Source organism: Lissotriton helveticus, chromosome 12, assembly GCF_964261635.1.
Source record: "Lissotriton helveticus chromosome 12, aLisHel1.1, whole genome shotgun sequence".
Taxonomy (NCBI): domain Eukaryota; kingdom Metazoa; phylum Chordata; class Amphibia; order Caudata; family Salamandridae; genus Lissotriton; species Lissotriton helveticus.
In genome coordinates this window covers 115,687,425-115,759,513 of record NC_136073.1, presented here as the reverse complement: position 1 = coordinate 115,759,513, position 72,089 = coordinate 115,687,425, and positions in this window count along the sequence as shown.

Genomic DNA, 72,089 nt, shown 5'->3' with positions numbered 1-72,089 from the left:
TCATTTAAGCACTGCTTGCTCCTCCGGATGATGCACCTAGAGGAGCGGATAAAGGCCATGAAGAATAACACGATCTGACGAGCCAGCCGCTAGAACTCCTTTGCCTTGCCCCTTTCTTAATCTTTTTTTGGTGGGTAGGAATTGGGTCTTGGGGAAAAGTTGGGGTTTATGGACGTTGGACATTGGAGCACCCTTATGATGGACATTGGTTGCTGCAGCAGGGCCGCAGACAGTTTTTGATTGAAATAATCTGCCGATAGTGTGACACACCAACAGATAGATGCTTTACCCTGACTTCTGACTTGTCCTACTAGTACTGTCAGTCTCTCCTCCTAGTCCATGCAGTCTGCAACTAAAACCCACAAGGACTCGGAAGGGAGTGGGTGTGTGAATTAATGAATTAATTTACATATTATTGATTATTCCTCCCCCAAACTTCTTCTCTCACTATTGATTGATGTTTATTTATACTTAGGCGAAGTGATGGCTGCATGGTGATGGTTTGGTTTCCCAAGGTGCCATGGTGGTGGTGATAGTATTCGTAGTAGTAGTAGACACTGACAGTAGCATTTGCAAAAAAGAAAATTAGACAGTCAGACACCTGGGGGAGACTCAGGAACGAGTAGTAGAAGGCATACAGTACACAAGAAGACTGCCAAACAAGAAACCATGATGATAATAAGCGCAATGCTAAAGTAAAATAAACCAGAATACCTAGTACAAGTTACAAAATGAAGTTGAGGTAGCTATGATGATGAGGTGGACAAGTGCCTTTGTAACCTTTAGTGCTGGTACTAGGATGATGATTGATGACTCAATGCTGGCAACCAATTATATTATTGTGCTGTATTATTTATGTTCCTCTGGAAAAAAAATGAATATTGAATACTGTGCATGGGTGGGCAATCTAACATTGCCAATGTGAGCTAAAGTATAAATACTTAGAGGAGAAGATGATCTACGCCCTGCCTTTAATTAGTGTTGCTTTCACCACGTCGGCCCCAGAAAGTTTTTGATCAATAATTGGTGTAAATTTAATTTAGTCAGACCTCAATATAAATCACACAACCCGAAGGTAGAGTGTTAAGGTTTGATGAATTGTTAAGAGAGATTTGAGGGAAAGGTTTGACAATGACAAACAGTACACATAGACAACACACAATCTTGGCAGCCAACCATTATAAATCTGTTTGTGGAGAAAATCAAATGCATGCATGATGGTAATGACTTGATGAGTAATACTAAACTAGTGGTACAGGGTAGCAGTATATTATTAATTATTATTATGCAATTGCCTTGCCTGTCTGCCCCAGAGGGACCCAAGTTACATACATTTCTTGGGTCTTTTACAGTTCTGTTGTACCAGTCTACCTTTTAAAGCTAGCAAAGATAATGAAGAAATATCAGTAAGAGTCAAATATAAGCAAACGTTAACAAGAACACACAGTCGTAACTATTGAAGAGAAAAAATAAATCAAATAAAATAATGTTATAAATATTGTCAATTTGGGAGTTGCATCTTGGCATTCCTCTGAGACCTTCCTTTGACTGTCTGTCTGTCAATCTTGGGTGCCGGCCTGGTGGATACGGTTTGGTCAGGTAAGTGTGAGTTGTTTTTCCCCAGTATAGCGCAGGGTAAAGGCTGACCTGTAAGTGTAGATGAAGAAAGAAAAAAGGGTATTGAAAAAATCAAGGAGAAAAGTAAAGTTAAACTGCATAAATTACGGAGGAGTGCAACAACATTGTTTCAGAGGCGGCATGGCTAAATCATGTTAACTCTGTTTCCAGCAGTTAGCTCCAACAACAGGAGCAGGCCCGCCCACCCAATCTCCACTTAGCTTAGATTTGATCCAGACAGCACTGAGCACACATACACACACACACAGCAAAATAGCATTTGCCAAATTAAGTAAGAAAATCAATGAACCGCCGTCAGTCACACCACCACATTTGCCTCCACCACTACACAGACATGTCGGTCTGGTGTTGTTGTTGTTGTTTAACTTTTAGGTCACTTCATGAAACGCCCAGAGTTATTCCATCAATCATCACTGATCCTTAAGACTGACTGCAAGTATGGCATGGTCATAGTGTCCAACTCTGTAGTGTCTTGAGTGAGTCCAGAATAAAAAATGCAATGGATCGGCCTGCAGTAGTACAATTTTTTTATTGGACAACAAGAAGGGAAAGATTGACTTGAGTCACTTTGTAGAATAGACGTTCACAACAAGAAACAACAATCACTCAATTCAAGTCAATAAGCTTTATTCGGTTGAGATAAAATCGACCATAAAAGCACATGTTAAAACATCATTAAATCTGTACAAATCATTAAATCAGTGGACTACATTCCTGACATTAGTACACATTTAAAACATCATACTTTTCCTTAAAATAATGGATTTTAAGATATAAGTCGCAGTATAAAAACAAATATCAGGCTCTTGCATTGTAAACAGCAGACTCATAGAAGTATTTGTAGTTAAAGTGCAGTATTTTTTAAACAAGGGTTTAAGAAAGGCAAAACGGAGGTTCAAATATAAGTCACAAATAAGGAGAAAGTGCAAAGTACTCTGTTTAGAATGTCCGTCACACGGGCACGGGCTAGCGGAATACTTTTTAACACAAGGGAATACTACCAAGTGGTGAACAAGGCCTAATCTCATTCTTGTAAGGACGAATCGATGTGATGTCCTGGTGTAGTGTGTTTATCTAGGTACCTATATTGATACTCCTATTTCTGACCCTTGTCCGGTTATTAATTCACTAATGTCCATACACCGGCACAGAAACCCGTTTTCAGATTAGGTCATAGCGCATGCTGTCACATTAAGCAAGCACTATCCCTCCAGCCCCCTAGAAAGCACACCGAGTTCTCAAAACAAATCAAACCTCCAGCAGACCTGGGAAATCCCCCGCAGCTATTGTTTTGATTTCGCTCGAGAACTCCTGCAAAGAATGTAAGAACGACCGGTCCTTATGACATTCTTGCTGACGTCTTATGTCCATCCTTACGTCAAACACGGCACCTTTCAGGTATAAATATACCGACGCTGCCCTAAGCTAGGACACGGTGGTGACGAGCTTGGAGCAGCGCTACTTGCCGGAGAGCCCAGCTGATGCAGAAAAGCCCACGGACGCTGCTCCTCCCTTTTGATGCGCTGAGAGAGACGCTGCCTTTTCTCCTGCCGAGAAATTCAGCCTCCGGCGTTCCCAGCCGCCCTCGCGGGTAACTGGGATATCGAGTCCTGAGACAGAGATACCAACGCTCCAGCCTTCTAAATCCCAGGTACTGAACTGACTAACCCCTTACAGAGAATTCTTGAGTCAGATGCTTGGCAAAACGAACTTAACTTAAACTGCTACTTATTTACTCCCGCCCAAGTATTAGGCTTAGGTCAGGTACACCGGGGTAGGCGTAGTTAGAAGCACCAGTTAAGAATGATTAGTCAATGTATATATGTATGTATATATTTTATCCATTTTAAGTATCATATGGCTAAGAAACCATATAAATGCTTTTACGGTATTATTTTATAATTCTGTTTTTACTGTATGCACTTTACTTAACCATAAATATTGCAATAATAGCGATTCATTTCTCTTGTATGAGAAAAGAGACTGATCAATAAATAACATCTTTTTATTGAACCAGGCCCATCTCTTATTTCTCTACAAACTGGTGAAACTAAGAATGCACGTACTGACTGAGTAAAATAGTTGTCTTTTGTTTTCACACGACTCTAGAGATGTACTCTTGATTAGGGGAGAGCAAAGTTGTCATGTTCTATGGTTGTCAGAAACTAAATCCCTTCTTGTCTATCCAGGGAGGTTAAACTCCTCCTTGCCTATTCGAGAATGTTTCTAGTGAACTCTGAGCTAGCTGGCACACATAACTTTACGTCTAATATCGTCAGTAGAAGACCTAGTTAACCACAGTCCTACGTCTATACTATTGAAGATATTATTCCAATGCGCAGAGCCTATTGGGATAATAGGAACTACACTACATGGCGCCCAACGGTTTGGATAGGCGATAAATCTAACGCAAGACATTAGAGTAACTCAGTCGTGCTTTTTCAAACAGACCCTTTTTTCCATAAAACTCCAAAGACGTCTGGAGTCGGTGAAAGGTTAAAATCCGCCAAACTTAGTAGGAGGAGACTCCTATGTATGGTTTTTGGTTTATTCAACGTTGAAGGATACAGTGTTCCAAAATATTGTGCATCTAATCTTTGTTTCCGTGGAAACCTGATCTGCAACAAAAACCCTTCTTGACAGTAAAATGTCAGAAACTGAAGAAGAAAGGGAGACAGCTAGAGTAGCATCACAACTCCTAGCGGAAGACACAAGTCTCGTACAGCAAGACCCGGATGCAATACTCATCCCGGTCAGCATAAGAAAAACTATAACCTTAAAACTTATAGAAAATGGACTGACACCAAGAGGTGATACAGTCATATTCGTAATTGAGGCACACGAATATCGGCAGACAGAGGTATTCTATTAATGGATAAATTTTCCGGCAGCAAACGCTGTAACAAAGGAGTTCCATTATTACAAGATAGAGGAACCTCCGGATGAGTACACCCCTTTCGAGGAGGTGGAAATACCACTCAAATACCAAGAGCACCTGCTCTGGTTTAAAGGCGCCCTAAAACATAATGATCACATCACCAGGCTCGGTCCACTAGGTAGACCAGGAGCAACGTGGCCGGTTCTAGCCAGCTACACACCACATCCAGACATTGAAAAAATGTCAATAACAGAACTTTTAACACAGTTAAAACAACTGTTTAAAATACACAGACAACTAGTCCAATATGTAATGCGGACTTCAACAGTCCAACCAGCTATTAAAATTCCACAGCTGACCCCTCATCAGGGGAACACAAATAAAATCACACCACGGAACATACAGTCCTGTCTAGGTAAAGTACCCATTAAAAGGGAACAAATTCCATTCTGGTTAGCACAGAAAATAACTCAAATAGAGGCGGTATTTCCAGATACCACCCAGGTGGAGAAACACAGAATTCTGACTATCTGTCTCCCAATGGAAATCGCACCACATGTGGAGGACTGTGACACTTGGGGTACAGTCTTTGCTTCCATTTACACAAAAACACATGGTGTTCCGTCCATGGCGGTAATACCAGAGGTGCTAAAACAGATTCAAAATGAATACGGTCCAGAACCTGCTTTAACTCTGGGTATGAAATTACTGAAAGACTTCAAGCAGGTCTCGGCAATATTACTAGCAAACATAAAAGGGGAAGCAGCAAATGTGAAAGATTGGAGGAAACAGATATAGCAGACAAACCATCTGAACTTGCCAGAATCATAGAAAAATCCTATGAAGAACTAGGAAGAGATAGTTTGGGTGGGAAACCAGTAAACCCCAACTAATAGAAAATCTTGAAAAGGTATTTATTAAAAATAATCTAAACACTTCAAAAAAGAACTGGGATGGAAATAAACAATCCACTCCCAAAGAAAAAAGATTCCAGTCCAGAGGAAGGTCTCCTCGGCGGAGAGAAAGATCTCCGGACCAAGGACACAAGTCTCCCCAGAGGGAGCCCTCTGAGAAAAAATACAACCTTAGAAATAGGGATAATTTGAAGAAACCTGATAGATATCAAGATATTGATACCCGTCCCTCTCGATCTTTTCAGACTTCCTCGCAGAAATCGGAAAGAAGAGGACGGTCAGAACACAGGGAAGAGCACGTCAAGTCCAAAGACAAAGAACCTGCTCATCAAAGTAAAAAGTTGCAATTTCCAAAGAAGAAGGTAGCCAGCATTAAAATAATCAAACATGCCGAGGATCCTGAGGACTCAGCTGAAAAATGGAGAGTGGGCTCAGACAATGCTAGACAGCGCAGCAGAAGTGAGCATAGCTCGCAAGATCCTGATGAATCATCTGGAGACAGTGGACACGAATGAGTACATTCAGGTGGAAACTGCAGATACCAGAGTTAGCAAACCTCATAAAACATATGAAATAACCTTACGTATAGAGGGAGATAAGACTAGGAAAATAAGGGGTCTATTTTGGGATAATCTCTCCAAGGGCTATGACATCCTTCTAGCTGAAAAAGACTGGCCACCAGAGTTTGTCAGGGAGTGCCCTCATGGCGAAGAAATGATTATGCCTGCCTTCTCAAATCATATTCCAATTCATAAAAAATATACACTTGCAAGAAAGTGGGCAGTAGCCCAGGCTCCTGCACTATATAAAAATCATGTGGGATGGGATGAGGACTCTCCTCCTCACAAGATCCAGTTAAAATCTCAACCAACTGCACAGAGGCAGTACCCAATTAAGCAAGAAGCTAAAAAACAGGTCAGGGAGATCTTAGATCAACTTGAATACCAGGGGGTGATTGAAACATGCACCTCACAAATGAACAATCCTTTGTTTCCTGTCTCCAAACCAGATGATTCATATCGTCTAGTTTTGGACTACAGGCACCTTAACTCATGCTGCAAAACGTTTGCAGTACAAAACTCACACAGTGCCACACTAATGAATAGCATAGTGTGCAAAAAATACAAAACAACATTAGACATCTCTAATGGACTCTTTTGTCAAAATATAGCACCAGAAAGCAGATATTTGACCGCTTTCTCAATAAATGGCTCGCAGAAAATTTCTGTCGTTTGCCCCAAGGGTTCAAGAACAGCCCAGGATTATTCTCAGCGAGAGTAACAGAGTTACTACAAATATATGATGATGAGGCATTATCTTATGTCGATGACATCTATCTAACAGACGATGACTTGGATACTCACTTGAAAAGAGTGAACACCATAATACTTGGGTTCGCAGCAGAGGGTTACAAATTCAACTTCAAGAAGTCAAGAAATTGCCCATCTGACTGTCCTATTTTTAGGATATGAATTATCAAGTGAAGGCAAAAGCCTGGCTGACAATTTCCTAGAGAAATGTGCTGTAATCCAAGCACCTAGAACACTGAAAAACTTGCAATCAATTCTAGGTTTCCTGAATTTCGGAAGAACTTACATTATAAATTATGCAGAGAGGGTTAAACCTCTCTATGATCTAATAAAACCAGATTTTAAAAGAATCAATTGGACTCAAAAACACACAGAAATTTTGAGATCTTTACAAACGGACATGTTAGTTAAAACAAAACTGCAAACACGCGATAACACACGCAACCTTGTGATTCGAGTCATCCCAGGAAGATGCGGATTCACATACCTAACCTCTAATGAGGGAGAAACGGTACCAATAGCTTACAAATCACATTTATACACAGAAGCTGAAAAAACATTCAGCATTAAGGAAAACATTGTTCACGCGGTTCAAACAGCTGTAGCAAGAGAAAGATACCAAGCTGACGGCAGACAGATTACAGTCAGAACAGCAGAATCGGCCTTTGAGGCATTAACAAGCCCATGTAATTTACCTACTATGGCACTAAATCCAAAATGGATACAATGGGAAGATTCTCTTGCTACAGACAGAGTGAAATACTATTTTGATCCAGAAATGACAAAATTAAAAAATCTAGAATATGAAAGAGAATATCCTCTGCCAATCGACATTCTGCCCATACGACAGCACGCCTGTGTGATACATACAGACGGACATGCTCAGCCCTCAGTTTGGGGAGAACAAGCTTATAACGCCACATGCGAGATTACAAAAGACGTGTGGCGCGGAGGTAAATTAAAACCTCTGTTTTCAAAAACACACTCAGTGGAAAATAATTCAGAACAACAAACTGAAATAATAGCGTTAAAAATGGCGCTAGATAATGCGGATCGCGAATTCCCGACACTTATAGTGTGCGATTCATATTACTGCGTCAAATCATACAATAACGACTTGCAGAAATGGGTTGAAAACGGGTACAAAGATGACACAGGTGCCACAATAAAGCAAAAATCGCTTTGGGAACAAATAGTTCTTTTAAAGAAAGAACTACCAAAGACTCACGTGATACACTCACTGAGTCATCAGCGTGATGGCGTTCACGTTGCAGGGAATTCATTGGCTGAGACAGCCACAGCGGAAACAACTAAATCGGCTTCCGTAGCTACAAAAAAGCGTTCAGTAAAATACATTGACGGGGAAACAATGCTGGCGGTAAAAACGTCATCAAAAGGCGACTGCTCAGCGCTACCCCTCATGTATCCACTCAATTATACATACATAATCGATGCAAACTCCGTTCCTTTTGCTCGAATCCCTGGAGTGGGGGATAGAGTGATTCCAAACATGGACAGGAGAGGCTTGTTAATAGCAGACGCACATATGGGTGAGGGTCTTAGTCACCTTACACTTAAGGATTCTCTAGAAGAATTACAATCAACATACTGGTGGCCAGGACTGAGCCTGCAACATCACATATTTGCAAAAAACTGTCCAAACTGCAACAGAGACCGCAGTGGTGACCAAGACGGTGTATTGCCATGGCGTTTCACCCAATAAGGATTAGGCTATCGACATAAAATACCCAGTATGAATAATGCGTCATATTAACATGTAGAGACTATTTTCACTTATAATGTAGACCCCAGCTCTCGGCTGACGTCTGAACTGTTATAAAAAGATTTGCGAGTCTATAATGGCATATACGCAATTGGCATGCTACATTCTGACCAGGGTCCTGCTTTTAGCTCTCGAGCTTATAAGGCGGACATGGCCGGCATGGGCATAGCATTGCGGTACTCTTGTCACCTCCTTCCTGAGGGAAACGGGATGGTGTAAAGAAAAAACCAGGGCACAGAGCAATCTATAACGGCAAAGGTATTAGGTTCAGGAGCTGGGTGGGTCAAACATTTAATAAGTGTCCAACGTAGTCTTAATAATCTGCCAAGAAATTCTCTCCGAGGTCTCAGTCCGTACGAACTATTGTGTGGGACTAGAATGTTAATCCAGGACCTTGATAGTCAAACTTCAGTGGTTAAAGAAAAATGCTTTGATATCAAAGATCGTTTGGCTATTTTCAGGACTTAAACGAAACAAGAAAAGACCTGAGCAACATAAAATTGAAACAGCAGCCAATAACCACTGAAGAGAAACCACCTGTCCCAGCAAGGCCTGTCTGGATTCCAAAAATCGGGGATCTGGTCAGAGAGAAGATTGCGGTGAAGAAGGAATTTGGGCCTTCTTACAGAAAAGCAGTTCCTGTCTTGTCTGTCAACCGGACAAGATCAGTAGTACTACCGCCCCTTGCTGGTAAAAAGGAGAACCGAGTTGTATCCATCGACCTGGTTAAACCACAATCATGTGGCTGATAACAAGTAGTAGGCCAAGTGGACTCCCAAGAAGTAGCAGAACACCAAAGTTTGCTACAAACACAGAGGTTCAAACTGAAAGACTAATCACAATTGATAAACCTATAGTGAAACAACAAGGACTATGCAACATAGCCATGGAACTTAAACCTCTTGAAACCCAAATTAAAATCTTAAATCAAGAAACACCAGTCTACAAAGATGTAACCACAGACTATGCTAATGAAACAAAGAAAATTCCAAAAACGAAAAGGAATCCAGAAGCAATTGAAACAATTGACAGAACAGCATCAGGCTACTTCATCAACTTCGATGATTTTTCTGAAGATCTGAGTGAACCTGAGGAACAGCGGACAACAAAAACATATAAAGATAAAGCAAAGGAACTCTTTCATCAACTAAAAGAAACCTATCTGATTTCTCCATGGATTGAACTTTGGTTGGCACTAGGAGTATTCATCCTCATACTTTGGCTCATCATGGTACTATGCTTGGGACATTTCATTGAGGGAAAATATTCTACAATGGACACAGCAAGTCAGAACATCAACTTGGTCCTGAAACCACACAAGTCTTCACACATCGAGAAAAGAGAACTTTCTTCCGTAAACTTCACAGCCAATCCTATACCCGGTGGGGTAGCATGGGATAAAACTGATTACGAAATCTATGGTCCGGTTGAGCTCCTGAAGTATCCTCATCAATTCAAGATTTCATTAAGTGACTTTGTAAAACCAAGCACGTTTGCTGATGATTGGGACTTTGAAAGTATTAATGATATGATGTCTGATCTAGTAATGTCAGCTAAATTTACAGAACATGATTATTTGCAAGGTTCATCTAATTACGATCAAATGTTTTGTTACAACCATTATGGTAACCATTATCTGCATAAATCTACTCAACCTAGAAATGTTTTACATTTTAACCAATGGGAACATTGTGCAACTCCGCCAAAAGGCAGTTCAAAGAAATTTTTTGATAAATATTCATACTTTTCAGGGTTCAACACCAGTAAAGCAGAAACATTTTATTTCAAATTGTCAAATAAGACAGGAGTGAAAACCATGCTTACAAACACAAAATTGATATATTCAGACTCATTATTTGAAAAAATGAATACATTCGGTTTTGATTTCTGGAACAATAACATTGAAAAGAAAACGATCTGGGGCACAAAAGATTGGCAAGTGCAAGGTATAGAATCATTATTTAGAGCCTGCATGATCCCAGAACAAGTTATATTTTTGAATGATACAATTCAACAGACATCCTGTCTTGGCCTAGCCAAAATTAAAGACTTAAATAAACCGTCTATTCCAAAACCAACACCTAACAGTAATAGCACTACGGATGTTGAGATAGACGTATCCCATATTTTAAACCAAAACAGAACACATGCTGATTGGAAACAATGGTTGATCTGGCCCACGGACACAAATAACTGTCAAGACAGATTCCTTAACAAAATACAGGGGTTCACATTGACCCGGCCAGACCCAAGATACTCCCAGAGACAACATCCAGGGATTGTAACCACTTACAGTGTGGGGAAACTCTGCCTTCAATGGCTACATACATCCACACTGTCAGACATTAAGCAACACTTAACTTTACTTAAAGAAGGTGCTGACTTGCGTGATTTCATCATGGGACCACGCAAACAGCGTCTAAAACGTTTCATAGCGGCCTCAATATATGCAGCTTACAACGAAGCTTGGAAAGTAACTCAAATTGAGACAGCAGAAAAAATACGGGAAATTGACCGTGTTAATTTGGAAAAATCACTTTCTGTTGTGGACAATGGGTTAATGACTCTGTCTTCCAGAATATATTCACTGGACAGTATTGTATCTTATGCAATCGATATAATAGAACAAGACTTACTGATGTTGCAACACGGTCAGTCTCCATTACGTTCTATTGTACAGCTTGGCTGGACGTTACAAAATCTGCGTTCAGGCTATGTGCCTTGGCGTCTAATCAACACAACGTCACTATTTAATATCTTTAACCTTACTGATAAACAAATCAGTTTGGCACAAAAGGGTGCGGACTATACAATTATGAGCATTGAAAAACTTGAGCGATTACCATTGACAATGTCAGAACGACCTGTCATTGAATGGATAATACATGGGATAATAAATATAACGATAACAACTTTCCAGTTTCAATACTGCCAAAAATATATACAGGCAGGCCAGTATGAAAGGTTGGGTAAAGGATACATTAAATCCACATGGAACTTGCCCTATACACACACATGTGTCAGTAATAACGGACAGAGTGTATTTCTTAGTGGTAATAATTGTGAAAAATCACTAAGTGGCATACTTCTGTGTCAGGGTATTAGTTTGCATGGGGCCTGTGAAGGGACTTCAAATAACCTTTCATGTCACCAGTTAGGCACACCTGCAACACAAATAGAACCATTCTTTAGAAGACTTTCGAACGGGAGTTACATTCTAATTGTAGATCACAGATGTTGTGGCTTGCTGTCAGGAAAACCTTATCTTGTAAGCGTGACTTCCAGGGTCATGTGCTGTGAAAGAGTATTGTTCCCGAATGATGCTCCAGACAGGGAGGGAAGGTTATGGCCCAGTTTAAAAATCTCTTCTATTCGAATTGATACTTTAAGCAGAATGAAGAGGTGCTCCTACAGACGCCAACTCAGTTGACGTCATCAAAAGAAACGTATGATCTCCAAGTTGCAAGGACAACGGCAGAGATTCATTCAATGTTATCAACAAATTGCCCCCTACACTTCGCAGAAATTCTGAACGAAATCTTAAATATTTCTGATACAAGTGGAATCGCAAGTGTATTTAAGACAGTTTTTTCAGGAGCTTTAACCCCATTCAAAGCGATCATGGGTATTTTTCAAACTTTCGTCCATTCCATCTTTGGCGGACTTCCACTCCTGTTGGGACTCGTAGCAGGCATTTTATTCTTGCTACTCTTGCTTCGTTATGGCAAACCATGTCACAGACAAGACTCCAGCAACAATGGAAGAAACGATCTTAGCTATCCGCTACCGGGACCGCATAACTAAAGTCCTTGGCTTAGCCCGGCTACGAGATCTAAATATGACCTGGTTTCTTTCATTCAGACCCATCTGGCAGAATTGTGTTATGCCTGTATTAAGGTGCATGCTATGCGGCGAAGAATGCGTGTTGGACACCTGTCTTACACTACAATCAGAAGTACCATTGGATGCAGATACTTTGTTGGGTCCAGTAAAGGCTCATGCATTGTGCTGTCCCCAGCGGCTACCTATCCTGATGACGGCATTCGTGGAGACTTCACCACTACGATTGAAGAGTAGTGAAGTACAAGATGAAGGCAGCAACGACCAGGTACAACCTTCTGTAAGCAGTTCTGATCGAACCATCATTGAAAGCAATCATGCGCATGACTGCATGGTAGCGACATTTTCCAACCTAGTCGAACTTTCACCAGAAGCTGTAGACTGTTTTTTCGAGAATCTGTCTGAAATGATGTTTTCACCGGAACAGAGAGAATGATTTTAAACAGACTTGCACACGGCGTTCCCTGAACTCTGAATTTGGCCTTCAGTCTTTTGAAAACAAAGTGACTGTGAACTATTTTTTCTCTTCTCCTCTGAATAGCGAAAACTTTTTTTCCAATTCCAAAATATTTACCTTTTTGGCACTTATCTTCTGCTTAAAGTAAAACTATTCTTAGAGAACAGAGCTTCTATTCTTAGGAATTCTAGATACGTTACATTACCTCAACCTCTAGTTTATATGCAATTAATTGTGTTTATATGTGATGAGATGGTCTCGCAACTTTTTTCTGTATCAAGAGCCATTTCATGTGTAATTTCGCAACTCATTCATGCTGATATACAATGTGCAACTCATTTTTGAATGATTATACTGCTTGAATGCATACAGAACCTATACTCATTTCGTGCATTTTGCATACGCCATTTTTCAAAACAAACAAAGTTATTTTTTGGGGTGGTTCGGTATACACATGCACTGTTAGTTATGTTTACTATTGCTTAGTTTAGTAAATATGTACATAAAATCGTGGAGTGGTGTAGTGTGTTTATCTAGGTACCTATATTGATACTCCTATTTCTGACCCTTGTCCGGTTATTAATTCACTATTGTCCATACACCGGCACAGAAACCCGTTTTCAGATTAGGTCATAGCGCATGCTGTCACATTAAGCAAGCACTATCCCTCCAGCCCCCTAGAAAGCACACCGAGTTCTCAAAACAAATCAAACCTCCAGCAGACCTGGGAAATCCCCCGCAGCTATTGTTTTGATTTCGCTCGAGAACTCCTGCAAAGAATGTAAGAACGACCAGTCCGTATGACATTCTTGCTGACGTCTTATGGTACACGGTGGTGACGAGCTTGGAGCAGCACTACTTGCCGGAGAGCCCAGCTGATGCAGAAAAGCCCACGGACGCTGCCCCTCCCTCTTGACGCGCTGAGAGAGACGCTGCCTTTTCTCCTGCCGAGAAATCCAGCCCCCGGCGTTCCCAGCCGCCCTCGCGGGTAACTGGGATATCGGGTCCTGAGACAGAGATACCAACCCTCCAGCCTTCTAAATCCCAGGTACTGAACTGACTAACCCCTTACAGAGAATTCTTGAGTCAGATTCTTGGCAAAACGAACTTAACTTAAACTGCTACTTATTTACTCCCGCCCAAGTATTAGGCTTAGGTCAGGTACACCGGGGTAGGCGTAGTTAGAAGCACCAGTTGAGAACGATTAGTCAATGTATATATGTATGTATATCTTTTATCCATTTTAAGTATCATATGGCTAAGAAACCATATAAATGCTTTTACAGTATTATTTTATAATTCTGTTTTTACTGTATGCACTTTACTTAACCATAAATATTGCAATAATAGCGATTCATTTCTCTTGTATGAGAAAAGAGACTGATCAATAAATAACAACTTTTTATTGAACCACGCCCATCTTTTATTTCTCTACAAACTGGTGAAACTAAGAATGCACGTACTGACTGAGTAAAATAGTTGTCTTTTGTTTTCACACGACTCTAGAGATATACTCTTGATTAGGGGAGAGCAAAGTTGTCATGTTCTATGGTTGTCAGAAACTAAATCCCTTCTTGTCTATCCAGGGAGGTTAAACTCCTCCTTGCCTATTCAAGAAAGTTTCTAGTGAACTCTGAGCTAGCTGGCACACATAACTTTAAATCTAATATCGTCAGTAGAAGACCTAGTTAACCACAGTCCTACGTCTATACTATTGAAGATATTATTCCAATGCGCAGAGCCTATTGGGATAATAGGAACTACACTACACTGGTTACTTGGTACAGATAGGCCTGGAACCACTCAGTTTCTAAATTAGAGTAATAGAACTGGCAAGTTGTCAAATGCTCCCTCCTTTTTATGCGGTCACAATTTTTCTCCTGCAAAAACATATTTTTCAGTTCTTTCTTGGGAATTTTTATTACTCCATTGGGGGTTTCCAAGATATTTATGTTATATAGGTCTTTGAAGGTTTGTACTATATAGTTGAGCCAAGGGATCTTTAAACAATTGTCTAATTGAAAACAATCTTTAATAATGTTTCTGTTAAATGTAGTCTCTTCTTTCAACCATATAGATCTCCATAATAATAATGGTCTTAACCCAATTAAATCTGTCAGGTAATTAATCCCCACTTTGCTATGTATAAGATCAGAAGATAAATAAGTGGGCAAACAGAGCAATTTTTTGAGAAACTTGTTTTTCTCTGTTTTCAAGTCATCATGATCGTAATGGCCCCATACCCCCGCACCATAAAGTGCAATCGAGGTACATCTGGACTGGTAAATATGGACCATATCTTTAATTCTACGGTCCCCGATTTTGGCTGCAAACCTAAAATCCTCGTGCACACTTTTTACCAGTTTGGACCTAACATTTATCATTTCCAGCAACCATTTGCCGTTACCGGAAAAAGTTATCCCTAAGTAGCAGAACTTATCTACTGTTTGTATTTTCTGTCCTTCTACAAAAAAGGATTTGGTTTTCCCGGACCTCAAGCCACAAATCATAGAATAAGTTTTGGTCCTATTAATCTGCAGTTTTCTACCCTTAATAAAATCAACAAACTTATCTATTAACCTTTGCAATCCTATAGGAGTTCGCGATAAGAGCACGGCATGATCCGCATAAAGCAGAACCGGCACATCTTGGCCATCCACCTGGGGTGCATCCGACTTAACAAGTTTAAGATCTGCGTCCACTGCATTAATAAAAAGTGTAAAAAGCAATGGAGCAAGGACGCAGCCTTGCCGGATGCCCAATTTAACTTCAAATTTGGGGGTAGGCTCACCCCTTTGGCCTTACCGCATTGATGTAAATAATGTTTCATAAAGCCTAGCCAAAAAAAGATTATAGGCTCCGGTGCACCAAGACCTAGTAGGATCGGCCATAACAGGGCATGGTCTACTAGACAAATGCGCTGCTTAGGTCAGCGAAACATAGGAAGAGCGACCCTTGCTTTGCACATGTATATTTTCCTATTATTAAATCCAAATTAATGCACTGCTCAAGGGTTCCTCGTCCCTTCCTAAAACCGTATTGGGACTGTGTTAAAATCCCATTTCCCTCTACCCACTCCTCTAACCTAACTAGTAGGACCCTGCTCATAATTTTGATTGATGAGTCTAAGAGAGAAATCGGCTGGTAATTGTTTGCTTCGTATCTATCCCCTTTCTTGAAAATGGGAATAATAATTGATTCACCCCATGGGGCGGGCGGTCCTTCCGTTACAGCGGGGCGGTCCTTCCGTTACAGCGGCATTAAAAACTCTATTTAATATGGGACCCCAAAGAGCAGGAATGGCTTTATAAACATCTAACGGAACGCCATCCGTTCCAGGGGCTTTCCCTCCCTTGCTGCTATTAATACCTTGTTCCACCTCATTAAGTGTAATATTTAGTGGTAGAATTGGCCAAGTGCCTGAATCCCTGGAATCCGTTGTAATTGCATTTCCAGGGTTAAAAATATTAGCAGAATGTACAACCCATGCCTCACTACTGACATGTGAAGTCTTTTTGGGGACCTCTTAATTTTTTAAGTAAGGTGAATTGACTGTTTCCCAGAACAACTGGCTGTTAGATGTTTCAACGGCCAGTGTTAATTTATCCCAGGCCTCCTCTTGGAGCTCTCTCTTTCTCTGGTTGAGTTGCAGTTTATAGGTCAATCTTAAGTTCTTGACAAGCACCATGTCCCTGCTCCTACTAGACAATGCATGTTTTAACTGATTCAGGGAATGGGTACATGCATGGTTAAACCAACCTCTATTCTGGGTCAATTTCTTATTAGAAGTCATAGTCATAATATTATCAATAAATCCATTGATTTTATGAAAATGCATTAAGATCTGGGCTGATTCGGTGTTAACTTCCAGACTCTCCATAATCTCAGTGTAACCAACTGTAATAATATTTGTTAATACCTTTTCTGGATTAACCCCTTTCCATTTTATCCTGGTGCCATTGGGTCTATATGGGGTTATATTGCAATTGTTGGTTGTATTACTGGGCATCTATTGCCCCATATGGCTAAAATCATTGAAATACAGTTATGATCACTTAGTAATACATTTTCTACCCGGGGTGTAAAACATAGGGGGACAATGTTTGTTGAGACCAATACATGATCTATAATGGTGTTAGCATTTCTGCCCGTAAAAGTAGAAATCAACTTTCCATTGCCGTCTTTTGCACACTGCATTATGTCCAGGTCAAATTTAGCCGTAAATGTATTTAAAATTTCACCATAATGGTTGTGTGGGAAGTGCACACAGTCGTCTCCTGAATCATTCCTGAACCCACATATCTTAGTTGCAGACAGGGGACATAATTGCATATTAAAATCACCCACCCAAATGATATCAAAAATAACACCTTCATCACAACACAAAATATCAATTGCATTCTCCAATTCTGTAACTATCTTGTGACGTGTATGATCAAACAAATTATTATAGAAGTTAATTAACAGAATTTCCCTACCATTTTTCTGGTGTAGCCAAAGGACCTGTTAGTGGCAGCCAACATTAATAGATGTTTTAACTTCTATCGGCAGGTCAATTGACAAAAGTATTAACAAACCCCACTTTGCTCTACCTGCTATAGAACGCAAAGCAGGTAAGTTATAAGAGACAAACCCATCCATATTATCATGTTCCATACACCAGGTTTCCTGGAGACAAATAATGTCATGTTTGTTAGCAAAATCCATCCATCCTAACATGTCTTTTTTCTTAGTCAGTCCGGCTATGTTTCATGAGGCTATACTAAACCCGCTAGTTTCGGGTCTCTCTATGGTTTCTGCTATCTGGGTCATTGATCTCTGATCATCCCCAGTCACGTTAACCATATTAGAACAAACATGATTCAGAGGATCTGCCTCTATACGTTCATTTCCATTACCATCTGAAATCTCTCCCTGTTCTTCACTCAGATTCCTGCCTTCCAGAATGCTTATATCCCCCTGTAGACTTAGGACCCGGCTAGGAGACAATTGCCCCACTGGGTTCTCGGCCCCTTGTTGCCTAGAACCTGATGGTCTAACTCTCCTTTCCCTTGCTGGGGATCTGGAAGACAATGGATCTTCTGAAAGAGTGGCTTGCTCTTCTTCTTTCTCTGCAGGAAGCTTGATCTTCTGACCTGCCCCAACTTTGGGAGGAACAACTACTATTGAGGGTGGTTGCGGCTGCTGTTGCCAGGCCACAACAACAAGAAAGGGAAGACAGACAATGCAGGCCTATGGCAAAAACACACTGGCTGCCTTCGCAAAATGGCCACCGGACACATAGTCACTCACAACAAGCAGGAGGCCTGGAAAACAATGAACTCAAGCAGGCCTATATGGACAGAGACTTTACAAAATGCCCCCTGGCCACATAGGGAGGCTCAGCCAAGGCAAATGCTGGCTCACTATTACAAACACACTTACGCACTGGCCAGACAAAGGAGGCATGCTAAACAACACAGATTTAATGCAACAATGCCGGAAAAAAAAATCCACATGGCTAAAAAAGGTTTGCAATTACACAACAACCACAACCATCCAACAAAGGCATTTATTTAACACACATCACATGAAAAAAATGAAGTCCCCCCCCCAAAATTTTTTGCATTTTAATCTAATGCCATCCATGCCTTAAATGATGTTTAAATTCAACATACACCACAGAAATAGTTGTTTCATGAACCCATGAGTAGCTCTGGGCCTACTGACTGAAAGGCCGATTGACAGACTACTGGGCTCGTGAATTAAATAAATATTGCAAATTGATTTCAAAAGTTGGAGAAAATGTAGTGAACTGTGCAACATGTTTCCTTTATAAAAGAAGAACAATTACTTACAAATGACTAGACCCCTACTGAAACTACAGGCCACTCACCATAATAAATGTTAAAAAAATGATGAAAAGTACAAACAAATGTAGGTGCAATGCCCCAATCAGACAAAAAAATTAAAAAGTCCTCAATCCAATGATATGTGATGCAGCAGACACAAAGAGTGATTCTTCCAGGTCCAAATCCAAATGAAAAATGAACAGCAGATGGACAAAGTACTAGGAGAAGCCTGTCGGACAGGAACAGGAAGTTGGAGAATCTGGGGTACTTCCTTCCTCTTCAAACGAAAAGTAAAAAGAGAAAAAGGACTACTTGCACAAAAAAGTACAGCCAAATGTCAATCTGAAGAGTTTTTTTTAATCCAAATCGGCATTTCAAAAAGGTTTGATGCTTGGGAGAGAACCTTCGCCAGATTGCAGATTCTGCGTGTTCAGGATCGTGTTCTTATGGCGCGCCCAAATGACGTGTTCGTACACTCTCACAGGACTGTGCGGCCGGCTACCAAATCTCGTGGCGGTCACGAACGGTTGGGAAATCTCATTGGCAATTGCAAGGCACCCAGTTAGTCACTCCCGCAAACACAAAAAAACTCCGCTTTGTTGCGGAGTTTTCTGGCAACTCCACGTTCTACGCAGAAAGCAAAGTTGTCAAACCTCTGCAAATGCAGGGCGGAGGTTTACGCCCAGGGTTACTTTTTTGACCTAGTTTATGTCCCCTTCTTTCCTTATTTCTTTCTTCTTTCTTCTCACTTCTTTTCCCTTCTTAGTTTATTATTTCTCCACCCAGCACCACGGCAGAGGTATGGGTTCCATGCGGGCAGTGCCACGGCCCAGGTATGCAGTCCCTGGCAATCTTTGAAGAAGAGAAGATGGCAGCACTATTTTTTTGGGTGCAGCTCCAACTCCCCTCTTTGCTGGCAGCAGAAGGCATGCTCAGTAGCAGCTACCCCCTGCAGGAGCGTTGGTGGAGCTTGGGGCAATGCGCCGGTGTATCCGGTGCAGCAGCCAGGTTCAGCGCACCGCCCAGTATTTTACACACTGCTGGGCGGACATTCTGAACCAGAAACAGTTCCCGTTCGGCCTGCTAGGCGTCAAGATTCTGGCGCTCGGTGAGTATTAATTATTTGTTGTGGTGGTATTCTACATTGCTAAAAAAAAACAGAATAGCATGCTGCTCACACTTGGAGGCAAGTTATGTTTAGTAAAGTTTATGCTGGTATATTGTGTGATCCTGTTTTTGGTTTCTGCTTGGCAGGTGCCAGTACCTAATTCCATTCATTAGGCGGTCGCTTTGGCTGATTAATTAACCCCTTCCATGCTCATGACGAGCTCAGCTCGTCATGTAGTACACTGCTTGTGTGCTGATGACGAGCTGAGCTCGTCATGAAGAATGGGATTCAAAGATCTGCAGCACAGCAGATAAATATGTGCAGCATCCATGTGGTTAAGAAGCCATTGCAGACTGTTTCTTCTGTCACTATAGTGAATTACTGAGTAGCGCCTTCTCTCTGTGACCTTGTTTTTGTAGCTCATACAGTTCCAGGTTATTTAATTGAATTCAAAGTGATGATGTGAATCATGCATCTATGTATTGCAAAAAATGGAGACTGAGTTTTCTCATCAAGGGTGTTGAGAGATGGGAATAGAAAAGAATCAAAGATCATTAACTGCAATACGTTAGTTCCATATGTAGTTTTTGTGAAGGAAACTTAGAATATGGATTTCGTGACAGACGATAAACTTGAGTCGAAAGAAACTAGTAGTGCTATAGGTGATCAGTTTTAGCGGCTGTGTTTGCTTTTCATAAAACATTTTGTGGAGATTATTGACAGAATCACTAATCTATTTTTATTTATCTTCTTAATTTCTTTCATCAGCACCCAAGGGGAATAAGAGGGACACATTCAACGATCTGGGGTAATCTGGTCAGCCAGCACCGACCACAAGAGTCCTTTTATGATTGTTGTGGACTTCTTAGGGTAGAACCATAGAATATTGGGGTATTTTGTCTATTGGAATGTTGCTGCTATTTATTGCGATTCGTGAAGATTCAGATAGCGGGCCCAAGTAAGCTAGCATTTAAAATTTATAAAAAACACCATGTATATTTGTTCAGAAGGCTTCTTTTTCCTGCTTATGCCTAGCTCTAATATAGTTCAGTTCAAGAGACAGTGGCCATGGTCATCATGGACCACCGTCTCCCCCCAGTGTAGTGTGCTGTAGACCCATTTATTTATAGTTACAGTACACCACCATTTATCAATGACAGTGCAGCAAGGCTGGAAAAAAAAGAAGAGGTCCCACTCGCATTGCATTTGCCACCCAACACCATAGGTTTCATTGAGCGTTATTCCACGCCTGGCTTGTCTAACTTTGTAAACCTACCAACCAAATGCCCAGAGTGATATTTGGAAGATACCTTCTAACTGAGCTGTAGTGCTGCATTGTTGTTGTAATTGGGGTTACGTATCTGGGATCTAAATTATGTGTAATATTTTATATTCTAGCCGCAGGTGATGCCGACTCCAATGCCGCTGCAGGAGGAAAAGGCGATGGCTCAGTTGCAGGAGAAGCAGCATCAGGGACGGACACTAGTAAGTCACATATTTCTTGCAAATACTGTGCTCACTGGCTATTGCCATGGCGTCGTGCCTCGTCATCATCAAAAATGACTGAGGTGAAACCCCTACCCCCCAGCTTTACCAGCCACAGCGGTGGTTGAATTATTGTGGACTCTATCTGCAATGGAACAAAATCTCACATAATGAACTTTGATGGCTTGAGGGAGACATGAAAGAACGGAAGCTAACTTAAAAGAAAGAAAATGGTATATGAATGAAAGGGTTGGTGGGCCATTCTTTGCATGTGCCACATTTAATCATTTGATACCCATGTGAAGTGATTCCAGAACATATATCATGGTTTCCCATAACAGATTAATTTACACTTGTACAGATTTAATCCTTGTGAATTGAACCGTGAATGAACAAGCCAAAGATAATGAATTGATGATCAGTGTAGTTGCCCCTCTGTTATATATATATAAAAAAGCTCTACCCTAAGAGTCTAATCCCAACACCCTACCCCCTGCAGTAGAGAAAATCAAGTTTTCTTTCCTTCGTTCTTGCCCAGCAAATTAAATTTTGGGAAAACGTGGTGGCAGGCCAGGCCACAGAGTAAAGTGGGAACAAATGCATGATTGATATCAAGTTTGGCATATGGGATACACAGTGACGAATGTACCAAATAAAATTTATATAATCCGTTCCTTTGCCTGTATTGCCAGTAGTACAGTTCATTAGATTAATTTTCCTCAACGTCTACTTACAGCAGAGAGGATAATATATTAATATCTGCATTTCATACATGATGTGTGTGACGATGTAGTATCTAATATATTATTCATGAGCCTCTTTGGAGATGGGGTAGAGCGAGAAATGCATTTGGCGAAGAGCAGGGTAATTGGAATTAGAAAATTGTCTACTACAGGTGTTACCAGTAGCAAACTAGCAGAGGCGCTGTCTAGCAATAAGCATGGCTTTAATATTCCAGCACCACACACAACATGTATTCAACTCTGGGCGGAGACCGCAGCTCCACCCACTGAGTGTGCAGAGTTTTACCTCCTCCGCGTTGTGCAGAGAATGCACAAAAAGGCAAATCTCTGCACACTGCGCAGCTGAACAGAGTTGGCCAGAGCCTGCCTCCCTTCCACCTATATTAACAATTATTTCTGCATTACTTAAAATTAAATTAAAACTACTTACCTGGCATGCGGCATCCCAGGGCTTCTCTTAGTTAATATGACTGTTAAAAAAAAATTATACTGAATTGTAAAATTTGGTGGTGCACCTACATTCCCCTCGGGAATATCCACTCTTTGTGACCTCTCTGCACTGGTCCAGTAGGTAAGTAGGAGTGTTCTTGAGCTCAGCTAGCTTTTGTCTTTCGTTCATGAAGGGGACTAGAAGAAGGTCTGCACATTGTCAAACAAAAACTGTATATTAGAGTCAAGGAGAAGGACAGAAGGAAGGTAAGCTTCGTGCGGAGTGTATCAAGATACGTAGACTCGGAGGCAGTGTAAAAAAAACAAGAGGGGGGCACAGAGTTACACTTTTGCCACAAGTCCAACACACACACAGAGCAGCATTTCACAAACACACCTTTCTCTATTCTAATTAGCCGAGTAGTACTAGGCCTCAAACTCTTGGTTTGCCTTTGAACTATAATTTATACTTGATACCTTCTTGCTGTTGATGAGGTAGTCCTGTAGCTTTCAATCCTGCCCGGAGCTCTTCCATGACACTCCTCCAATCCCGTGTGACTCCGAGTACCAGACAAGTCTGTACCAGACCAGTCATCATCATCATCATCATTATCATCATCCTGAATCGCGATTACCCAAACAAGATAGAAGTTGACTGCAGTGTACTGCTGTTGAAGAATAGGTAGAGAATGAAACAGAATTGCAGTATTTTGCCTAGGTTTTTGTTTAATAACTAAAGTGACTCTTCTGGTGTCTGAAAAACCAGGAAAGAGGGAGAACACCCCAGCAATTAATTAAATCTGGCTAAGTGTGAAAGGGCTGATCATCACACACAGGGAAAAAAAAATATGCGCTGATCACTCAAGCCTCAAACAATGCAAATCAATTATCATCAAAAGAAATTTCCCATATTAAAGTTCAACACACACCCTCCCTGAGTGTTTGCTGCCACATGAATTATCAAACAACTTAAATCAGTCACTCTCATTCCAATAGTTAAAGTTACCTCATCCAATACAAGGCAAGCATGGTTAGTTCAGGTATTGGGTATTCAATCATCTTTGATGCAGACAACACATTGGAATTTGGTATTGGCAGGCAGTCCTGTACATAATAAATGATTTCATGTACAGGACTGGCAGCCGTTTATGCTGCAGCCGTGTCAATGAAGTAATTGTGGAGGCTTCTTCAATGCACACTGGTCCAACTGCAATCCGGCAATATATATGTGACTAATACAAAAAAGTGGGGCAGCATAAATCTGACACAAAAATTATAATGTTTCTCTAGCTAATTTAAAAAAACATTTTGCAAAGAAAGAATTAAGTTCAACGAGAAAATTGTAATTGTTCTATGAGGGCACTGGCATACTTAGTTAGTGAAATAGAGTTTTTCCTCAAACTCAGGTGGTTCACCCAGAAGTTGGTCAGCTAACCATTTGATTAAATTTCGGCCCATTCACACTCTTCCTCCTCTTGTGCTGCTTTTTCAGGAACTTGTTTAATTGTGTGGTATAAAATGTTGGTTCATTTCGATCATAGTCAATCTCTTCACATTTTGAGGTGAGAGACTGGTCCTTCTCACTGAGACGAACATACCAGCTGCACTGAACACATGTTTAGCAGACACACTAGTGATAGGACAAGCCAATTACTTTATTGCCAGCCTGATGAGCTCTGGCCATTGGCGCATCTTCACAAACCAATATATCAATGGATTTTGATCCACATAGACCTCTTTTGGATAACCCAGATACTCCTTGAACATCCTGTGGATGTCGATTGGTGCTGCCACTTGCTCTGTTTTGCCATCACCTCCACACTAGACTTGAGCCCTTCCAATTGATACGAATGCAAAGCAGAGGTTGGGCCCGGTCCTTCTTTTGCTGTTGTTGATGGTATTATGAATGATGTTGTTGGTGGCTGCTATGAGACAAGGCTGCTATTCTTCTTCAAAGTCTCTGGCTTGCTCTACAATCCACCGCTTGTATTTTAAAACATCCTGTTCTGAAAAAGGGATGAAAGTGTGCAGAATTGTTTGGTATCTTGGATCAAGTAGTGTGACAGATATGTACTCTTTGGACTCAATGATGTCTTGTTGCAGCCTTATATTAGCATTCAAGTGCAGGACTAAGCTCTCAAACAAGGCATGTGCTTCTGTGCTTTCATTCTGTTACTTCGTATGGCCTCGGGATCGGTTGATGTATAAAGGGTTCCACCTCTTGATCTACCACAGCCTGATATACCGTTAAGGCACAGGTCACTAGGAGGATCAAACGAGGGAGGGAAAGGTAGGGAACAGCAAGGAGGGAGATCTGTAACGATAAAGCACAGAGATCAATAAGTTTAACACACTCCCTGTATCTAACATCTATGTCTTCATTGTGCCCCCTTTACCTACCTGTAAAACAAAAGAACATGGACCCTTTACTCTACTCTGGATGTGGAGTTGTTGTACCCTATGGATGTGTTGAACAAAGACGTTAACTGCAGAGGGAGAAATAGCAGACCATGTAATGTTACCGCAGAGATGGTTGGAGATCAGCATGTAAATAACATCAGGCCAATTATACTGTTATCTGCAGTATAGGAATCGGCCCTTTTATTGAATACCTTAATGAATTCTTCTCTAAAAGAGTCCCAATCATGAAGAAGGGGATCGTTCCTATTCACTAGAGGTACTGCCCATTGTGCAGCATCTCCTGTGAGATACAAAATGAGGAAAGAAACTAAAGCTTGATTGGTCGGGAAAGACTTAGACTTACATGAAAAGTGTAGTAACAGTTGGGTCAAGAACACCTGTACAGTGCTGGAATCCCCATGATACCTCTCTAGGGTTGCCAAGGGAATGGAGACTGGTCATTCAACCACCCTGGCTCCAGCTGCCATTCCCATGTTAAATGGGTTCCTTTGTAACCCATCCAACCTAGCTCTAAGATCAGCCGTTTCCTGACGGGACGTGGAAAATTCTGTCTGTAGTATGGCCAGTGCTTCCAGGACATCCTCTAAAGTGGCCATTTCCTACACCAACCGACCGGGAGGACTATATGCCTTGGGTCGGATATTCTGTTACTTCGTATGTCCTCAGGATTGGTTGATGTATAAAGGGTTCCACCTCTTGATCTACCACAGCTTGATATACCGTTAAGGCACAGGCCACTAGGAGGATTAAGTGAGGGAGGGAAAGGTAGGGAACAGCAAGGAAGGAGATCTGTAAAGATAAAGCACAGAGATCAATAAGTTTAACACACTTCCTGTATCTAACATCTATGTCTTCATAATCCCCCCTTTCCCTACCTGTAAAACAAAAGAACATGGGCCCTTTACTCTACTCTGGATGTGGAGTTGTTGTACCCTACGGATGCGTTGAACAAAGACGTTAACTGCAGAGGGAGAAATAGCAGACCATGTAATGCTACCGCAGAGATGGTTGGAGATCAGCTTATGAATAACATCAGGCCAATAGACTATATACCTTTTAGCGTTCCTCTTTCGCATCAATGAACCCCAAGTGTATTGCATCCAACGGGTGGTAAACACAATCCCCACATAAAATTGTCTATATCCCGAAATACCTCATAAGAGAATAAATACGTTGGTTCAAAATAATAAGAGTATCTGTAATTGTTCCGCGTTCTGCGGTGGTCAAATGATACCTAAAGATGATGCTCAGTTACAATGTTTCAAGCACAGCGGTACTATCTAACCTGTCCTCTGCATGAACTCTGGTCCCAGAGTTCCCCAACAGAGGACCCAGTGCTAAATGACAGCCGACAATGCCGCCCGATAACTAAAGATTTGTGATCTTTATAAACGTCCTCCACACAAGCGCAGAACTTGCAGCTCAGCCAACGGAGGACACAAGATACTTAGGCAAGCTACCAAAGCAAACAGCCAGCCGCAACTGACTCCATAAACATCCTCAGCACGAGCGCAGCCTTGCAGCTCATCCAATGGAGCAAACAAGATACTTAGGCAAACTACCAAAGCAAATAGCCAGCCGCAACTGACTCCATAAACATCCTCCGCACGAGCGCAGCCTTGCAGCTCATCCAACGGAGGACAACTAAATAAGATTGGGAAATCCAAAACCGCCGCACATTCAATGCGGCAACCTTCCTTCCAGGGCACAAACTGGGATCAGTAAACTCACTCACCTCAGCCGAGGTAACACGGAGCAGCACTAAGAACAATGGAATCGGCAGGAAGAATATCCGACGTTCTTCCTGGTTGCTCATGTGATTATATGGGCGGTCCGAATCGGCACAATGAGGCGCTAAGGTTTCTGGGAGTTGTAGTCCCGGACCCATCACAAGCTCTTTACCTTTTCTGGGGCATTCTAGAATGGTGTGTGTTGCGCTCACAGTTGAACCATGAAAGTACATTCCCCTTTTAGGGAGAGCGCAACAAAGGCCCAGGCCTCAGAGGATACTTCCTATGGAAAGAGGCCACCAATCTAGGGGCATGCACCCCCGATGCAGGTTCCCAAGAGTCCTCCTCCGCTCCATACCCCTTCCAAGCCACCAGATACCACAATTGGCGACCCCTCCACCTGGAATCTCTGATTCCGCCCACCTCATACTCCAACTCCTCATTGAACATAAGATGTGACGGCTTCCTCCGCATGGTAGAACAGAAGGGCTTCAGCAAGGAGACATGGAACACAGGGTGTATGCGCATGTGTGAAGGCAGTTTCAGACGCATGTTAACAGGGCTGATGTGTCGCTCGATCACATACGGACCAGTACATTTTGGATGGAACATACTATGCTTCCGAAATCGCACATTCCTCGTAGACAACCAGACCGAGTCACCCACACGATACAATGGACCAGGCCTCCTGTGTTTGTCAGCCGTGGTTTTTTACACTGTCTTGGCCTGCATCAGGTGTCTCTGCGCTTCCCTCAAAGTGTCCTTGATGCGTTCCACCCTTCTTGCCACTTCAGGAATGTCCTCATCCTTCATGGGATGAAGAAAAGGAAGGAACCTTGGATGATGGCCATAATTACCGTAAAAAGGTGACACCTTTGTAGAACCATGTGTTGCGTTATTGTATGCGATCTCCGCCACCCACAGACAATCCACCCATTCATCCTTACTGTTGTCCACATAACAACGCAGATACTGCTTCAGTGTCTGGTTCAGACGCTCGGTCTGACTATCCGTTTACGGGTGGAAATTAGTAGATAACGCCGATGTGACATGCAAGGGGGAACACCATTCCTTCCAGAACTGGGCAGTGAATTGTGAGCCCCTGTCAGATACAATAACACTGGGCAACCCATGCCTTCGGACCACATGTGTCATCAGTATTCTTGCCAGCTCTCCAGCAATAGGTACTTGTTTGCAGGCGATGAAATGACCCATCTTGGTGAGATAATCCACCACCACCAAGATAGCCGTCTGCCCCTGGTCCACTGGCAGCCCAACCACAAAATCCAAAGAAATACTCTCCCATGGCCTAGAAGGAGTAGGAAGAGGGCGCAGTAACCCCTGAGGTCTCCGATGATCCGTTTTCATGGCAGCGCATGTCCCACAAGCCAAAATCTACGCCTGCACATCCTTCCGAAGAGAAGGCCACCAAAACTGTTGGTGGAGCAAACCAAAGGTCTTATCCACCCCGAAGTGACCAGCACTGGGTGACTCATGACACCATTGGAAAGCCTGCTTCCTCAGCCTTGTAGTTGGCACCAGCAAACGGCGGTTATTGAGCGGGAAACCATCCTTCAGCCGCCAAACCCTATGGCTCCGCAACCAAGTCCTCCATGAGAAGGACCGTACCCCCTTAAAAACACCCTGAAGAAAAACCCCACAACCTTTGCTGGGTCGATAATCGCACTGGTCGGTGGAGGAGTCGTGGACCCAGTAGAGGACTGACGAGATAAAGCATCCGCTTTCTTGTTTTCCACACCAGGACGGTAAGTGATAACAAACTGAAACCCAGAAAAGAAGAGCATCCACCTGAGCTGGCGGGGGGTTAGATGTTTTACTGCGGTCATACATTGCAGGTTTCTGTGGTCCGTGAAGACCGTAACCACGTGCCGAGCCCCCATCAGAAAATGCCTCCATTCAGTGAAGGCTTCTTTAATCGCCAGCAGCTCCTTCTCCGCTATATGATAGTTCTGCTCAGCCTCGTTGAGTTTGAGAGAAAAATGCCACCGGATGCATCTGTGTGGTACTGAAAATTGTGGACCTGTGTCATAAACATCGTCGTATCATGACGGTTTTGATATCAGCAGACCGAGAATGGCTAGTACACTATGCACAAGCATTTTCGTCATATTCAAATGACAGAATCACCCTGAAATCAGAGTTTTCGTCCTGAACCCTCGGATTCCATTTTGTGAACGGCAGCCATTTTGTGATTGCCCTCACATAGGCAGATGACCTAGGCCAAGCGAGTCTTATGGACACGTACACCTTCTTTGACTTCGGTGTGACCTGGGCAAGCTGACTCCACTGCCCGAAGCCAAACCTGTTCGACCAGTTCCTTTCCCAGTAGCTGATCAAGATTAAGCATGAAGGCACAGGAGATCGTAAACCTTTATTGTACACAACTATGTCTTATCTTACTCACACCTGTCTCTGCTCCCTTCTTTATGGCCTGTTTACGATGGGGATGTGCCGGGTTTTTATTATGGGTTTCTGCAGCTTGTGTAAGTAGGAATGTTGGGTTTTTGCATGTTTGCAAAAGCAAGAACTGCCCCTTTCTTTTTGTACTGAGTCATGTAACGCTAAAAACATATAAAAGGCCTCTGTCCTCTGTGTTACTCAGACTACCTCATTCACTTGCTATGGCTTCTGGGTGACGTGGCCTCACTATCTTAATTTAATAAAGATGTCTTTTCATATTACAGCTTCTGTGCCAAGTTTTTGTTATATTAGTAAGTATTCCCTGAGAAAGAAATTTTCCAGTTCTTCAGTTGGCGCCCTAACGCGGGGATCATCAGAGAAGTGACTTTCTGTGGGAGTGATCGTGTCAGGAGACTGAAATCTACTGAGGAGGACAGAACAGGATTCTAGTAAGAAGGTACTCTGTGCACGGGTATTCTGGAGATTCTTTGATTCTGCAGTCCAGTATATTTCTGATCTTCCTGATTTTTGATCCTCCACATGATGTCACTCCTGACTGATAACCTTTTTGCGTGAGTATTCTTAAAAAGACCATTAGGACATGTAGAACTTGACAGTTAGAATCTGGATAATATTTTGATTAGTAAAAGTAAGAGTTAAGTATAAGTGGGTCGCTCCCAGTCCTTTGTTCTTTGATTTTTGGATTTTGATTGGTTCTTAGTTTGATTTGTCCTTAGTTTTATTTGAAGATTGCACTTTTCGAAAACCGAGGGTCTTGTATATTTACGAGTGTATCGATAGAGATAGCCCCTTGAAGTTTGAAGCTAGATTAGTGAGCTATAAGATGCCTGATCTTAGCGAATTTGGAGATTTGTGTTGGCCAATGCGGTGAAGGCCGCGTTAGCTTGGAATGAGCTTCCTTTTTCTCTGCATGCTACTTTTAACTTTGGTGCTTTTAAAAAAGCGTTGAAAACTCACCTGTTTAGATTGGCCTTTTAGTTCTCTTTTCTGTGTAATGTTGGCTGTTAAATTTCTTTCTTCTTTTCGCACCAGGATACTCCGGCAGTAATTGAACGCGTTACAAAACAGCATAACATAACATAACATATACGTTTGGATTAGCCGGCTTCCCCTAAAGGGGATATCTAAATAGGTTTAGATTTAAAAAACATATTTCTTCCTTGGTGATTTTGTATCCCCAGGGAATTAAAATATGACATAATACGAAATAAGGATCCTTTGTTCTGTGCAATTTTTTGAATGGAGATATGCAGAACGATTTTTTGGTGTTCTGCCAGCCAAAGCTAGTGAATTAAGTGTATTGTGGCTTCGTGCACATACAGCAGTCTGTTGGGCTGTGTTTTTGCAGTCTTTTGGAACCCTATTGAGATGTGTTTCTTGTAAATATGACTTACAGCTAATATTTACAAATGGTTTGGTTTGAGTACAGCCTATGGGTTGTCCTTTGTTTTTGTCCTAAGTGTTGATTTGTGGGTTCAATGTGTGTTTCAATGTCTATGTGGGTTTTTTCATTGGTGTAACTTCAGTATGTGAATTGCGATGGCAATTTATGAAAACAATAGCTACAGCACTGTATTGTGTGTCCTGAGTGTTTGAATCCTTTCTCTTTATGTTTGCAATGAGCTCAATGTGTTTGTGGGTTTCTTGATTTCAGTCTGTTAAGTAAAATGTCAGATTAATTAATATTTAGTAGAAATTAAATAAGACTCCAGCAATTTACTATGTCACATGCTAAAATCGCTATATGTTGCTATTTAATTTACAGACTAAGTAAAAACGCATATGTGCAAATTGTTAAATGCTTAAAATAGATAAGTTAAATTCACATTCACTAGGAATATGAAGGGCCTCAAAGATAATTGTGTGTTTTGTAGCAAAACGAATGCATAGCATTTTTTTTACTTACATGCATTGTAGTACATGTAAAAGGCAAACACCTCAGCTAAAGTGAATTTTTTCTTGCTAGATTTAAATGCATCTTTTTGCACGCGCATTTTTAAAACTTGAAATGTCTGTTTTCAGTAAAACTGAAAGCGTTGCTCAGGTTTCAGCACTCTTTCAGGTTTCAGCCTTTCCTGCCTTAAGGCAGCAGATGTTGTTTTTCGAAGGCCATAAATAGCATTGGAATGTTTATTTAGCCCAGGACTTAGCTGTTAGTTAATCACAGTTGGCCTTTTTCATTTCAGAATAGTGTTTTAGAGGGTTACAAAAATAAGGTTCATCACTTTGTATCACTGGAAGACATTCCAAATGCGGTTTTCCTCTCTTAAAACATTTTTTTCAAAGTATATTTTTTGGGTTCTATTGCTAAATACTGATTGTCCTTTAAAAATGGCGTGAAAAATGTCATGTTGTAAGTTAGGCTTTTTGTGCTTAGGCGCATAAATGAATGCATCTAAAAATGATAGGCAAGGGATGCAGCTTACCTTTACAAGTGGAATTATCATAAAAACAGATAATTGGTTTCATTGAACGAAAAATTATTAATTATGGAAAAATTATTTGAGAAAAAATAAGTGCTTTTTAAAATCGTTTTTTGATATTTATAAAGCTTAATACTCATACTATGACCTCCTAGTATTAACATTTGATTTAAGTTATGTGTTTCGGTATAATTAGGTAATTTGCCTGTTGGTTTTCACTTGGCGCAGGCGTAAAAACTCATTTTTTCAAAGGAATTAGATGTGATATGCTTAATGTCCAGTCTTTGCAATGTGTAAAGCACATTCTGAGGATGATTAATAAGTAATATAATTGTAGGATTTTTATTTGTAAGTGCCCCAAAGATAAAAGTCGAAATTGAGTCAAATGGGTTTTTAACACAGATTCTTGTCATTTACCATAGCTTGAAAGTGTCTCTGGCTCCAGTAAATGCATACATTTGTGCATAATACAAACTTATGGGTTGTTATTGAGGTTGTTTTTCATAGCTCAGTGAGCCAATGTGCCCGGTGCAGAGGTTTGTGTTTAATATCAGGGTTGAAGGTTCTAACTTTAGCGGTACCAAGCATTTGTTCTAAAAACTGGTATGTGTGAACCCTTCACAGTAAATGTAGTAGGCCTTCTGTCTTTGTCATGTTGACATTGTGACCTTTTAAATTCGAGCCTTGTCTCTGTGAAATGCAGAATAACATTGCTAAAAAGGCCTCTGAAAAGTGGAATTTCTGGTTCAAAGTTAAAGACTTAATTCCAAAGGGAAATATAAAAAAGGTTTCTTGAAAGGTTTCTTTAAAAGTCCCAACATTATGACATTTGTATTTCTGCTCTAAAAAATAATGTCTGCTAGTACAGAAAACAAAGTGTTGCATTACGTCTTAGACAAAAAAACAAGATGCAGCCTTTTACTAAAATTTTGAAGCCTACATGAATAAGTAAGAACGATTTGCCAAATAAGAATTTTTTTATCGTGGAGATTGTGGCACAAGGCTAATTTTAGGTGTCAGGGAAAGGATTTTACCTCTAAAAGTTAAAAAGGCTTCATGTTGCAAGGTGACTGACAAGATGGTAACAGTTAAGTAATGGAAATTAATTTTTGTGTTTGTTAATGTGTATCATGTTTTGTCTTCCGCTTAAAAGTTACAACTGATGTCTGTTTATTATCAGAAATGTCTCTCTTTTGTGTGCTGTGTATTTTTTTTTCTCTCTTTTCGCTTCTGCTCACAGATCATTCATGGATTGCTCTGGGGGACTTTAAGCCTAACAAGACACGTGAGTTTGGTTGGTTGAAATGAGATGGGGTTTTTTTGCGCAACTCCTTTGAAAAGAAATGTCTATGCGTTTTTCATGTTTATGTATTTTGTTGTATCATGAATTGTTCTTGCTGGTTCTGTGTGTCCGACAGTTGTATTTGACAGCAGATACCCACTATTGGTGTTCTACTGTCAAAAAGTAGGGTATCCTTACACGGTATTATGCGTCACCGCTCATTTATATATGCTATCGTTTTACAGCGAGTATATCTGATGGCTTGACGTCCGTTTTGTGCGTTTTTGCATGTTTTATGTTTTATGTTGCTGCTTAAGAAATTATTACAAATTCACCCGTGTTGTTGTGAGGGGACATGTATGACGATACATGTCGCTGTCAACAGTTGGGTAAAATTTTCGCTGATACTAAAATTCACAGATATGATTTTTTTTTACATATTGTGAACCAGACAGACAACACTTCACCAGTGTATGTCAAATTTGGCTATAGGTATCGAAGAAAAATAACCAGCAAATTGTGTCATCTGTAGTCACGATACTGCCCTTTCCTGTAAGGAACAGGCAGCCTAAAATTATATATCCTGATTGGACGTAAGGATCAATTATAGACTTGTGACTCTTGTACATGGTGACCTAATTTCTATATTACATTAGTCAGTTTGATTCTGCTTCCTAAGAAGTATATGGCTTTGTACCATAAAAGAAACCAGGTTTCATTTTTTTTTTCCTGAAGAAGGAACTAGAACATTAGCTGAGCTTACCGTATATGGTGTAGTGGCCAGCGGTAGAGTTAAATTTGTAAACTATTATGATTTTTTTTGTGTGTATCACCAATATTCTTGGTATTGTGTCACACGCCTGACTATCACCCAAGCACATCATGCCTAGTTATTGGGGGATTTAAGCTGTGTCCTAGTCCCATTCCTCTTTTCCGTATTCCTTTCACCAGTCAGCTTTTATTATTATTAAATGTATTGTTCAGGTTCGCACTTTCAGATTGCAGCAATGTACCATGGACCCCCATTTTATGTATAATTCCCTGTTGCATAACTAGTCTGGTTTCTAAGAATTTTCTTTAGGCCTATTCTGATGTTTTTCCAGTCTGACTGTTAGGACTGTTAGGACTGATTAACTGACTCAATACTATAGTAAGATCAGCTTTCCACCTCACATTACGTTTTTTGAATATGACAAATTCAATGCCTATTCTAAATTGGTTTTTAGTTCCTTTTTACTGCTTTAATTTTTGATGGACCAGATGTATTATAAATATTGGAAATACCAGGACTCTCTAGTTCTTGTCTTTTGTTTCGACATCTTGATAATTAGCTTTTGTATTGCATAGTCCACCTGATGCACAATTAGTAAAAGAAAGTATCTACATGTCCCTGATAATATGTATGTGATCTCTCTTTTGAGATGTTCTAGATGAGGAATTTAGGAACACCTATATGCAATCATTGAGATAAAATGTGTTTGCCCCATTAGACATGCCACTATGTGTGAGGACATCCATTCAGATAGAATTCCCATGTCGATGTTTACCCTTAAATGGTGAAGGATATGCTCTCACATGGAAACCCAATTGAAGAGCCTAGAGGCACTGTTTTGCCTATTGGCTTTGTTTTTGTATTGCCTTTGAGAATGACAGTGTATTTCAATGCAGAATTGTCCCATGGCGTGTGGCCACTCCTTTGAAGATCGCAGGCCACCTGTTTGCAGTCCCCTTGTTGTACAATGAACTGTTTAAAGCATTGCACTTGCTTCATCAGAAGGCGTTCAACATCAGAAAAGAAGAAGGAGCTGGTTTTACCACAGTCCCTTGAGATTTCAGTGCAAAAGAGCGCCAGTCATGTGCTGGTTAACCTCTGACAGTGTGCAGTCCCTTGAGATTTCAGTGCAAAAGAGCGCCTGTCATGTGCTGGTTAACCTCTGATAGTGTGCAGTCCCTTGAGCCCCTTGGCCTGAGTTTTGGCCACGCACCCCTTTTTCCCTTGCTTCAACGGAAGTGCAGTGCACCGGAGGATCCAAGAGTGGAAAAAGGCACTCCATTCTGGTGCCCATGAAAGAGCAGCCTGAGCGTCCTCTGACACTGAATGATGAGTGTTGGAGTCTGAGAATGGTCCCGGGTCTGCACGAGATGATCTGTGCCCATATCTGTAGTGTCTGCCGCAGAGGAGAGATATGGTGCACTGCCTTGAGACATTGAGACTTTGTGAATGAGCTATGAGTGTTTGCCAGGAGGGCATTCCAACAGATACTGAGCATCAGAGCATGGGAGGCCTGAATCCAAAGGCCCATGCAACAACGGGAGCAGACTTGATTGGACAATAGAAGCCTGCCAGAGAGGCTTTTTGAACAGACTCTGGGCATAGTTGGTTTCACAAGAGGTTTGCGTGTGATTGTATAGACTAAGTGTTAGGAGAATGATTTTATTGTTCAACTGGCATTATTTTTAAGTAGTATTCTGTTTAGTAAAGGCAGAATGAAGTCCATTTCCTGTGGAAGAGTATCCCCTTTTCACCTCAGAGCATTAATGAGGGTCACCACTGTTTCACTTGAACATATAATAAATTACAGAAAATGCATAGGAAGACCTACAATGTTACTAGATAATTTTAGGATTTACCTTTTGCTTAGGGTTGTGAAAAATTATGATTTCATTTGTAATAGCGGTCACTACTTTGTCTATATGTTCTTAATGACGTGTTTTCTAGTGTTCTTTAAACATGGCATTGTCTTTTATGGGTGGGATTGTTTTTGCTGCCCAATTCACATCTGTACCCACCTCCCAACCTATGTCTCTTCCTACTTCTACTTCTTTGCATTCTTTCCAGATTTTACCTGAACATGGACTAGTTAGGAGGTCAGAGTTTACTGAAAATTCCTTTTGTACAGTTTCTGCATCGACACCAGTTAGTAGTGAACATCACTAATTGTTGGGTGTGTGGTCTTATACCACATACTACAGATAGAGGCATTCCCTATTTGGTCCTGCCATATATGGCCTTTGTGCTACTGCGTGTGTAAGGAGACCTGTCCCGAGAGAGTCGCTAAGTAATAGGATTATGCTTCAGCAACATCTTGATGATTTGATAAATATAGACCTGGACTCAGACTAGCATGAGTATAGGTTATTGCCTATGTAAGGGCAAAAGGAGCGTCTGTGGTACTGAAAATTTTGGACCTGTGTCATAAACATCGTTGTATCATGACGATTTTGATATCAGCAGACCGAGAATGGCTAGTACACTATGCACAAGCATTTTTGTCATATTCAAATGACAGAATCACCCTGAAATCAGAGTTTTCGTCCTGAACCCTCGGGTTCCATTTTGTGAACGGCAGCCATTTTGTGATTGCCCTCACATAGGCAGATGACCTAGGCCAAGCGAGTCTTAAGGACACGTACACCTTCTTTGACTTCTGTGTGACCTGGGCAAGCTGACTCCACTGCCCGAAGCCAAACCTGTTCGACCAGTTCCTTTCCCAGTAGCTGATCAAGATTAAGCATGAAGGCACAGGAGATCGTAAACCTTTATTGCACACAACTATGTCTTATCTTACTCACACCTGTCTCTGCTCCCTTCTTTATGGCCTGTTTACGATGGGGATGTGCCGGGTATTTATTATGGGTTCCTGCAGCTTGTGTAAGTAGGAATGTTGGGTTTTTGCATGTTTGCAAAAGCTAGAACTGCCCCTTTCTTTTTGTACTGAGTCATGTAACGCTAAAAACATATAAAAGGCCTCTGTCCGCTGTGTTACTAAGACTACCTCATTCACTTGCTACGGCTTCTGGGTGACGTGGCCTCACTCTCTTAATTTAATAAAGATGTCTTTTCATATTACAGCTTCTGTGCCAAGTTTTTGTTATATTTGTAAGTATTCCCTGAGAAAGAAATTGTCCAGTTCTTCATCTGCCCCGTGGAGAGATGCCTTTGTGACAACACTGCTCCCAAAGCCGCCTCCGAAGCATCTGCCTACACGATGTAAGGTCTCGCAGGATCCGGATGAGACATGATCGGCGCCGATACAAAAGCCTTTTTCAATGCCTCGAATGCAGCCTGAGCCTCAATATCCCATTCGAACATTTGTGATTTTTTCAGCAGACGCGTAATGGGCACCACCATCTTGGAGAATTGGGCGATGAAGCGCCGATAAAAGTTAGCAAATCCAAGAAAGCTTTGCACGTCCTTAACGTTCTTGGGAGGAGGCCAATCCTGGATCGCATTAATCTTACGCACAGCCTTCTCTTGACCGGAAAGGCTCAGCATGACTCCTAGGAACTCGACCGTGGTCACATGAAAGTCACACTTGCTCAGCTTGCAGAACAAGTGGTTTTCCTGAAGGATCCGGAGTACAGATTCTACATGCTGGACTTGCTCCTCTTCCGTCTTGGAATACACAAGGATGTTGTCAATATATGCAATGACGTACAGATCCAGAATTTCCCTGAGCACATCATTGAGAAAGTATTGAAAGGCCGCAGGGGCATTGCAGAGCCCGAACGGCATGACTAAATACTCGAATAAGCCGTACCTGGTTTTAAAAGTCGTCTTCCACTCGTCCCCCTTCCTCATCTTTACCAAGTGATAGGCCCCCTTTTGATCAAGCTTAGTGTAGATCCGGGTGTTCTTGACTTGTTCCAGGAGTACACTAATGAGGGGTAACGGATACCTATTCTTTACCGTGACCGCGTTCAGGGCTCTAAAGTCCACACAAGCCCTGAGCTCTCCGTTGGCCTTCGGTATAAAGAATAGCGGCGAGGCGGCTGGGGATTTCGAGGGACGAATAAAGCCCAATCCTAGTAAGGTATCAAGGTATTCTCTCAGGTGGATATTCTCCGGCTCAGTCAAGGCGTACAGCCTCCCTATGGGAATCACCGCACCTGGAACGAGGTCAATTTGGCAATTGTATGACCTATGGGGGGGGAGCACTTCTAATTGTACACTGTAAACACCCCTGCATACTCTAGATACACAGCTGGCAACTGCACCTCTTTTTCGGCTGCTGTGGCTATCCTTAGTCCACATGCAAATGCTCTGGCAGGATTCACAATGTCTGTGTCACAGTCTTCATTACAGTTGATGTCTGGGTTGTGCTTCTGTAGCCACGGTAGCCCCAAAATGATACCATATTGAGGTGCCTTGATGATGTTAAAAGTAATCGTCTCTTGTAGGGGCCCATACCGCATCAGGGTCTCTACTGTATGATATCCAATGGGTCCAGTCACCAGTCTTCTCCCGTCGACAGCATAGACCTCCTCTGGTACGTCTTTAGGGATCAATCCAATACCTAATATTTTGGCCCCATCCCAGTCCATGAAGAAGCCAGTGGCACCTGAATCCACCATCGCGTCCATTGATATCCATTCCTCTTGTATCAACAGACTGACCATGATGTACAAATGTCGTTGTTCAGAAAGACCCTGGTAACATAGAGAAGGGATGTTTGCAGGACTCCAGGTATCCCCTTCCTGATTCTTGGAGTCATCTAGTTTTCCGACACCTGGTCTAAAGTGGCCGTGGCCACCATGCCAGCACGAAACCTATTGAATCTAGGTTTTACGGGACACTCCCTCACAAAGTGACCTCTCTTGCCACAATACAAGCAACCGAATAACGAAAAGGGGATGCCAATACTGATATTATAATTCAAAAGACCATATCTCATCCAGAAGAAGTATGCAACTCAACACTGGGTAATGCTATTTAATAGCTATTTATTAGAAACAATTTTTAGAAAACACAAGTTATAAGGTTAATACCTCAATCCATTTGACAGATTATTATAAAGGTTAGGTGAAAAAAAGACGCAAAAGGAAAGAAATCACAACCATACTATCGCTCTCATTAATAACCAGACATATCACAATCAAACCACGAACATTCATGCATACATACACAAGAACTCCGCACAACTTGGTGGAATCGATGCACCAGTGTGAGGAGTAGGGGGTCTGCTCAAGCATTAAAAAGTAATCAGAATGATAGTTTCTCTGAAACAATACACTCCTATTGATACATGGCAGTCAAATTTACAAAAAAATTAACCTAATATTTAAACAATGGTAGTATAAGTGAGATCCAGTGCAACGATGATCAATACACAGATCACATTAGCAGACCGAAACAACGGCCTACGCGTTTCAAATCCCTGTCAATCACCAGGGACTCTCCTCAGGGCCAACGTTATTCTGAAAAAGGGAAAAAAAGGAATCAGTGTATAGAGACTTTACAATACAAGGAAACTAATGAGCGCTACAACAACCAAAGGAAACCATAGCTTACCCTATTCAATGCGTCAATGTACGAGCAGAAACACTGCTCAACCTTCCTGTAGAGAACAAAAGAAAAAGAAAAAGAGATCGAGAGGCCAGTGTGAAATTAACTTAAAAAACTGGGTTCAGCCTATCTAAACACTGCTCGTGGAAGTAACAAGTGGAGGTTTACCTCTAGCCAGGGAGGTCTGTCACCAGTAACTTGAAGGAAAAAAGGTCTTGTACCTTGCGTAGGACCTGCGGAGCAAACTGCTGTTTAGTACCCACGGCTTTAATTTCTATTTAAAAAAGAATCACAGAAGCGCTTAATCGGGCGGTGCAAGCTTGCCAGAAGATGGTGCTACGGAAGCGCCGAGTGGAATCTGCGGGGCGAGGCAATTTCGGATAGATCAAAGGTCCAGCTGTAACGAGTAAAAGGAGAGTTGACAGCCTATACAAAAAGGGCCGCAGAGGTTACCGTGATCATAAAAACGACCGTCAGCAAAGCACCAGGCTTACCGGGGCTGGTGTGCAAGTTGCTTGTATTGGCGGGCAGCGGGAACTACGGTACAAAAGGGGGTGGTAATGGAGGGAGCATCTGAACCAATCAAACACTCACACCCAGTCAAAAGATCTGGGTTTAATCCATCGCCGTTCTTTAGCCCACTCTGCCACCCCAGTTCAGACATGGCTATATGCAAATCAGTCTGACCCTGTGCCTCATGGGAACAGTCCAGCCCGAACTGCCAAGCCATGCCTTCCCTGGACCGGAAACAAGCTTCCGAGGACCGATTTCAGGCATTACAGCCGTCTTCAGCCCGGCTTGCTTGAATCCAGTGGCAAAGTGAGCAAGGGACTCACGTCTGAGCATACCCTACCACACTTATGGCGGCCAAAAGAGGTACAAAAGGGGGTGGTAATGGACAGAGCATCTGAACCAATCAAACACTCACACCCAGTCAAAAGACGTGGGTTTAATCCATCACCGTTCTTTAGCCCACTCTGCCACCCCAGTTCAGACATGGCTATATGCAAATCAGTCTGACCCTGTGCCTCATGGGAACAGTCCAGCCCGAACTGCCAAGCCATGCCTTCCCTGGACAGAAAACAAGCTTCCGAGGACCGGTTTCAGGCATTACAGCCGTCTTCAGCCTGGCTTGCTTGAATCCAGTGGCAAAGTGAGCAAGGGACTCACGTCTGAGCATACCCTGCCACACTAATGGCGGTCAAAAGCGGTACAAAAGGGGGCAGCGGGAACTAATCTCTCGCACATGCGCAGATGCAGAGAAAGATCACTGCTGTTATAAGGGAGGTGACGCGAGTAGAGGGACACCCCTTCTGGGGTGGCTGTTCTCTCGCGTATGCGCCTACTGGAAGATGCGATTACTGTACCTTAAAGAAATGCCGTGAATGCAGGAATGCCCCTTCACAGGACCAGTGTGAAGCAGGGGATGGCTGCTCTTAGATGGAAAAATGAACAAAAGCCCATGGGAGGCATGAATAAATAGTGAAAAACAAGCCTACGTGAGGCTATGAAAAAGAATACGTGGATCAGCTAACGGGGGACTCAGAATGATTAAAGTTTATCATTTTCAGACAATTCGTTTAGTCCGGTTACGGCCTTATCGAACTTTACAATAAGGAGTGCCTCTCTCTTGGATAGTTTAGAGTCAAAATCTTCACCGCGTGGATCCTTTTCAACCTTTGAGATAATGGTCCATTTCAGATCACTTATTTGGTGTTTGAGTCTATTCCAATGGTTTACTAATGGTGCTGTTTCAACCTTATTTTTAATTCTTGACTTGTGTTGGGAGATTCTCTATCGGATCTCTTGATTCGTCTTCCCAATGTATAGAAGTCCACATGGGCATAATATTCCGTAGACAACGTACTTGGATTTACAGTTGCTGAACGTTTTGTGCTTCCATGAGATGCCATTGTGTTGGAATAATGAACCCTCCACGGTAGTATCACAACACAGGAAAGTGCCACACTTGTGGTGCCCTATAATAGGGGCTAGGCCCAGCATTTGTCTAATAGAAGGTTGTGGGTCTTGCACTGTCGCAGCTCTCACTACATGGTTGGTGATGCTGTTTTCCTTTTTAAAAGCAAAGAGAGGCGGCTCTTTTAGGCTTTCATCCAAATTTTTTACCAGGTGCCAATTTTGTCCAATTATCTTTCATAATTTGTTGGCATTTGGACAGTAAGTTGTCACACACACTTGGCGTTTTGGCGGAGGTTTGTTTTTGCGTTCCAACAGGCTATCTCTGGGGGTCCACCTCGCACGTTTCAGTTTTCTTGGGTACCCACAATCGCGTAGTTTGGACAGTAAATTCTCAGCATGGAACTTATAGTCTTCATTGGATGAACAATTCCTCCGTACGTGTAGAAATTGACTGTACGGAAGTTTTTCTTTTAGGCACCTCGGAAGGTTGCTAGAGAAGAGCAAAGCCTTGTTGCGATCCGTTGGTTTAATGAATAGAGTCGTCGCCAATCGGCCCTCCAATGGAAACACTTCTACATCCAACAATGCACTTCTACTATTGGAATGGGATATACTGAATTGAATGTCCGGTGTTCTCGCATTGAACCAGTTGAAAAAGAGTGTAAGCTTTTCTTCTCCTCCTGTCCAGATCATGAATACGTCGTCTATGAAACGTAGCCACGTTCCAATATGTTCTCCAAATGGGTTGTTGTTATGAACATAGGTATCTTCATACAGAGACATAAACAAAACAGCCAGCTCAGGGGCAAAAGGGCACCCCATCGCTACTCCTTTGACTTGTAAATAGAAGTCTTTCCCAAAACAAAAGTAGTTCTTTTTTGTGCGAATGATGCTAAGTCCACTAAAAATTTAGTTGGCACTCGAACTGGTCTTGGTCTAGACTCAAGGTAGTATGTAAGCACTGCCACTGCTTCATCTTGGGGTATTTGGGTGTATAAGGATGTCACATCTAGTGTGACCAAAATATCCTTTCCTTTGTTGAATTCATCCATTTCCAATTTGTTGATGAAATCTGTTGTATCCTGTAGATACGAAGTGACGCGGTCCATGAATTGCTTAAGAAAACAATCGACGTATTTAGCGATTGGCTCTAACAGGGAGTCACATCCAGCTACGATAGGTCTTCCTGGGGGCTTGGTTTGATTTTCATGTACCTTAGGCAATATGTAAAACATAGGTACCTTGGGGTGCTTATTTTGAAGGTAATCAAGTTCTTTAGCCCCTAAAAATCCTTGTTCAAAGGCTTCCTTTAATAAAGGAAAAAGCTGGTTCTGAAATTCAACTGTCGGGTACTTTCCAATTTTGCGGTAACAGACTGGGTCATTTAAATGTCTCATAACTTCGGTGGTGTAATCGGCGGTGTCCCAAACAACAATCGCACCGCCTTTGTCCGCTTGATTTATAGTTATCGATGAATCATTTCGCAAAGTAGTAAGGGCATTAGTTTGTTCATTTGTCATATTAAATTTGACAAACTTTCTTTGTTTCTCCATCTCAGAGATGGCAAACAGAACAGTCTTCTCAAATAGAATGATTTCCTTAGGAATTTTATTGCCCGGTGGGCAAAATGTAGATTTTTTACGAAGTTCTGTAACTTCCAGTGGTAATACAGATGGACTATCGGAGAAAGACATAGTTAATCGTATTTTTCGGCAGAACTCTATGAATTCGGTCTTCATTTTAACAAAGTTAGTTCTCTTAGATGGAACGAATGATAATCCTTTGGCCAGGACACTGTCCTCAGTGCGAGACAGGATTCTTTGGGATAAGTTGAAAATTGGGGAAACCGCTAGTTTTTGTAATGTTGGCGGCGAGTTGTCATTTCCCATGGTTGGGCATATCTTGTTTTTGCCATTGGCCGTGTTTGGCCCCTCCCTAAAAAAGAATGTGATGATTGTCCCTGAGGCTGTTGGTTTTGGTTCCATTTGCGATTCCTGTTTGTTCTACTATTACTGTCGTCGCTGTCTCCCCCAGAGGAAGAGGATGTATCTGAGAAGGTGATAAACTGATTACGAGATCTACCCCGATTGTCCGACAAATAGCGCCTTGAGTCCGTTTTGGTGTAAAAATCTGCTTGTAGAAAGGGGTATACGTTTTCAAGGGAAAAGTTTTTTTAATCTTTTTCGAACTGGTTAGTCTTTTGTGTGATGGTATAGTCCTTGAACCCTTGGATGTCTTTTTCAACTTTGTCCAATAGTGCTTTGGAATCTGTTATTGTTGCATTGGTGCAAATTTCCAGTTCTAGTTGTGCAATTTCCTCTAGCTCTTTCTTTGAGATTCTAGCTACTGTTTCAATAGTAAGGACCATGAGGTCCCTACTACACTTTGTCTTGATGAAGCTAAACCCTTTCTTAAATAGGGGGTCTTCGGTAAAAATAACCGGAATATTTTTAATTTGTAGGCCACCTGGAATAGTACCTTCTCATAGATGCTGTAGCAAAAAATGACCGTGCAAGTCGGTTCTAATTTGTTTTTTCTTTAAGCGAAGGAGTTTGTCTGATTCATTCTGTGAAGTAGCTGATACACTAAGGGATAGTGAGGTGAATATTGGGGGAGCGCTCAGAAGGTTCTTAATATGATCTTCAGAATAGGCAAAAGTGTCTTTCTCTGCCATAGCCTAATAGGTAAACTAAAAGGGAGAAAATAATAAAAATTGATAGGAAGTAAGAAAAAGTGTAAGTGAAAGGTGAGGGAAGAAGTTAAACAACCAATACCAAAGCGGAAAGAGTACCACTCCTCTTATCACCCACACATGTAGGGTTTCAAGAGAAAACAAAGCCTCGCCGGACCACTCCCGCTATCAATGCAAGTAACAACCAGGGCTGGCTCTAATCAGTAAGGCTGAGCCTATACAACCAAATAACGAAACGGGGATGCCAATACAGATATTATAATTCGAAAGACCATATCTCAGCCAGAAGAAGTATGCAACTCAACACTGGGTAATGCTATTTAATAGCTATTTATTAGAAACAATTTTTAGAAAACACAAGTTATAAGGTTAATACCTCAATCCATTTGACAGATTATTATAAAGGTTGAGTGAAAAAAGAAGCAAAAGGAAAGAAATCACAACCATACTATCGCTCTCATTAAAAACCAGACATATCACAATCAAACCACAAACATTCATACATACATACATACACAAGAACTCCGCACAACTTGGTGGAATCGATGCACCAGTGTGAGGAGTAGGGGGTCTGCTCAAGCATTAAAAAGTAATCAGAATGATAGTTTGTCTGAAACAATACACTCCTATTGATACATGGCAGTCAAATTTACAAAAGAATTAACCTAATATTTAAACAATGGTAGTGTAAGTGAGATCCAGTGCAACAATAATCAATACACAGATCACATTAGCAGACCGAAACAACGGCCTATGCGTTTCGAATCCCTGTCGATCACCAGGGACTCTCCTCCGTGTATAGAGACATTACAATACAAGGAAACTAATGAGCGCTACAACAACCAAAGGAAACCATAGCTTACCCTATTCAAAGCGTCAATGTATGAGCAGAAACACTGCTCAAGGTTCCTGCAGAGAACAAAAGAAAAAGAGATCGAAAGGCCAGTGTGAAATTAACTTAAAAAACTGGGTTCAGCCTATCTAAACACTGCTCGTGGAAGTAACAAGTGGAGGTTTACCTCTAGCCAGGGAGGTCTGTCACCAGTAACTTGAAGGAAAAAAGGTCTTGTACCTTGCGTAGGATCTGCGGAGCAAACTGCTGTTTAGTACCCACGGCTTTAATTTCTATTTAAAAAAGAATCACAGAAGCGCTTAATCTGGCGGTGCAAGCTTACCAGAAGATGGTGCTACGGAAGCGCCGAGTGGAATCTGCGGGGCGAGGCAATTTCGGATCGATCAAAGGTCCAGCTGTAACGAGTAATAGGAGAGTTGACAGCCTATACAAAAAGGGCCGCAGAGGTTACCGTGATCACAAAAACGACCGTCAGCAAAGCACCAGGCTTACCGGGGCTGGTGTGCAAAATGCTTGTATTGGCGGGCAGCGGGAACTACGGTACAAAAGGGGGTGGTAATGGATGGAGCATCTGAACCAATCAAACACTCACACCCAGTCAAAAGATCTGGGTTTAATCCATCGCCGTTCTTTAGCCCACTCTGCCACCCCAGTTCAGACATGGCTATATGCAAATCAGTTTGACCCTGTGCCTCATGGGAACAGTCCAGCCCGAACTGCCAAGCCATGCCTTCCCTGGACCGGAAACAAGCTTCCGAGGACCGATTTCAGGCATTACAGCCGTCTTCAGCCCGGCTTGCTTGAATCCAGTGGCAAAGTGAGCAAGGGAGTCACGTCTGAGCATACCCTGCCACACTTATGGTGGCCAAAAGCGGTACAAAAGGGGGTGGTAATGGACGAAGCATCTGAACCAATCAAACACTCACACCCAGTCAAAAGATCTGGGTTTAATCCATCGCCGTTCTTTAGCCCACTCTGCCACCCCAGTTCAGACATGGCTATATGCAAATCAGTTTGACCCTGTGCCTCATGGGAACAGTCCAGCCCGAACTGCCAAGCCATGCCTTCCCTGGACCGGAAACAAGCTTCCGAGGACCGATTTCAGGCATTACAGCCGTCTTCAGCCCGGCTTGCTTGAATCCAGTGGCAAAGTGAGCAAGGGAGTCACGTCTGAGCATACCCTGCCACACTTATGGTGGCCAAAAGCGGTACAAAAGGGGGTGGTAATGGACGAAGCATCTGAACCAATCAAACACTCACACCCAGTCAAAAGATCTGGGTTTAATCCATCACCGTTCTTTAGCCCACTCTGCCACCCCAGTTCAGACATGGCTATATGCAAATCAGTCTGACCCTGTGCCTCATGGGAACAGTCCAGTCCTAACTGCCAAGCCATGCCTTCCCTGGACCAGAAACAAGCTTCCGAGGACCGGTTTCAGGCATTACAGCCGTCTTCAGCCCGGCTTGCTTGAATCCAGTGGCAAAGTGAGCAAGGGATTCACGTCTGGGCATACCCTGCCACACTTATGGCGGCCAAAAGCGGTACAAAAGGGGGTGGTAATGGACGGAGCATCTGAACTAATCAAACACTCACACCCAGTCAAAAGATCTGGGTTTAATCCATCACCGTTCTTTAGCCCACTCTGCCACCCCAGTTCAGACATGGCTATATGCAAATCAGTCTGACCCTGTGCCTCATGGGAACAGTCCAGCCCGAACTGCCAAGCCATGCCTTCCCTGGACCGGAAACAAGCTTCTGAGGACCGGTTTCAGGCATTACAGCCGTCTTCAGTCCGGCTTGCTTGAATCCAGTGGCAAAGTGAGCAAGGGACTCACGTCTGAGCATACCCTGCCACACTTATGGCGGCCAAAAGCGGTACAAAAGGGGCAGCGGGAACTAATCTCTCGCACATGCGCAGATGCAGAGAAAGATCACTGCTGTTATAAGGGAGGTGACGCGAGTAGAGGGACGCCCCTTCTGGGGTGGCTGTTCTCTGGCGTATGCGCCTACTGGAAGATGCGATTACTGTAGCTTAAAGAAATGCCGTGAATGCAGGAATGCCCCTTCACAGGACCAGTGTGAAGCAGGGGATGGCTGCTATTAGATGGAAAAATGAACAAAAGCCCATGGGAGGCATGAATAAATAGTGAAAAACAAGCCTATGTGAGGCTATGAAAAAGAATACGTGGATCAGCTAACGGGGGACTCCGAATGATTAAAGTTTATAATTTTCAGACAATTCGTTTAGTCCGGTTACGGCAGTATCGAACTTTACAATAGGGAGTGCCTCTCTCTTGGATAGTTTAGAGTCAAAATCTCCACAGCGTGGATCCTTTTCAACCTTTGAGATAATGGTCCATTTCAGATCACTTATTTGGTGTTTGAGTCTATTCCAATGGTTTACTAATGGTGCTGTTTCAACCTTATTTTTAATTCTTGACTTGTGTTGGGAGATTCTCTATCGGATCTCTTGATTCGTCTTCCCAATGTATAGAAGTCCACATGGGCATAATATTCCGTAGACAACGTACTTGGATTTACAGTTGCTGAACGTTTCGTGCTTCCATGAGATGCCGTTGTGTTGGAAAAATGAACCCTCCACGGTAGTATCACAACACAGGCAAGTGCCACACTTGTGGTGCCCTATAATAGGGGCTAGTCCCAGCATTTGTCTAATAGAGGGTTATGGGTCTTGCACTGTCGCAGCTCTCACTACATGGTTGGCGATGCTGTTTTCCTTTTTAAAAGCAAAGAGAGGCGGCTCTTTTAGGCTTTCATCCAAATTTTTTACCAGGTGCCAATTTTGTACAATTATCTTTTTTAATTTGTTGGCATTTGGACAGTAAGTTGTCACACACAGTTGGCGTTTTGGCAGAGGTTTGTTTTTGCGTTCCAACAGGCTATCTCTGGGGGTCCACCTCGCACGTTTCATTCAGTTCCGTACTAGTTTTCTTGGGTACCCACGATCGCGTAGTTTGGACACTAAATTCTCAGCATGGAACTTATAGTCTTCATTGGATGAACAATTCCTCCGTACGCGTAAAAATTGACTGTACGGAAGGTTTTCTTTTAGGCTCCTCGGATGGTTGCTAGAGAAGAGCAAAGCCTTGTTGCGGTTCAAAACGCGTAGGCCGTTGTTTCGGTCTGCTAATGTGATCTGTGTATTGATCATCGTTGCACTGGATCTCACTTATACTACCATTGTTTAAATATTAGGTTAATTTTTTTGTAAATTTGACTGCCATGTATCAATAGGAGTGTATTGTTTCAGACAAACTATCATTCTGATTACTTTTTAATGCTTGAGCAGACCCCCTACTCCTCACACTGGTGCATCGATTCCTCCAAGTTGTGCGGAGTTCTTTTGTATGTATGCATGAATGTTAGTGGTTTGATTGTGAAATGTCTGGTTATTAATGAGAGCGATAGTATGGTTGTGATTTCTTTCCTTTTGCGTCTTTTTTCACTTATCCTTTATAATAATCTGTCAAATGGATTGAGGTATTAACCTTATAACTTGTGTTTTCTAAAAATTGTTTCTAATAAATAGCCATTAAATAGCATTACCCAGTGTTGAGTTGCATACTTCTTCTGGATGAGATATGGTCTTTTGAATTATAATATCAGTATTGGCATCCCCTTTTCGTTATTTGGTTGTATAGGCTCAGCCTTACTGATTAGAGCCAGTCCTGGTTGTTACTTACAATATAAGCAAAGCCCTTGTTTGCGACGTGTCTCTTTCTCCTGACTGGTCAACGCCGCCCTTACTGCTCCTATATCCATAGGTTTGGGCTTTGAGGCTTGATGTGAGTCCGAAGACCCAGATCCAAAAGAAGGCATATGTTTATCCTTCTTCTTGTTATCGCCTCTACGTTCATTCATACGGTGATCAAGGTGTAACACCAGGTTAATCAGATCCTTGCACGTAGCGGGTTGTGGATCGATTTGGGGAATAAAGTCCTTTAATTCGTCCCTTAAACCCTGGTGAAATAACGCAGCCTGCTTGGCTTCAGGCCATTTAGTCTCCACTACAAGACATCTAAACGCATTGAGATACGCCAGCAAATCCTTGTTGCCTTGTCTCAACTCCAACAGTTCCTTATCTGCAGTATAGGAATCGGCCCTTCTATTGAATACCTTAATGAATTCTTCTCTAAAAGAGTCCCAATCATGAAGAAGGGGATCGTTCCTATTCACTAGAGGTACTGCCCATTGTGCAGCATCTCCTGTGAGATACAAAATGAGGAAAGAAACTATAGCTTGATTGGTCGGGAAAGACTTAGGCTTACATGAAAAGTGTAGTAACACTTGGGTCAAGAACACCTGCACAGTGCTGGAATCCCCATGATACCTCTCTGGGGTTGCCAAGGGAATGGAGACTGGTCATTCAGCCACCATGGCTCCAGAAGGCGTAGCTGCCATTCCCATGTTAAATGGGTTCCTTTGTAACCCATCCAACCTAGCTCTAAGATCAGCCGTTTCCTGACGGGACGTGGTAAATTCTGTCTGTAGCGTGGCCAGTGCTTCCAGGACATCCTCTAAAGTGGCCATTTCCTACACCAACCGACCGGGAGGACTATATGCCTTGGGTCGGATATTCTGTTTCTTCGTATGTCCTCAGGATTGGTTGATGTATAAAGGGTTCCACCTCTTGATCTACCACAGCCTGATATACCGTTAAGGCACAGGTCACTAGGAGGATTAAGTGAGGGAGGGAAAGGTAGGGAACAGCAAGGAAGGAGATCTGTAAAGATAAAGCACAGAGGTCAATAAGTTTAACACACTCCCTGTATCTAATATCTATGTCTTCATAATGCCCCCTTTCCGTACCTGTAAAACAAAAGAACATGGGCCCTTTACTCTACTCTGGATGTGGAGTTGTTGTACCCAATGGATGCGTTGAACAAAGACGTTAACTACAGAGGGAGAAATAGCAGACCATGTAATGTTACCGCAGAGATGGTTGGAGATCAGCATATGAATAACATCAGTCCAATATACTATATACCTTTTAGCGTTCCTCTTTCGCATTAATGAACCCCAAGTGTATTGCATCCAACGGGTGGTAAACACAATCCCCACATAAGATTGTCTATATCCGGAAATACCTCATAAGAGAACAAATAAGTTGGTTCAAAATAATAAGAGTACCTGTAATTGTTCCGCGTTCTGCGGTGGTCAAATGATATCTAATGATGATGCTCAGTTACAATGTTTCAAGCACAGTGGTACTATCTGAACCGTCCTCTGCATGAACTCTGGTCCCAGAGTTCCCCAACTGAGGACTCCGTGCTAAATGACAGCCGACAATGCCGCCCGATAACTAAAGATTTGTGATCTTTATAAACGTCCGCCGCATGAGCGCAGTCTTGCAGCTCATCCATCGGAGGACACAAGATACTTAGGCAAACTACCAAAGCAAATAGCCAGCCGCAACTGACTCCATAAACGTCCTCCGCATGAGCGCAGCCTTGCAGCTCATCCAACGGAGGACAACGAAATAAGATTGGGAAATCCAAAACCACCGCACATTCAAAGCGACAACCTTCCTTCCAGGGCACAAACTGGGATCAATAAACTCACTCACCTCAGCCGAGGTAACAAGGAGCAGCACTAAGAACAATGGAATCGGCAGGAAGAATATCCGACGTTCTTCCTGGTTGCTCATGTGATTATATGGGCGGTCCGAATCAGCACAATAAGGCGCTAAGGTTTCTGGGAGTTGTAGTCCCGGACCCATCACAAGCTCTTTACTTTTTCTGGGGCATTCTAGAATGGTGTGTGTTGCGCTCACAGTTGAACCATGACACATTCACACATGCAGGGTCGACCCTTTCAGATGCCTTCTTTACTTGGTCTTGTAGGAGATGCAGCAGTGGCATAACTTGGCCCACCGTACTGTCCTCTTTGCTAACTTACTGCCTGAAAACTTCAAAAGGGAGTATCATCTGTGTCAGGCATTTGACTAGGCCCCATTTGTCCACACCCATGGTCATAGCTTTCTCAACTGCATTCCCTTCTCTTTGAATGATCGTCATTGATTTGTTTGTACTGCTCAAACAGACATTACAGCATGTAAAAGGTGGAGTTCCAATGTATTGCCACCTCCTATATCAGGGCTTTAACGTGTGCTCTACCACAGCATTAACTCTTTGGCTGCCAGTTTACAGCACCAAAGTGCAGATCTGTGATAGTGGATTACCTACCTGTAAGGCACCATTTGTATCCATATTTGTAAATGTTCAAACTAATATAGGTGGTTCTTTCTTGCAAAGCCTTTACATTAACGGTGAGCCCTTCAAGGAAATGCAGTGAAAGTGATTTCTGTATAAAAATGTGTAGACATTTATACAAAATTTGAAAATTTGAGGCTACTAATGTTTTCAGAATAATCCCTGTTCATATGCAAATAAATGTAGAAGTCTGAAAACAAGATTGGGGATTATATTCTTTCAAAATAAAATTGCAACTTGAAACAAGCACTGGCGTTGCCAATAGGTCTCGCAGTAGGAAAGTTGGAGCTATTGGTTTTGTAAATGACATTTTATATTTATGTTTTGTTATTTAGAATGCCAATACTTTTAACTTTAGCATATGTGACACTTTTAGTATTTGTAACATCACATGTTTTGTATCGACTTGACTTACATGTGTTTATATTACAATTAACATTGGCTTTTATTTTTTTTTAAATAATTAATACTTAAATAAAAGTGATTGTAATTTTTAATAGTAACAGCTTAAATTTTTGCAAATAACTTCTGTGAAGATTATGTTCAGTGACTAAAATCCAAGAACAGAAGTGAAATATTAACTTTTTTTGTGACATTTTCAATAAAGCTTGGAACATTGAGAGAACATATTTGAACCAGTGATGCTGGGATGGTGCTGAGTGATGCTGTGGTGTTGCTGAGTGATGCTGTAGTTGCGCTGAGTGATGCTGTTGTTGCGCTGGGTGATGCTGTCGTTGCGCTGAGTGATGCTGTTGTGGCGCTGAGTGATGCTGTCCTTGAGCTGAGTGATGGTGTGGTGGTGCTGAGTGATGCTGTGGTGGTGCTGAGTGGTGCTGTGGTGGTGCTGAGGGATGCTGTGTTGGTGCTGAGGGACGCTGTGGTGGTGCTGAGTGATGCTGTGGTGGTGTTGAGTGATGCTATGGTGGTGCTGAGTGATGCTGTGGTGGTGCTGAGTGAAGCTGTGGTGGTGCTGAGTGGTGCTGTGGTGGTGCTGAGTGGTGCTGTGGTGGTGCTGAGTGGTGCTGTGGTGGTGTTGAGTGGTGCTGTGGTGGTGCAGAGTGGTGCTGTGGTGGTGCTGAGTGGTGCTGTGGTGGTGTTGAGTGGTGGTGTGGTGGTGTTGAGTGGTGCTGTGTTGGTGCAGAGTGGTGCTGTGGTGGTGCTGAGTGATGCTGTGGTGGTGCTGAGTGGTGCTGTGGTGGTGTTGAGTGGTGGTGTGGTGGTGTTGAGTGGTGCTGTGGTGGTGCAGAGTGGTGCTGTGGTGGTGCAGAATGGTGCTGTGGTGGTGCAAAGTGGCGCTGTGGTGGTGCAGAGTGGTGCTGCGGAGGTGCTGAGTGATAATCTGGTGGTGCTGAGTGATAATGTGGTGGTGCTGAGTGATAATGTGGTGGTGCAGAGTGGTGCTGTGGTGGTGATGTTGTTCTGGTGCTGAAAATGCAATAGGTCTCGCAATAGATATGTTTAAGCTTTTAGTATGTGAAATGTAAATGTTTGTAATCTTTTTTTATGTTTTTAAAAAGTTTAAAGTAATATTTTTTGTAATAGAAATGGCAATACTTCTAAATTAGCAAATGTTACATCTATAGCATTAGTAAAGGTACATGTTTCGTTTTTCCCTGTCTTCTTTGTATTGTTCTGACTAATTACAATGTTTTATGAAGAACATAATTGAAAATATTTAACTTTTTTAATGTATTTTTTAATAAATGTAGATACATTGACAGAAATGTTTTGATGCATTTGTAGTTGAATTGTTTAACAGATTGATTCTGTGGTGGCGCAGAGTGAATTTTTTTTGCGACAAGTGATGCAGTGGCGTTCAGTGTTGCTGTTGTAGCGCATAGTGATGTTGTTGTGCCCCTGAGTGATGCTGTAGTGGTGCTGAGTGATGCTATGGTGATTGAATAGATAGAGTGAGTGAGATAGATAGATAGAGGGAGGGTGAATCATAGTGGGAGGGTGATAGAGGGTGAGCAATAGAGGGAGGGCGTTAGAGGGAGGGCGATGGAGGGAGTGCGATAGATGGATTGAGGGGGATCGAGTGATGGAGGGCGGTAGAGTGATGTTGTGCGTTAGAGGGATGTAGGACGATAGAGTGAGGGAGTACGATAGAGTGATGGAGGGCGATAGAGTGTGTGAAGGTGGTAGAGTGATTTAGGGCGTTAGAGGGATGGAGGGCGGTAGAGTGATGGGGGCCGATAGAGTGAGGGAGGGCGATAGAGTGAGTGTGGGTGATAGAGTGATTGAGGGCGATAGAGTGTGTGAGTGCGATTGAGTTATTGAGGGTGCTACAGTGAGTGAGGGCGGCAGAGTGTTTGAGGGCGTTAGAGTGAGGGCGGTAGAATGATGGTGTTAGAGTGACGTTTGTAGAGTGAGTGCGTATGAGTGAGTGCGGTTGAGTGAGGGCGGTAGCGTGTTAGGATGAGGGCGGTAGAGTGGTAGAGTGAGTGCACTAGAGTGAGTGCGTTCGAGTGGTAGGGTGATGGTGGTTGAGTGTCAGAGTGAAGGCGGTAGAGTGAGGGTGGTAGAGTGTTAGAGTTAGGCAGGTAGAGTGAAGACGTGAGGGTGGTAGAGTGATTGTGTTCGAGTTGTAGAATGATGTAAGTAGAGTGTGCACCTGATGGTTTTTTTTTTTCGAGTATTATTTCTCCCGTACATTGAGCGTTTACAAGTTAGTGTTATTTTTTTCCATATATCTGTATAAATATATATATTTTGCAAACATGCGGGTGAATATTCAATCCTGTTTGTCCGCCTAGTGTAATAATAAAATACATTTAGTGTGCGTCTTTTATAGTAAATTACAGGTAATCCAAAATACAGCAGCAAGGATTATCCTGAATGTTCCACCAAGGACTCCCTCCTGTCCCCTGCTGATGAGACTCCACTGGCTTCCAGTGAGAAAACGAGTCCAGTTCAAAACCCTATGTACTATCCATAAGAGTATGATAGGGGAGGGCCCAAAATACATGACCGAAATCTTCCAGCCTTACATCCCAGGGCGCCTTTTGCGCTCCAGTCACCAGCAGTTACTGCAGATACCCAGAGTAAAAAAGACCAGACAAGGCGGCCGTGCACTAGCCTATGCCGGACCAGCACTGTGGAATTCTTTGCCCCCAGAACTAAGATCTCTTTCCAGTCACTTGACTTTCCGGAAAATTTTAAAAACATATCTGTATCCGGGTAAATAATGCCTTGTAGCCTATATTTCCTCTCTGGACACACAATCAGAATCAGAACACTCTCTTGTTGCAGCAATAGCGCGGAGATACCCCTTCGGGGGTCTAGTCTGGCGCTTTATAAGAATATAAATAAATAAATAAATAAATAAGTACAAAGTGATGCTGTGAATTGTGGCGATTTTTTGTTATTTTTTTCTTATGTAAGCATTATTTTTGTTGAATGTTGCAACTGTTGTTGCACTTAGTGATGCATGTGTTGTGTGTTTTGATGCTGTGGTGTTCTAGATTTGTGTGTTGTTGGAGCCTTTGATGTATAGTGATGCTGCATTCTTGTTGAGTGGTATTGTGTTGTTGTTTAGTTGTGTTGTGGTGTTTTTTATTGATGCTTTGCTGGTGATATATAATGTCTATGTTCGTGGCAACTGTAATGTAATGAATTTATTGGTTGTGTTCGTATTTTTACGTACATGATCTGTATTTTCACTTAGAAGGGGTATGTACTTAGAGTATATTTATGTACTAATCGGATGTGTTATTTTGTAATGATTTAAATTGTTTATTTTTACAATGACAACGTTTGAAAAATATAGGAGGCACAGTGTTTAATCGAAGGTGTGTAAATGTATACTTTTGCGAATGTCATTTATGTTTTTATTCTTCATTAACGAACTATGCGAATAATGTTAGGCAACTGCAAATGTAGATGTTTCTTTGTGTTTTAATTTGCAAATGTATGTTGACGTTATTTCCATTAATCCTTCTTTTATCCGTGTTGATTGTTTAAATTTTTAGTTTTGTGAGTGTTACCTAAAGGTGTTAATAATCTACGTATTATGCGTTAGTTATGTGATTGTTAGCTAGTGTCGTTTTCATTTACTTTGTGCGTAACAGATCTTGTGCATTTTTTTTTATTAAGAATTTTCTTTTTGGCATTTTCGTTTTGTTGTTTGTCCTTAGTTTTGTAGTTGTTTGTCTAGGTCTAAAAAGGATAGCGTAGATTCTTTTTTTTTTTTAAAGTAGTTTAATAATAGTGTGTAAGAAACTTGCTGTATAGTACTCGAAGAAAAAGAGCATGCTAGTTTAATAATGAGGTGAATTTTCTAGACGCCGGAAGTTGTCTGTAGGTGTTAATTGGAGGTGAAGATAGTTCCAGACAATGGACCCTTCACAGTGAAGGCATCTTCTTTCAGCAAAGCATTATTGGTAGGTTGATAAGTTGGCAGAAACCTTTTGGATGTTTCCTATTTGTGGGTAAGCTGACATTTTCAGAAGGTTCTGAATCCGTGACCTGCGGGACTCCTGTGTAGTGCCTTGTGGACGATGCAACGATCCACAGTCTGAGCATGTGGTCTAAAGGGTGCTACCTGTAGCTTGGTTGTTTGATGATGAAAAAGTTGTGTGTGATAGTAATGTCCTAATCCAGTCTAGGAAGGTTCACCCCAGGAGCAGGGTGCCTCTGTGGGGGAGAACAAGAATTTGCAAGAGTCCCCAAAGTAAGCTTAGGTGATAAAAGACACAATTGATTACGTCCTTGACAGTAGGAATGAAAGTGAAGCATAATATTAGAACGTTTATATTCAAACATGAAAATAGTCTCTTATCATCCCTACCGATGGCATGCATTTCTTGGACGGTGGTGTGAACACAGTGCGATGTATAACTGACTTTACGTCTCACACTTTAGTGAAAGGCATTGATAAAATCAAGCAAGACATTTTTTGCCCTTGTTAACTACACTTTGGGCAGTGCACCTTCGCCTGAAAATGGGCACTGTGCATTGCAAGAACTTGGAAGGACTCCAGGGCAGGTGTGATAGCAGTGAGTCTTTTCAGGCCAAACATGAGACAACCTGTATTGTTCTGGACCCTCTTTTTGAAGGTATATTTGTTGGGGAGATTAATGCAGGGCCTCCTGCAGTAATCAAGTTGGTGACAAAACACAAATGAGTACGTTAAGGCAATTTGATGAAAGAGGAGAAGAAGTGATAGAACATATCTTTGAAGACAAAGTGGGCATAATGCAGATTCACCAATAGTATATATTTGTAGTGTAAATGAGATCTCACTGTTGAATAACACACCATAGCAGTGGGCTTGGACATTAAGGTTAATCTAGGGAGTCAGATCAACACAAACAGACTGTTTAAAGGTACCAAAATAGAGTTATATTCAAGTAGATACCTCAAAATTATTACAGGGAGCATTTTTATTGATATTTGGGCATATAGTGAATGGATGTGCAGAGTTAGATTATAGCATACTACAGTACTTGAACGTATTGTGATAGCTTATAGCACTTTTAATCTGTAGACTGATCACTGTGCATGTCGTTAACCTTTGTTAGATAACATGTTATTGTAAGACAGCAGGTACATTGTAGGGCTTTGATGTACACTTGTGTGAATTGACGGCTGCTGGTGTGTGTGCCTGATGAAAGCGTGCAATGACGTCTGGTGGTGTGTACTTTGTGGAAGCGTGAACTGACGGCTGGTGGTGTTTGTGCCCGGGGAAAGCGTGCACCGATGACTAATGGTGTCTGTGCCTGTTGAGAATGTTCACTGATGGCCAGTGGTGTGCATGCCTGTTGAAAGCGTGCACTGATGGCCAGTGGTCTGTATGCCTGGTGAAAGCATGCACTGATTGCTGGTGGTGTGTGTGTGTGTGCCTGGTATAAGCGTGCACTGACGGCCGGTGTTGTGTATGCCTGGTGAAAGCATGCACTGATGGCTGTTGGTGTGTGTGTATGCCTGGTGAAAGCGTGCACTGATGGCTGTTGGTGTGTGTGTATACCTGGTGAAAGCGTGCACTGATGGCTGTTGGTGTGTGTGCCTTGTGAAAGCGTGCACTGATGGCTGGTGGTGTGTGTGTGTGTGTGTGCCTGTAGAAATGTTTTTGAAAACTGTGCACTGAGCTCACGTAACCCACCACTTTAAATGGTGCAATGCTGCTGACTGTATTCTGTATTGTAGGGAAGCTTGCAATGGTGTTGTGTCCACTCTATATGCGAAAGAAGCTTGCAATGGTGCTGAGTTGTTCTGTGTTATTTTAGACTGGTGGGGAGTGGTGCCTATTGTCAATATGGCGCTTGTGAATGATGTTGTGTTGGTGCAAATTGATGCTGTGGTGGTGTTGTTGAGTGGTGCTTGTGGTGGTGCAGAGAGCTGCTGTGTTGGTGCAGAGTGATATTGTGGTGGTGCTGAATGATGCTGTTGTGGTGGTGTGGAGTGATGCTGGTGTGTTGCAGAGTGATGTTAGTGTGGTGCTGAGTAATGCTGTTGTGGTGTTGAGTGGTGCTGTGGTGGTGATGAGTGCTGCTGTGTTGGTGTTCACTGATCACCACCACACCATAACTCTGCACCACAAAAGTAGCACTTATCACAACAACTGCATCACTGAGCCCCACCAATGCACCACGCAGCAACACCACAGTATCTCTCAGCACCCCCACAGTATCACTGAGCACCAACACAGCATCACTCTGCACCACCACAGCCGTACTTAGCACAACAACAGCCTCATTCAACAACACTACTGCACTACTCAACAGCAACAAAGCATGCTTTTATACCTGTTATTGTGTGTGCCACGTTGAAACATGTGGTGAAAGCGTGCACTGACGGCCGGTGGTGTGTATGCCTGGTGAAAGCGTGCACTGATGGCTGTTGGTGTGTGTGTATGCCTGGTGAAAGCGTGCTCTGATGGCTGTTGGTGTGTGTGCCTGGTGAAAGCGTGCACTGATGGCTGTTGGTGTGTGTGCCTGGTGAAAGCGTGCACTGATGGCTGGTGGTGTGTGTGTGTGTGCCTGGTATAAGCGTGCACTGACGGCCGGTGGTGTGTATGCCTGGTGAAAGCATGCACTGATGGCTGTTGGTGTGTGTGTATGCCTGGTAAAAGCGTGCACTGATGGCTGTTGGTGTGTGAGTATACCTGGTGAAAGCGTGCACTGATGGCTGTTGGTGTGTGTGCCTTGTGAAAGCGTGCACTGATGGCTGGTGGGGTGTGTGTGTGTGTGTGCCTGTAGAAATGTTTTTGAAAACTGTGCACTGAGCTCACGTAACCCACCACTTTAAATGGTGCAATGCTGCTGACTGTATTCTGTATTGTAGGGAACGTTGCAATGGTGTTGTGTGCACTCTATATACGAAAGAAGCTTGCAATAGTGCTGAGTTGTTCTGTGTAATTTTAGACCGGTGGTGTGTATGCCTGGTGAAAGCGTGCACTGATGGCTGTTGGTGTGTGTGTATGCCTGGTGAAAGCGTGCTCTGATGGCTGTTGGTGTGTGTGCCTGGTGAAAGCGTGCACTGATGGCTGTTGGTGTGTGTGCCTGGTGAAAGCGTGCACTGATGGCTGGTGGTGTGTGTGTGTGTGCCTGGTATAAGCGTGCACTGACGGCCGGTGGTGTGTATGCCTGGTGAAAGCATGCACTGATGGCTGTTGGTGTGTGTGTATGCCTGGTAAAAGCGTGCACTGATGGCTGTTGGTGTGTGAGTATACCTGGTGAAAGCGTGCACTGATGGCTGTTGGTGTGTGTGCCTTGTGAAAGCGTGCACTGATGGCTGGTGGGGTGTGTGTGTGTGTGTGCCTGTAGAAATGTTTTTGAAAACTGTGCACTGAGCTCACGTAACCCACCACTTTAAATGGTGCAATGCTGCTGACTGTATTCTGTATTGTAGGGAAGCTTGCAATGGTGTTGTGTCCCCTCTATATGCGAAAGAAGCTTGCAATGGTGCTGAGTTGTTCTGTGTTATTTTAGACTGGTGGGGAGTGGTGCCTATTGTCAATATGGCGCTTGTGAATGATGTTGTGTTGGTGCAAATTAATGCTGTGCTGGTGTTGTTGAGTGGTGCTTGTGGTGGTGCAGAGAGCTGCTGTGTTGGTGCAGAGTGATATTGTGGTGGTGCTGAATGATGCTGTTGTGGTGGTGTGGAGTGATGCTGGTGTGTTGCAGAGTGATGTTAGTGTGGTGCTGAGTAATGCTGTTGTGGTGATGAGTGGTGCTGTGGTGGTGATGAGTGCTGCTGTGTTGGTGTTCACTGATCACCACCACACCATAACTCTGCACCACAAAAGTAGCACTTATCACAACAACTGCATCACTGAGCCCCACCAATGCACCACACAGCAACACCACAGTATCTCTCAGCACCCCCACAGTACCACTGAGCACCAACACAGCATCACTCTGCACCACCACAGCCGTACTTAGCACAACAACAGCCTCATTCAACAACACTACTGCACTACTCAACAGCAACAAAGCATGCTTTTATACCTGTTATTGTGTGTGCCACGTTGAAACATGTGGTGAAAGCATGCACTGACGGCCGGTGGTGTGTATGCCTGGTGAAAGCGTGCACTGATGGCTGTTGGTGTGTGTGTATGCCTGGTGAAAGCGTGCACTGATGGCTGTTGGTGTGTGTGCCTGGTGAAAGCATGCACTGATGGCTGTTGGTGTGTGTGCCTGGTGAAAGCGTGCACTGATGGCTGGTGGTGTGTGTGTGTGTGTGCCTGGTGAAATGTATTGTAAAACTGTGCACTGAGCTCACTCGACACACCACTCTAAATGGTGCAATGCTGCTGACTGTATTCTGTATTGTAGGGAACGTTGCAATGGTGTTGTGTGCACTCTATATACGAAAGAAGCTTGCAATAGTGCTGAGTTGTTCTGTGTAATTTTAGACTGGTGGTGAGTGGTGCCTATTGTCAATATGTCGCTTGTGAATGATGTTGTGTTGGTGCAAAGTGATGCTGTGGTGGTGTTGTTGAGTGGTGCTTGTGGTGGTGCATAGTGCTGCTGTGTCGGTGCAGAGTGACATTGTGGTGGTGCTGAATGATGCTGTTGTGGTGGTGTGGAGTGATGCTGGTGTGTTGCAGAGTGATGTTAGTGTAGTGCTGAGTAATGCTGTTGTGGTGATGAGTGGTGCTGTGGTGGTGATGAGTGCTGCTGTGTTGGTGTTCACTGATCACCACCACAGCATAACTCTGCACCACAACAGTAGCACTTATCACAACAACTGCATCACTGAGCCCCACCAATGCACCACGCAGCAACACCACAGTATCACTCAGCACCCCCACAGTACCACTGAGCACCAACACAGCATCACTCTGCACCACCACAGCCGTACTTAGCACAACAACAGCCTCATTCACCAACACTACTGCACTACTCAACAGCAACAAAGCATGCTTTTATACCTGGTATTGTGTGTGCCACGTTGAAACATGTGGTGAAAGCGTGCACTGACGGCCGGTGGTGTGTATGCCTGGTGAAAGCGTGCACTGATGGCTGTTGGTGTGTGTGTATGCCTGGTGAAAGCGTGCACTGATGGCTGTTGGTGTGTGTGTATGCCTGGTGAAAGCGTGCACTGATGGCTGTTGGTGTGTGTGCCGGGAGAAAGCGTGCACTGATGGCTGGTGGTGTGTGTGTGTGTGTGCCTGGTGAAATGTATTGTAAAACTGTGCACTGAGCTCACTTGACACACCACTCTAAATGGTGCAATGCTGCTGACTGTATTCTGTATTGTAGGGAACGTTGCAATGGTGTTGTGTGCACTCTATATACGAAAGAAGCTTGCAATAGTGCTGAGTTGTTCTGTGTAATTTTAGACTGGTGGTGAGTGGTGCCTATTGTCAATATGTTGCTTGTGAATGATGTTGTGTTGGTGCAAAGTGATGCTGTGGTGGTGTTGTTGAGTGGTGCATGTGATGGTGCAGAGTGCTGCTGTGTCGGTGCAGAGTGATATTGTGGTGGTGCTGAATGATGCTGTTGTGGTGGTGTGGAGTGATGCTGGTGTGTTGCAGAGTGATGTTAGTCTGGTGCTGAGTAATGCTGTTGTGGTGATGAGTGGTGCTGTGGTGGTGATGAGTGCTGCTGTGTTGGTGTTCACTGATCACCACCACAGCATAACTCTGCACCACAACAGTAGCACTTATCACAACAACTGCATCACTGAGCCCCACCAATGCACCACGCAGCAACACCACAGTATCTCTCAGCACCCCCACAGTACCACTGAGCACCAACACAGCATCACTCTGCACCACCACAGCTGTACTTAGCACAACAACAGCCTCATTCAACAACACTACTGCACTACTCAACAGCAACAAAGCATGCTTTTATACCTGTTATTGTGTGTGCCACGTTGAAACATGTGGTGAAAGCGTGCACTGACGGCCGGTGGTGTGTATGCCTGGTGAAAGCGTGCACTGATGGCTGTTGGTGTGTGTGTATGCCTGGTGAAAGCGTGCACTGATGGCTGTTGGTGTGTGTGCCTGGTGAAAGCGTGCACTGATGGCTGTTGGTGTGTGTGCCTGGTGAAAGCGTGCACTGATGGCTGGTGGTGTGTGTTGTGATGTATTCCTATAGGTCCTGAATCGATCCCCCTATTCCTGACCCTATTCTGGTTAACAAACCAACAAGTTAACTAGCAGTCAGCCCATGAGGCAGAAAACCCCCATGATGCAGATACCGTTATCTGACGCAGTCACACTACGGCACAGGAACGTGTTATCTGATTAGGTCATAACGCTTGCGATCTAATTAGACAAGCGATATTCCTCCAGCCCCTGATAAGGCATACGGAGTTCTCATAACAAATCAAACCTATGACAACCTGGGCAAAACCCTGCGGCCATTGTTTTGATTTCACCGAGAACTTCAGCAAAAGAATGTGCTAACGAGCAAGTCGTATGACATCCTTACGTCAATCTCGGCACCTTAAATGTATAAATATTACCGATATTGCCCTATGCAAACACACGAGGTGGTGACGAGACGGAGCAGCCATACTTGCCGAAGCCCAGAGCAGAGCAGACCCAGCAGGCGCAGCCCCGCCTTCCTGACGCGCTGAGAACGAGACGCGCTGCTTTCTCCTGCCGAGAAATCCAGCACCGGCGCTTCCGGGTAGCCCTCGCAGGCAGCCTGGAATATCGAGACCAGAGAGAGAGATACCATCCCTCATTCATCCTAACTTCCAGGTACAGAACTGAATAACCCCTCACAGAGAATTCTTTAGTTATTCACTTGGCAAAACAAACTTAACTTAAACTGTAACTTTCTATTCCCGCCCACGCATTAGACTCAGGTCAGGTACACGGGGTAGGCGTATTTAGAAACACCAGTTGAGTACGTTTAGTCAAATGTATATGTGTATGTAATATATTTTAATAATTTTAAAACCTTCATATGGCTTAGAAACCATATCAATGTTTTTACAGTATTATTTTATACTTCTGCTTTTAATGTATGCACTTTACTTAACTATAAGTATTGCAATAATATCGATCCATTTCTCTTGTATGAGAAAAGAGACTGATCAATAAACAACACCTTTTTATTGAACACACCCGTCTCTTCCTTTTCTCTACAATCTGATGAGACTAAGAATGCACGTACTGACTGAGTAAAATAAATTGCCTTTTGTTCACACGACTCTCGAGATATACTCTTGATTAGGGGAGAGCAAAGTTGTCATGTTCTATGGTTGTCAGAAACTAAATCCCTTCTTGTCTAATCAGGGGAGTTAATTCTTTCCTGAACATTCGAGAAAGTTTCTAGTGAACTCTGAGCTAAGCTGGCAAACCCAAAACTTTAAGTCTAATATCGACAGTAGTAGACCTAGTTAACGTCTGGTCTAGGCCTTTACTATTGAAGGTATTATTCCAATGCGCAGAGCCTATTGGGATGATAGGAACTACACTACATGGCGCCCTACGTGTTTGGAAAGGGCGATAAAACTAACGTAAGACATTTAGAGTAACTCAGTCGTGCTTTCTCACTCAGACCCCTTTTTCCCCATTATACTCCAAAGACGTCTGGAGTGGGTGAAAGGTTATATCCGCCAGACCTCGCAGGAGGGAACTCCTATGTATGGTTCTTGGTATAGTCAACGTTGAAGGATACACTGTTCCAAAATATTGTGCATCTAATCTTTGTTTCCATAAGAAACCTGATCTGCAAACAAACTAAATAACCTTCTGGACAGTACAATGTCAGACAGTGAAGGAGAAAGAGAGGCAGTTAGAATAGCAACTGAACTCGCAGCAGCTGATGCTACTATGCAAGACGCAGACCCGGAGATAATACTCATCCCGGTCATCAAAAGGAAATCTATAACCATAAAACTTATAGAAAATGGACTGACACCTAGAGGTGGTACAGTCATATTCGTAATTGAGGCACACGAATATCGGCAGACAGAGGTATACTATTCATGGATAAATTTTCCAGCAGCAAATCCTGTAACAAAGTACTTCCACTATTACAAAATAGAGGAACCTCCTGAAATGTACACTCCTTTCGAGGAGGTGGAAGTACCACTTAAATTTCAAGAGCATTTGCTCTTATTTAATGGCGCCCTAAAACATAATAATCACATTACCAGGCTCGGTCCTTTAGGTAGACCAGGAGCAACGTGGCCGGTCCTAGCCGGATACACACCACATCCAGACATCGACGGGATGTCTGCAGCTAACCTGTTAACACAGCTAAAACAATTAATAAAAATATATAGACAATTAGTCCAGTATGTGATGCGGACTTCAACAATTCAGCCAGCAATTAAAATTCCACAGCTGACCCCTCACCAGGGGAACACAAATAAAATTACACCACAGAACATACAATCCTGCCTAGGTAAAGTATCGGCTAAACGGGAACAAATACCATTCTGGTTGGCACAAAAAATCACCCAAATAGAGGCGGTGTTTCCAGACACCACCCCGCTAGAAAAACACAGGATTCTGACTATCTGTCTTCCAATGGGAATCGCACCACACATTGAGGACTGTGACACTTGGGGTACAGTCTTTGCTTCCATCTACACAAAAACGCACGGTGTTCCATCCATTTCGGTAATACCAGATGTGCTAAAACAAATTCAAGACGAATATGGTCCAGAACCCGCATTAACTCTTGGTATGAAATTACTGAAAGACTTCAAGCAGGTCTCGGCTATACTATTAGCCAACATAAAGGGTGAAGCAGCAAATGTGGCGATCCGCCAGAGACTAAAAGAAACAGATATAGCAGACCAACCAGCTGAAATTGCCAGAATCATAGAAAAATCCTATGAGGAACTAGGTAGGGATAGTTTAGGTGGAATACCAGTAAAACCACAACTGATTGAAAGTCCTGATAAAATATTTTTTAATAATAATTCTACATCACCAAAAAAGAACTGGGATGGAAACAAACAATCCAATCCTAAAGAAAAGAAATTCCAGTCCAGAGGAAGGTCTCCTAGGCGAAGAGAAAAATCTCCGAACCAAAGACACAGGTCACCTCAGAGTGACCCCTCTGGGAAAAGATACAACCTTAGAAATAGGGATAATATAAAAAAGCCTGATAGATATCAAGACATTGATACACGTCCCTCTCAATCTTTTCAGACTTCCTCGCAGAAATCGGAAAGAAGAGGACGATCAGAACAAAGAGAAGAGCACGCCAAGTCCAAAGACAAGGAACCTGCTCAGCTAAAAAAGAAATTACAATTTCCAAAAAAGAAGGTAGCCAGTATCAAGGTAGTTAACAATGCCGAGAATACTGAGGACACAACTGAAAAACGGAGAATGGGCTCAGACAATGCTAGACAGCGCAGCAGAAGTGAGCATAGCTCGCAAAGTCCTTATGAATCATCTGGAGACAGTGGACACGAATGAATATCTTCAAGTGGAAACTGCGGACACCAGAGTTAGCAAACCTCACAAAATATACGAAATAACATTACGTATAGAGGGGGATAAGACTAGAAAAATAAGGGGACTATTTTGGGACAATCTCTCCAAGGGCTATGATATCCTTCTAGCTGAAAAAGACTGGCCACCAGAGTTTGTCAGGGAGTGCCCTCATGGCGAAGAGGTAATTATGCCTGCCTTCTCAAATCATATCCCAATTCATAAAAAATACACACTTGCCAGAAAGTGGGCAGTAGCTCTAGCTCCTGCTTTATATAAAAATCACGTGGGATGGGATGAGGACTCTCCTCCTCACAAAATCCAGTTAAAATCACAACCTACTGCACAAAGGCAGTACCCAATTAAGCAAGAAGCTAAAAAACAGGTAAAAGAAATCCTAGATCAGCTAGAATACCAGGGGGTGATTGAAACTTGCACCTCACAAATGAACAACCCTTTGTTTCCGGTCTCCAAACCAGACAATTCATACCGTCTAGTTTTGGATTACCGACACCTTAACACATGTTGCAAAACTTTTGCAGTGCAAAACTCACATAGTGCTGCACTAATGAATAACATAGTGCGCAAAAAATACAAAACAACATTAGACATCTCTAATGGATTCTTTTGTCAAAACATAGCACCAGAGAGCAGATATTTGTCTGCGTTCTCAATAAATGGCACTCAAAAACAATTCTGTCGGTTAGCCCAGGGGTACAAGAACAGCCCGGGAGTATTCTCAGCGAGAGTAACAGAATGACTACAAATATATGATGATGAAGCATTATCTTATGTCGATGACATTTATTTAACAGATGATGACTTGGATACTCACTTGAAGAGAGTGAACACCATAATACTTGGGTTCGCAGCAGAGGGTTACAAATTCAACTTTAAAAAATCCAGAATTGCCCATCTGAAAGTCCTGTTCTTAGGATATGAATTATCAAGTGAAGGCAAAAGCCTGGCTGACAATTTCCTGGAGAAATGTGCCGTAATCCAAGCACCTAGAACACTAAAAAACCTACAGTCAATTCTAGGCTTCCTAAATTTCGTAAGAACATACATTGCAAATTACGCAGAAAGGGTCAAACCCCTTTATGATCTAATTAAACCAGATTTCAAAAGAACCAATTGGACTCAAATACACACAGAAATTCTGAGATCATTACAAACAGACATCCTAATTAAAACAAAATTAGAAACACGTGATAACACACGCAATCTTGTGATTCGAGTCATCCCAGGAAGATGCGGATTCACATACCTAACCTCTAATGAGGGAGAAAAGGTACCAATTGCATTCAAATCACACTTGTACACAGAAGCTGAACAGAAATTCAGCAATAAAGAAAAAATTGTTCATGCAGTTCAAACCGCAATAGTTAGAGAAAAAGATCAAGCTGACGGTAGACATATCACAGTCAGAACAGCAGAATCAGCCTTTGAGGCATTAACAACACCATGTAATTTACCAACAACAGCATTGAATCCAAAATGGATACAATGGGTGAATTCAATTACAACGGACAAAGTATACAACTACTTTGATCCAGAACTAGAAGAGTTAAAAAATTTAGAATATGAAAGAACATTCCCTCTGCCAATCGACATTCTGCCTTTACGACATTACGCCTGTGTAATTTATACAGACGGACATGCTCAACCCTCCGTTTGGGGAGAACAAGCATACAACCCCACATGTGGGATTACAAAAGAAGTGTGGCGCTAAGGTAAACTAAAACCTCTATTAACAAAAACACACTCAGTAGAAACTAATTCAGAACAACAAACTGAGATATTAGCTTTGAAAATGGCGCTAGATAATGCGGATCGCGAATTCCCGACACTGATAGTGTCAGATTCATATTACTGCGTCAAATCATATAACAAGGATTTGCAGACATGGATTCAAAACGGTTACAAAGATGACAATGATGCACCAATAAAGCAGAAATTGCTCTGGGAACAAATAGCTCTTTTACAAAAAGAACTACCAAAGACTCACGTGACACACTCACTGAGTCATCAACGTGATGGTGTTCACGTTGCAGGGAATTCATTGGCTGAAACAGCCACAGCGGCAGCCACTAAATCGGCTCCCGTAGTTCGAAAAAAGCGTACATTAAAATACATTGACGGTGAAACAGTGCTGGCGGTGAAAACGTCATCAAAAGGCGACTGCTCAGCGCTACCGATCAACTATCCACTCAATTATACATACATAATCGATGCAAACTCCGTCCCTTTTGCTCGAATCCCTGGAGTGGGGGATAGAGTGATTCCAAACATGGACAGGAGAAACTTGTTAATCGCAGACGCACATATGGGCGAGGGTCTCAGACACCTCAAACTAAAAGATTCTCTGGAAGAATTACAATCAAGGTACTGGTGGCCAGGCATGAACCTACATCACACCATGTTTGTAAAAAACTGCCCAAACTGCAACAGAAATCGCAGTGGGGAGAGAAACAGTGTAAAACCTCGTCGTTTCACTCCAGGAAAAATCAAGAGTAAAAAGCAAGGCTTGCGATTAACATATACAGGCTAGTTTCCACTTATAATGTAGATCACCAGCACTCGGCTGACGTCTGGACTGTTATACAAAGATTTGCGAGTCTAAATGGCATATACGCTAAGAGCATGCTACGTTTGACCATTGTTTTCACTCTAGCCCTCCAGCCTGAGGGGAAACATGGCCAAATGAGCATAGCACAGCGGGAATCTTCTCACTTCCTTCCTGAGGGATACGGGATGGTGTAAAGAAAAAACCAAGGCATAAAGCAATCTATAACGGAAAGGATATTAGGTTCGGGAGCTGGGTGGGTCAAACATCTAATAAGTGTCCAACGTAGTCTAAAGAACTTGCCAAGAAATTCTCTGAAGGGATTCAGTGCGTAAGAATTATTATTTGGAACTAGGATGTTTATCTCTGACATTGATAGTCAGACTTCAGTGGTGAAAGAAAAAAGCTTTGATATCAAAGACCGTTTGGCTATTTTGCAGGACTTAAACAAAACAAGAAAAGACCTGAGCAACATAAAGTTGAAACAACAGCCAACAACCACTGAAGAACCACCACCTGTCCCAGCAAGACCTGTCTGGATTCCAAAAGTCGGGGATCTAGTCAGGGAAAAGATCGCGGTAAAGAAGGAATTTGGGCCTTCTTACAGAAAAGCAGTTCCTGTCTTGTCTGTCAACGGGACAAGATCAGTTGTACTGCCGCCACTTGCTGGTAAAAAGGAGAACCGAGTTGTATCCATCGACCTGGTAAAACCACAATCATGTGGCCGATAACAAACAGTAGGCCAAGTGGACTCCCAATAAGTAGCAGAACACCAAGGTTTGCTACCAGTACAGAGGTCCTAACAAAGAGGCTCATCACATTCGAAACGCCTACAGAAGAACAACAAGGACTATGCAACAATGCAATAGAACTCAGACCTCTGAAAACCCAAATAAAAACATTTAGCAGAGACACACCAATCTATAATGAAGTACCGAGTGAAAATGCAAGAAACAGAAATCCTGAACCAATTGGAACAATTGACAGAACTGCATCCGGCTACTTCATAAACTTCGATGATTCCTCTGAAAGCTTCAGTGAATCAAAGACACAGCCATCATCAAAAACCTTTAAAGATAAAGCTAAAGAACTTTTGAAACAACTAAAAGAAACATATCTGATTTCTCCATGGATTGAATTTTGGGTGGGTTTTGGTGCATTTATCCTCATACTTTGGCTCATCATGATACTAACTTTGGGACGCTTCATTGAGGGAAAATATGCTAAAATGGACATAGCAAGTCAGAAAATCAACTTGATCCTCAAGCCACACACATCTTCACACGTCGAGAAAAGAGAACTTTCTTCAGTCAACTTCACAGCCAATCCTATACCGGGTGGGGTTGCATGGGACAACACTGACTACGAAATTTATGGTCCGGTTGAAATCCTGAAATATCCACACCAAATTAAGATCTCCTTGAGTGACTTTGTAAAACCAAACTCATTTGCTGATGATTGGGACTTCGAAAGCATTAATAATATGATGTCTGACTTAGTAATGTCTGCTAAATTTACCAAACATGATTATTTGCAGGGTTCTACAAATTATGATAGTATGTATTGCTATAACCACTATGGTAACCATTTTTTACATAAAACTACACAACCTAGAAATGTTTTAAATTATAATCAATGGGAACATTGTGCAACACCTCCAAAAGGAAGCTCAAGAACCGTTTATGACAAATATTCATACTTTTCAGGTTTTAACACAAGTAATGCTGAAGCATTTTATTTCAAATTATCAAATAAGACAGGAACTAAGACCATGATAACAAACACAAAATTGATATATTCAGACTCATTCTTTGAAAAAATGAATACTTTTGGTTTTGATTATTGGGACAAAAATGTTGAATTGAAAAGTGTTTGGGGCACAAAAGAATGGCAAGTACAGGGTATAGAATCTTTGTTTAGAGCCTGCATGATCCCAGAACAAATTATATTTTTAAATGACTCTGTCCAACAAACTACCTGTCTTGGCCTAGCCAAAATCAAAGACTTAAATAAACCGTCTATTCCAAAGCCAATAATGTTCAGCAATAGCTCTGATACAGATGAAGAGATAGACGTAAATTATGTATTAAACCAAAACAGAACACATCAAGATTGGAAACAGTGGTTGATCTGGCCCACAGATACTAATAACTGTCAAGACAGATTCCTGAACAAAACACAAGGGTTCAAAATGACCAGGCCAGACCCTAGATATCCTCAAAGACATCATCCAGGGATAATAACCACCTTCAGTGTGGGCAAATTATGCCTTCAATGGCTACAAACTTCCACACTGGCAGAAATTAAGCAACACCTAACTTTACTTACTGATGGTGCTGACTTGCGTGATTTCATTATGGGACCGCGCAAACAGCGTCAAAAGCGTTTCATAGCAGCCTCTGTATATGCAGCATACAATGAGGCCTGGAAGGTTACTCAAATTGAAACAGCAGAGAGGATACGGGAAATTGACCGTATTCATTTGGAAAAATCACTTTCTGTAGTGGACAATGGGTTAATGACTCTGTCCTCCAGAATTTTTTCTTTGGACAGCATTGTGTCTTCAGCAATCGACATATTATCGCAGGACTTACTGTTGTTACAACACGGTCAGTCTCAATTGCGTTCTATTGTACAGCTTGGCTGGACGTTGCAAAATCTGTGTTCAGGCTATGTGCCTTGGCGTTTAATCAACACAACGTCATTATTCCAAATCTTTAACCTTACTGATAGACAAATCAGTATGGCACAAAAGGGTGCTGATTATACAATCCTGAGCATTGAGAAACGTGAGAGATTACCAGTGACAATGTCAGAACGACCTGTCAGTGAATGGATAATACATGGGATAATAAATATTCCAATCTCAACCTTCAGGTTTCAATACTGCCAAAAATATATACAGGCTGGCATGTACGAAAAATTGGGAAAAGGATACATAAAAACAACATGGAACCTGCCCTATTCACATGCATGTGTCAGTAATAAAGGACAGAAAGTGTTTCTTAGTGGCAATAATTGTGCGATGTCACTAAGCGGCACGCTTCTGTGTAACGGAATTAGTTTGCATGGAGCCTGTGAAGGGAATTCATACAACCTTTCATGTCACCAGCAAGGCGCACCTGCAACTGAGATAGAACCATTCTTTCAAAGACTCTATAATGGGAGTTACATTCTAATTGTAGATCGCAGATGTTGTAGTCTTATGCCCGGGACTCCTTATCTCGTAACTACGACTGCGAAGGTCAAGTGCTGTGGACACTCATTGTTCCCCAGCTCCTTTCCAGACAGGGAGGCAAGGGCATGGCCCAATTTGAAAATTACTTCTATTCGAATAGATACTTTAAGCAGAATGAAAACATTGCTTCTTCAGACGCCTACAAGGCTCACGTCATCAAAAGAAACGTATGATCTACAAGTCGCAAGGACGACTGCAGAGATACATTCATTGTTATCAACTAATTCCCCCATACATTTCGCAGAAATACTAAACGAAATCTTAAATATTTCTGATACCAATGGGGTCTCAAAGGTATTTAAGACAGTATTTTCGATGGCATTAACACCATTCAAAGCCATACTGGGTATTTTTCCAGATTTCGTCCATTCGATTTTTGGCGGACTTCCCCTGATCTTGGGACTAATTGCAGGAATCCTATTCTTGGTCCTTATTTTTCGTTATGGCAACCCATGTCACAGACAAAACTCTTGCGACAAGGGAAGAAACAATCCTAGCCATTGGATACCGGGACCGGATATCAAAAATCCTGGGACTCTCCCGGCTTAGAGACCTGAACATGACTTGGTTTCTATCATTTCGACCAATGTGGCAAAGATGTGTTTTACCTGTATTAAGGTGCCTGCTATGCGGAGAAGAATGCGTGTTAGACACCTGTCTGACGCTACAATCGGATGCGCCAATGGATGCAGAAACATTGTTGAGCCCGATCAAGGTTCATGCTTTGTGCTGCCCTCAAATGCTACCAATCCTGATGACGGCATTCGTGGAAGCTTCACCACTACGATTGAGGGGTAGTGAAGTTCAAGATGAAAGCAGCATCGAACAGGTACGACCTTCTGTCATCAATGCAAATCAGAATGTCAATGGAGACAATCATGCGCACGAATGCATGGTTACACCTTTTTCCGAGTTAGTGGAACTTTCCCAGGAAGCTGTTGACAGTTTTTTCGAAAGCCTAAATGATATGATGTTCTCACCAGAGCAGAAATAGAGACTTTTGAGCAAGCTCGCACACGGCGTTCCCTGAATTCGGCCTTCAACTTTAAAAATAAAGTAAAATGAACAATTTTCCCTCCAGTTCACGGACAGCAATTTTTCAGCAGCCCCATAATATTTTGCATATTTTTCGGGACACTATCTTCTGCTTAAAGTAAGAACTATTCTTAGAGAACTAAGGTTTCTAACTTTTAGATAGCTTATAGACATTAGCTGCCCGCTGGTATGTTCATAAATATTTTATTCTGTGATGGAATGGTCTCGAACTTTTTTTCTGTATTAAGAGCCATTTCATGTGTAAATTCTCATATACCAAATAGCAATAATGTATACAAATGCGTGAATACTTTAGCATTATTCTACAGCTAGAGTGCATACTTTACATATAACTGCAAATTTTCCGTATATTTGAACAATTTCAAAATGCATTTATGTATTTTGGGGTGGTAAGGTATACACTATACTCTATAGTATGTTTTACTATGCATAGATTAGTAATTATGTCCATAGTTAGCGTGGAGTGGGTGTGATGTATTCCTATAGGTCCTGAATCGATCCCCCTATTCCTGACCCTATTCTGGTTAACAAACCAACAAGTTAACGAGCAGTCAGCCCATGAGGCAGAAAACCCCCATGATGCAGATACCGTTATCTGACGCAGTCACACTACGGCACAGGAACGTGTTATCTGATTAGGTCATAACGCTTGCGATCTAATTAGACAAGCGA